At 35.4% G+C, this 63,038-nt stretch overlaps 3 protein-coding genes and 2 pseudogenes across 3 annotated transcripts; 2 read left to right on the forward strand and 3 right to left on the reverse strand.

Annotated features, from left to right (window-relative positions):
- Positions 1-6,439: 6,439 nt before the first annotated feature.
- Positions 6,440-11,462, forward strand: LOC147291239 (glucomannan 4-beta-mannosyltransferase 9-like). The gene is made up of 9 exons (XM_086235605.1): positions 6,440-7,161; positions 7,258-7,356; positions 8,112-8,364; positions 8,903-9,013; positions 9,104-9,240; positions 9,662-9,775; positions 9,897-10,096; positions 10,376-10,567; positions 10,902-11,462. The coding sequence occupies exons 1-9, from the start codon at positions 6,880-6,882 to the stop codon at positions 11,062-11,064; spliced, it is 1,551 nt and encodes a 516-aa protein (XP_086091731.1). The 5' UTR covers positions 6,440-6,879; the 3' UTR covers positions 11,065-11,462.
- A 160-nt stretch (positions 11,463-11,622) lies between these two features.
- On the reverse strand, positions 11,623-13,741 carry LOC147291240 (subtilisin-like protease SBT3 pseudogene; annotated as a pseudogene).
- Positions 13,742-26,131: 12,390 nt separating this feature from the next.
- Positions 26,132-28,299, reverse strand: LOC147291241 (subtilisin-like protease SBT3 pseudogene; annotated as a pseudogene).
- Positions 28,300-31,716: 3,417 nt separating this feature from the next.
- LOC147291242 (uncharacterized) lies at positions 31,717-34,786 on the reverse strand. The gene is made up of 5 exons (XM_086236666.1): positions 33,979-34,786; positions 33,312-33,433; positions 33,179-33,219; positions 32,981-33,079; positions 31,717-32,326 (listed from the first exon to the last, which is right to left on the reverse strand). The coding sequence occupies exons 1-5, from the start codon at positions 34,538-34,540 to the stop codon at positions 32,146-32,148; spliced, it is 1,005 nt and encodes a 334-aa protein (XP_086092792.1). The 5' UTR covers positions 34,541-34,786; the 3' UTR covers positions 31,717-32,145.
- Positions 34,787-46,575: 11,789 nt separating this feature from the next.
- LOC147291243 (transcriptional activator DEMETER-like) lies at positions 46,576-60,460 on the forward strand. Its single transcript, XM_086235903.1, is given in 20 exon segments — positions 46,576-47,128; positions 47,273-47,431; positions 48,447-50,263; positions 50,352-50,748; positions 51,937-52,027; positions 52,125-53,553; positions 53,688-53,767; positions 53,920-54,004; positions 54,094-54,185; positions 54,261-54,329; positions 54,454-54,490; positions 54,575-54,657; positions 54,990-55,427; positions 55,771-55,807; positions 55,899-55,956; positions 56,250-56,389; positions 56,477-56,542; positions 56,808-56,922; positions 57,014-57,052; positions 60,333-60,460. Coding segments are annotated over 20 exon segments (5,913 nt in total).
- Positions 60,461-63,038: the final 2,578 nt, after the last annotated feature.

Raw genomic sequence — 63,038 nt, forward strand, 5'->3', positions numbered from 1 at the left:
TGAGAATCTTACATTCCCTTCCCCCTGAAAAAGGCATAGGAATTCCGCGAATCAAACAGACCCTAAGTGTCTATTTAAGCTATATATATCTATCGAGTCTCTTTAGCACTAATAGCTTAAGATTTTTAGATTATCAATATTTTTAGGAATCCTATGATGGGTATATTGGACTTGTCTCTCACTCATGTTAAACCTGGTAGTTAAGTTGGAATCAGTTATAGTGCAATCTGAGAGGCTGAAAGTCATTGGCCTCATCAGAATTAGGGGTGGGCATCGGGTGGGTAGGTCGGTTTGGGACCCAAACTGCTAGCCGCTAGGAGGCGGTCGGTCTAGGTCGTGCCAACTCAGGTTGGCGGGTTACGTCAAGCGAGTGCGGTGGACCCAGAAACGTCGACGATGATAAACAAATCCGGTGAGGAGATAAAGAAGAAGAAGAAGATCGAAGAATAGGACATGCAAATCGAGCGAGAAAGGATGATGTGGCAGATCGAGCTAGAATAGGACATGCAAATGATGATAATTAAGAAGAAGAGGAAAGGATGATGTGGCAGATCGAGAGAGAAAAGAAGAAGAAGAAGATCAAAGGTGGGTAGCGGCTGGGGTTAGGTGAAGAAGATGGTGTGGTGACTGGTTAGGTTTAACATTTTATTTATAATACAATAATCAAATGCAAATAAAATATATAATGTAATCAATAATTTGTACATGTTTTGCAATCAAATAAAATATATAATGTAATCAATCAAAGGCAAATAAAATACATTAATCTTTGTACATGTTTTGCATGATTGAGATACATATTATATCAATCATTTGTTCTACGAAAATAATTAAGCATTCAATACCTCCATCAAATAGTCATAAAAGAACAACTAAAATAATCTTGTACTAATAAGAATAAATATTTTTCATGTGTGAATCATTTGGTTATTTTATATCCTAAAAACACACACGAGTGCTAGCCTTAGTTCTCTTCCAACAACTCCTTTGGATCTCTTAGGTAAAAACTCCATAGTATATATATAATAGCTTGTTCTACAAAAATAAGCAGTCAATATCGCCATCAAATGGTCATCAAAACAACTAAAATAAAAGGAATAAATAACTATATAAAAATATTTTTTTGGGTAAAAAAGTACATTTGTCAATCATTTTGTTATTTTATATCCTTATTACAATACATACCGCCATACCGGTGTTAGCCTTGTTCTCTTCGAACAACCCCTTTTTGATTAAAAGCAAGTAATATCAATGGCCAAAAAAAAAAAGCAAGTAATAATTTTTCCATTATCAGACATTCAAATCCCATTAGGTGTCTTCAATTAATCCAAGAGAAAAAATAAAATTCTTTATTAAGTGTCAGTGTCACCTAAAGGTTCTGCCTGCTTGGCAGGCTAGCATAATATATGCCACGTACGTCACTCATAATGCCTGGATCCTGCTAATTAATGTCACATATATATGATTTATGATAATGTGTTTAGCATTTTTCATGCGAATATACATTTTCTTTTTATTTGTTTCATGCGAATATACATAAGATATTCTCTTTATAGTTTTGAAGGCCCCCGTACCATGTGAATGTATATAAGAAATTTTTTACCAACCCACTCTAATTGTTCAGATTATGATACCACGTACGTACAGTTGGGTTGTCCATTCTTCCATGTGTACTTTACCCCCAAAAAAAAAAAATTTCTTCCATGTGTACTTTGTCATTAGTCTATCACATTAATTAGCCAATTAATTACAAGTGAGACTAACTTCCATAAATGATTATTAGAAATATGGAAACTACTACAATCTGTCTTGAACTAAGCCTCTCACCTGTTGTGACAAACGTCACAAACTCTCACCTGTTTGAATGGCGCTGGAGTTTTGAGCTCATTGTATGGAATATTTTAGCTAAAAAGTTATAATTTTCACTAAAGAAAAGTACTGAAAAGCTCCTAAATTTTTTAAAAAGACTCAAAAGTGAGTATATATATATTGTGTCCGGCGTTTTACAAAAACAGTACCAACTGCTCAGTTACTGTAGTTTAGTAATTGTTTCAAGTGTTACTGTAGTGCAATTTTTTTTTCTTCTTATTTTCTATATTTTTTGTTGGGTCTTATTTGAGTGAGTTTATGTATGATTTAGTACGTTTTAGGAGATTCATGTGATTAATTTAAAATTTTGAGTCTTTTAAAGGGATATATAAGTATAACTACAAAACAAAAATTTACAAAAACCTCTACTGCAGTGCTTGCAATGCTGAACGCTCGGCCAATTTTTTTATCCTTAGGAGTGAAAATCCAACGAATAGTAATTTTTGAATAAGTTGAGTATGTATATATTAGGAGCTTTTTAGTCGAAAGCCCTTTTAACTAACCACTCTTAATATTTTTGTTGTTGTTTGCTCTTAACATTTCACTCCAACAAATTAAGTTCTTCATATATATTAGCTAATCTTAGATATTTTAATATTTTATTATTTTTTAAAATCTGAAAAAAGTGAGAATTAAATACCAAAAGAAAGTTGACAATGACAACAAAATCAAAATAATGTTATTTATTTTTGTTTTTTGTAAAAAAGAGGTTTATATAGCAAATAGCTATTTTTTCTCTCCTTTGAGATAGATTTGCTAACCTGATAGCCAAGCTGATGGGGTAGGATTTTGGATGAAAATAAACTAATATAGCTGAAAATTATAGATAACATCTTAGAGATGCTCTTATATGTATACATTTATCAATACATACGTTTTATATTTATAAGAGATATATGATTTGCAATGTGATTAGTAGTTAGTAAATGTGGTACAATTGAATAATTATAATTTTTTATGTGGAATAATTATAGAATTAGAACAAGCTAAGAATTTTTAGTCAGTATGATAGCAATACTTCTTAATGGTCCTAATAAGTAATAACTCATAACTAATTATCTGCATGTAATCCTTTTATTTACTGTTAACCGATCTATTTAAAGATCGATGAGAACCATATAGAATTTTTGTCACAGATCGAGGACCTACAGCATTGGGGACGATAAGAGAGGGCCCTCTCCCATCATTTGCTTGCAGGCCAGTCTAGCTAATTATTTTGATTGCAGGTGTAGAGTCTGTAGATCGACAAAAGCCTTAAAGAGATGATGAGGAAGTGTTTCTAACGTGTGGAGGTGTAAGAGCACAAGCAAGAGGTAATTACAAGCAAGTTGACAGACCTTGCTGGCTTGCTTGCAATGTGTACAACTACCCATGCATATGCATAGTAGTCACATTCACTTTCACATTGCACGCACACAAATACACAATCACAAACAATGGTCCCTTAGCTCCGTACGTTAATGGCATAAAACTAAGAATATATGGCTATTTTAAGAAAAACTTGTGGAGGCTATTATTGTTATGTGAAGGCAAAATTATTGTGTGTCACAGTGTTGAGTGACATAACATTTCAATTAAAAGATTATATGTATTTGAAAAATTAAAAATTATTATCAAATTTAAGAATAATGGTAGACTACATTTTGGTACTACTTTTTTAATAAATGAGACTTATTTGTATTAATAAATCTATCTTTATTAAATATTTGATATACATGTATTGCATTATGGAAATGTACGTGGTCTCCTTAATATTACTCTAATTTAACATATATCATGTTTTGCTTGTATATTATTCTACCGCCCAAAACTCTTACACAAGAGAGAATAGTCCCACACATGCAACGTACTCTTTCTTTGTTTAGACGAATGTTTTCAAATCCCACAAGCACCTAGTCTATAAAAATAAAAAAAGCAGTCAAAATATTTTTCATCATATATAATATCTAGGGAAAAATACATTTTAGTTCTTGTGTTTTACCTTGTAATCAATTTTGGTCCTTATGTTTTTACAATTGCCAATCTGGTCATTGTGTTTATGTTTGCAAGCAATTTTAGTCCACCGGTCACTACCAAAATATCCACTACTGACATCAACACACCACCACCATCCTCACCCTCCCTCCATCCCTCAGCTCTCTCTCTCTCTCTCTCTCTCTCTCTCTCTCTCTCTCTCTCTCTCTCTCTCTCTCTCTCTCTCTCTCTATTAGGCATAATAGGTGAAATCCACCACAAATCCGCCGCTACAATTGATGATGGTGAACTAAAATTACTTGCAAACAAAAACACATAGACCAAATTGCTAATTTTGAAAATACAAGGACTAAAATCGATTGCAAGGTAAAACACAGGGACTAAAAATGTATCTTTCCCTAATATCTATAGATCGATAAATTTAGGGCCCGTATGGTAACATTTTACGTACAGAACAATTTTCTAAAAACTGTATTGTAAAATAAAAATAACAAATTAAATTTTGCATTCCCAAAATATGAGAAGGCGTCTGGTAGCATAATTGAAAAAAAATTATATAAAACAAAAATAATGAAAACACATTTGATATTAACCAATTATTACAACCAAATAATTATATTCACAAAAGATATTAATTATAAATTATTATCATTAACCAATGAGGAAATTACAGATTTGGTCCACTTATTTTATACCTAGTTCAATTTTGGTCCACGATCTTTTTTAAGTTCTGTTTTGGTCCACTAATTGTTTCATTTGTTCAATAAAAGTCCAGATTTGTGACTTTAAATCTTTTGGGTTGTGTTTTCTTCAATTATAATTGAAGTATAAGTTATATTTCATCATTTCTTAGTCATAAAAACAAATTTGGAGTATTATAATCTAAGATAATTGAGATTTTGTGAAATTTGAAAAATTGGCAGTTTTGGGTACCCTACTTTAGGGTCAATTATCTTGAGTTTTAGAACTCCAATTTGAATGATCTTTATATGGTTGTAAAGAAGAAATGCATAGCTTTAAAACAAGTATATATTTGCTGAATTTGGGTGAGATTTGATAGGGTAAAAAGCAGGCCAAATTTGAGAAAACAAATCTGGACCTTTATTGAACAAGTCAAACAATTAGTGGACCAAAACAGAACTTAAAAAAGATTGTGGACCAAAATTGAACTAGGTATAAAATAACTGGACTAAATCTGTAATTTTCTCTTAACCAATTTCATAAAATATATAATTAAAAAAGAGAGAAGTTTCATAAAACCCAACCCACCTCAGCCGGCGCGACTACCTTGGAGGTGGAAGAGTTGTTGATGACCGTATTATTAATGGAAACAAGACTGCAAACACCTATGATCTAGTTGAACATATGTATTTTCTCTATGTAAGGGTTATTAAGGCTCGTGAGCTTCCTGCCATGAATGTTACGGGGAGTCTTGATCCATTTATTGAAGCGAGAATTGGAAACTATAGAGGGATTACAAAGAATATATTTTTAGAGATGGTTAGAGAGAGATAAAAAAAATAGAGGAATAAAGGAGAGATAAAGAGAGATGGGTGAGGTGGGCAGCGGTGGGGGATAGGGTTGCCGCCGGAGGTGGGTCTGGCTAGGTGGGGAGGAGGTGCAGATTACATGTTTTTTCATTTTTTTATTTTTTTTTTCAGTTATAAATTTTTTTTATTTGTATCCGCATTCTCTATGTTTTCTAAATTCACTGATAACATCATTTAATCGTTTTCTGAATTTACATTGTAAACTAGAAATTCTATTTTGTGTTTTTCAAAAACTGTTTTCTCAATACGGCAATCAAACGCATTTTTATCATTTTTTGAATTTGTAAAATGAAAAACCGTTACCAAATGCACCCTTAATATCTCAGAAACCCCGATCTAAAGGCTATACATACATGCAAAATTAATAATGTGAACTCAGTTGGTTTCAAAATGTAATCAGTCAATCGATATATGGTTAAACAGTACGTCTCACAATTAAGTTATATTCTTATCTATTAATAGTGTTCTTTAATGATAAGTACTGACAGATCACTAATTTAATTACCAAAAGAATATAAGAAAACGGAATGTTTATTTGAAAAGAGAATACACTTCCTGTTTTTTTGTTTAGATAAAAAAAAAAAAGAATAGAATATTACCAAACCTGAGACTGTTACATAACATATAAACTTTTAAGACTATTATAAGTTTAATGAATAGTTTTGGAGCCACTCAAATCATTCCAGAAAACGAGTAATCAAAATTTAAATTAATACATTGCCAACGTTTCACCTTCCTAGAAAATGATAGCCAAACTATATATAACTATTTCCAGTTATTGAACATTTAATTAAGAAGAAAAAATAGATCATGGAACCACCAAAAGGGGAATATTATAGAGATCACTCAAACTCAATGATAAAGGTTGTTCATTAACCTCTATTAGTTTTCTTCTCAAGAGTTTTAGGAACCATCTGTTTTTGGTCTGCTGTCTTCATCAATTTGACCTGTTTTGTTTTTCATAATTTTTCTTATATTTTTTTTTATTTTTTTATTTTTTATATATACATACACACCATGCCACAGAGTTTGCAGAGAGCCTCAAACACTAAGCCTTGCCTCGAGAAATAGCAGAGAGCAGAGTAGCCATTAGTGAAGAGAAAGAGAGACCCAGATACCATTAACTGTCTCTCTTTCTCTCTCTAGCTCCCTCATCAGCTACTCTCTCTCTCTCTCTTTCTCTAATTTTGGGTTGTTTTTTTCTTGGTGATTTTTATGAGTATAGTCTGAAACTTGGATCCAGAGTACTAGTCACTGACTACAACTCCAGCTCTCCCGCATTAGCTTAAGAGTAACTCAGAAGCAAAAATCGATCAACCACAACAATCCAACACCAAAAAGCGGCAGTAACAAAAAGAACAAATCGTGTTCTTTTCGCAAAGCCAGAGAGAAGGCTAGCCTTATATAGCCAACCAAGCAATACAATACTACTTATAGTCCTCCAAGTCAGCTCTTGCCTTTCTCATCTTTACCAATTATTACAACAATGGAGGCATTTCAAGGAGGGCAGATTGGGATGGTTCTGCAGCTAGCCAGAGCCCCACTGATTGTGCCATTGCTGAAGGTGTTAGTGGCTGTGTGCTTGGGCATGTCTGTGTTGCTCTTTGTGGAGAAGGTGTACATGGGCATTGTCATCATTTTGATCAAGGTGTTTAGGAGAAGGCCTGAGAAACGTTGGAAATGGGAGGCCATTAAGGATGATGTTGAGATTGGCAATTCTGCTTACCCTATGGTCCTGGTGCAAATTCCAATGTATAATGAAAAAGAGGTACTTATTTGTTTGATGCTGCTCTGTTTTTTTAACTTTTTTTGAAAAAATAAGAGTCTTATAATTAAAGTGGATTTTTGGTGGTTAATTATGCAGGTTTATCAGCTTTCCATTGGAGCTGCATGTGGGCTTTCCTGGCCATCTGATAGGGTCATAATTCAAGTTCTTGATGATTCCACTGACCCAGCCATTAAGGTTCTAGGCTTCTAGCTAGCTTCAAACTCATTCATTACGTACTTGTCATGAGTTTTCTGCATTTTCTTTAACCAAATTAATCTCCTAATAGTTAACAGTAACACCTTGTAAAGAGTAAAGATAAAATATTAATTTTAGCATAAATTCAAGCTGGTTAAAACATGAAACTGTGAAACAGTCTTAACATATTATATTGTCAATTTGAATCTTATAAAAAATTTATACAACCAAGCTACAAATTCAAAATTTTACATTATAACATGTTAAATTATCTATAAAGAGTATATTGATTTAGTGATATTTCTTTCTATTTGGTTAGAAGAAGTTTTAAGTTCAACTCCCTCATATAACATATATTTTTTTAATTAAAATCATTTATTATTATTTAGGAGATGGATAATTCAAACTTATAATCTCTCTAATAATTAATAGTTAATTAGTACCACTTAAAAACATCTTTTAAGTTATTGTACATTTGTACCCAGTCCACAGTTGTTAAATAAAAAAGTAATTCAATGGCCCCTTTTTTTTTTTTGAAAGTTAACTATCTAGGTCCATGTCCAAGAGAAACTTTCCCAATTAAAAACCCATTGACCAACGCAAACATCCCCTAATTCCATAAACAACCCAGATCAGAAAATCCAATTGCAGCAACCAATTGCCCCATTTAAACCCATAACCAACCCCCACAATTTGCTCAATTGGTAGGGCAAACCTTTCAATTTCTGATGTGGGGTTTGGCCTAAAAACAACAGGATTTGGTGGAACTAGAAGTCCAAAGATGGGCAAACAAGGGAGTGAACATAAAGTACGAGATCAGAGACAACAGAAATGGGTACAAAGCAGGGGCTCTCAAAGAAGGCATGAAGCACAGTTATGTCAAGCAGTGTGACTATGTGGCCATCTTTGATGCTGACTTCCAACCTGAGCCTGATTTTCTCTGGCGCACCATCCCATTTCTTGTCCACAACCCTGACATTGCTCTTGTCCAAGCTCGCTGGAAATTTGGTAATCTTGATATAAAATTCCTCTTATCTAACTTGATTGGTGATTTGGGTTTTGGTCCTTTCACTTTTATTTCATTAAGTTAAGCTGCATTGTTCTTATTTTTGTGCATTTTTGGCCCCCAAGGTGTTAAATAGTGCAACATGAAGACCCAGGAAGTTGTTTTTTTTCTTAGTTTTTTTTTGGGTGAAAGCAGAATTAGTTTGGGACTTTTTGACATTGCTGCTGAACTTTAAATGATATATAGGAGAATTCTTAAGCATAATGCTTAATTTTATAGAGGACAAGTTTTGAGTCCACATGATGTTTCTCTACTGTGATGCATCAGTAAACACAATCTATGCTACAGAGAAACCAAGTCCAGATTGATTGAGCACTTACACAATTGCAAGGCTTTTCATTCTGATGGCTTTTCTTTTTTTAGATTTTATTGTGAAATATTTATTTAAGTTAGGAGAAGAGGATAAGTCTTTACTGTGTAATACAGTCGGTCTAAACACGTAAGGGTAAGGTGTGATGATAGTTTGTGGTGGTATTGCAGTAAACTCTGATGAGTGCTTAATGACAAGAATGCAAGAGATGTCACTAGATTACCATTTCACAGTGGAGCAAGAAGTGGGGTCTGCAACTCATGCCTTCTTTGGTTTCAATGGTAAAGCTTATTTGTGAAAATTGCTGTCAGAAATATAAAAAAGTTTTCAGTTATCCCATTTAATGATATGACACTGAGAATGTGATGCAGGCACGGCTGGCGTGTGGAGAATTGCTGCGCTCAATGAGGCTGGAGGATGGAAGGACCGTACAACAGTGGAGGATATGGATTTAGCTGTCCGAGCTAGTCTCAGAGGCTGGAAATTCGTATATGTTTCTGACCTTAAGGTAATCAAGTTTGTTATAATGGTACCAGTCTTGCCAAAATATCAAGAAATCTCAACAAACATTAGCTACCTTAGATGACAGCAAGCAGGCGTTAGTGATAACTTAAGAAGGCTATTTTCCTCTTCAAGTATCCTCTGCTACTGAGGTTTGATAAATCACCGTGAAGATATAAAACTATACCAATTTTACTTGCCGTGGCAATCCCATATGATACTTTCTTTGTTTATGAGAAAACAAGGTGTGTATGCGTGTATAGTGCATGTACTGTGGACGAAATATGAATACAATTGTTGGGAAGCCTACCTGAGTAGAGCAACTGGCTACTGATAGTCAACTTTTCATTGGACTTCACCTGTTCCGTGTTATTTTCAATGCGACCATTTCAAATTTGATCCAATATTGATATATTTGTACATTCCAGGTGAAAAATGAATTGCCAAGTACTTTCAAAGCCTACCGTTATCAGCAGCACCGATGGTCTTGTGGCCCTGCTAATCTCTTCCGGAAGATGGCAATGGAGATTGTAAGAACCAAGGTATTTTCCCATCATAACTGTTTAGTTTCTGCCTACATAAAACCATAATTAAGGAGACATAAGTATAAGATCCTTTATTTCTCCAGACTTCTCCTCACTATTACTCTTCAATATATTGCAGAAGGTGTCCCCAATGAAGAAGTTTCATGTGATCTACAGCTTTTTCTTTGTTCGCAAAATTGTAGCACATATTGTCACATTTGTCTTCTACTGTGTCATTTTACCAGCAACGGTTTTGGTTCCTGAAGTTCAAGTTCCCATTTGGGGTGCTGTCTACATTCCTTCTACCATTACTCTCCTCAATGCAGTTGGAACTCCTAGGTCTCTTACTCTCCCCTTATTTCTTTTTGTTTTTTTTCATTCTTCTCTTGCAGTGGGTTGCATTAATCAGCCAACTATTTAATATGCGCAACCCTAAAACGCATGGTTATCTTGGGATTTGGATTTACTGTCAATAACTTTGTTTCTGTTTCAACCTATTAGAAACTTTAGAAAACCTGCAGAACTACTAGCTCTGCATTAAGAGATAACACAATAGATGTTTTCCTTTGTGTTTACTTATTCATTACTAATACTTTCAAAGTTTATATAATCTTACAGGTCACTCCACCTTCTGATTTTCTGGATCCTCTTTGAGAATGTCATGTCCCTGCACCGGACTAAGGCAACATTTATAGGTCTGTTTGAAGCAGGGACAGTAAATGAATGGGTCGTCACCGAAAAATTGGGAGATGCTCTCAAGACAAAAGGTTCCAAAGCTCCCAGGAGGCCTCGAATAAGGATTGGAGAAAGGTATAGCACTTTGCATTTTCTTTCTTTTCTGTTTATAGAATTTCTTTAGGATCAATGACTCTTAAATACATTCTCATAGAATTTCATGCGACATTTTCTTGTCAAAACGCAAAACGGCTTAGAATTACTGTGAAGACTCCCCTTATATGTCTTTCCAAGTGGGGAAAGGTGCTTGGATTCTTTACAGTCACACTTGTATCTTTTTCCTCCAATTTTGGTAGAAGTGTCCATATTGTGCCAAGTCAATACCAAATTAACGTAACATACTACATCTGTTTTGAAATTCTAGAATATAAAGTTTACATTTTCTTTTCTTGTGGTTACTAATAAACAGACTCCATTTGCTTGAGCTCCTTGTTGGATTCTACCTCTTCTTCATTGGGTGCTACGATCTTGCTTTTGGAAAGAATCGCTACTTCATCTACCTTTTCCTCCAATCCATTGCATTCTTCATCGCGGGGGTTGGTTATGTCGGCACCTTTGTCCCCAATTCATAGCCTAACTCATTGGCGAGAATTGTTTGAAGAATTCATTTGGCAGCACCCCCTTCTGTCATTGCCAATGAAAGATGAAAATATTTTTTCCTGGGGGAGCTTTTCAATCAAATTATACCCATTGTAGATTATTTATAAGCCGGTCATTCTTTTGTGATGAGCGATGGTTCAAATTAAGTTATTTCTTTGTGGATAGTCTAGGAAAATACAGAGACGAGAGTGCAGGTACAATCTGTTGTGTATTGGAAGTTTATTATACTGTGAAAAGAAGCAACAAGCAAGCAGCAACAGCATATGTATGGATGTTGTCGAAAGAATTATGTAATTGATGGGTTACTTACTGATTTGTAATAACAAATTAAATGGCATTTTGTTTGGGAATAATAAAGCTAGTGTCAAGATTCGGAAATAGAATAAGAAAAGTTCTCAATCTTTATAAAATTTAAAATTAATATTTCATTAGTTCTCCAGAAGCATGCTTATTTCTAGATTGAAGAATGAACTTTATAACAACAATATTAGACATGAAAACAAAGCATAGGAGAGCTTTTCTATTGCAAACTATGGTTTTTGTGTCCACACTTCGACTGGAATCTTGCCGGCAATGGTGGTGTTCACAACAGGTGACACAACTATGGGACTCCTTACAATATGAGTTCCATTTTCTTCGACCCAAGAAAGCGCACCAAATGAAACTTTTTCTTCCTTATTCCCCTTATATTTTATAGCAAGAGTGTAACGTAGCTTGTTACTAGTCCTCCCAAAGACTAATCTATTTGGGGAAACTATAACTTCTGAACCTTGTGGTGCTTCCACAATGGACTTGTAAGTAGTTGTGGTATCCAATCCAACATTCGTTACAATCCTTCGAAATTTTTGAATTCTCCATATTTCATAATCTTTATACAAAATAATGAATGAGGGGTAATTAAGATCGGTTGAAGGTCTGGAGCAATCTAAGTATCTTGAATGAGTAGTGGCAAGCAATTCTTCTGAACTAAAGTTCATGGAGCACAATAAATTCACATAATCTTGTGGTGTAACGTCATAAATCAAACCTGGATCAAGTGCTTTGTTTGGATTGATATGACCTGCTCCCATTGCTAAAGGCGAAGCAAATTTGAAATCATCGGCACCATCTCGAATTGGTTGTCTGGTATTATCAAATGGATTCGCAGTTGTCATTATGGCCGATCTAATAGCAGCAGGACTCCATTTTGGATGTGCACTTTTCAAAAGTGCAGCTAACCCAGAAACGTGAGGGCAAGCAAAAGATGACCCTGACATAACAGTGTAGTTACTATATAAACCCAAACCTTTTGATGTATAAGTGATTGGTTGTTTTGGAATCCAAGCACCTAAAATTAGTTGACCAGGTGGCAGGTGCTATTACATCTGGCTTCAATATATAAGAATAGCTCTGCGAAGGACCTCTTGAAGAAGCATAAAGTACATATGGACTAAACTTCGTATCTGTGATGGTTTGTTGGAATTGTATGGAGGCTGACATTGATTTGTTTGATCTTATATATTCAAACACTTGTTGTGCTTCCCTTGAGCCGATCACAATACATGGACAAGTCATATGAAATGCAATATAATCTTCCTTAATAAGTATGGCTCCCAAAATATCTGAGGAGTTTAGAGTAGATAGTTGATGAGTGATATCCCCTGGATCACATAAGACGATGCCATGAGAGGCTTGAGATAGCAATTCAGAGTTATCACATGATGATATTGTCTTTTGGTACACTAGTGGCGAAGTTGGTATTATTCGAGGTCCCAGGAATGTGGACCACCCTGTAATTTTTAGCACATCTCCTAGAATCAAAATTCCGGCAAACCAACGGTCCACCGAGCCTGAAGTGACAGTTATAACCCATGGAAAACCATTATATATTGTCCCTAGGTCAGGACCAAGGTTACCCCCTGCACAAGTAACAACTATGCCTTTCTCCATGGCAGAAAATGAAGCTTTTGCTATAGGGTCAACAAACAATGGAAATCCTTTGGCTCCTAATGATATGGAAATTACATCAACACCATCGGCGATAGCTTGATCCATACCAGCAAGAATATCAGATGGGTGGGCAGGTAGGTCATTTGTACTAACCTTGTAAATAGCCAATCTAGCTTTTGGTGCAACACCTTTGGCTGTTCCAGCAGCATAACCAAAATAAGACGCTTCATCTACAAAGTTCCCAGCAGCAATAGAGGAAATTATGGTACCATGACCAATAGTATCCCTAGCAGAGTCCATAGTTATTTTTAATCCTTCATTTGCAGATAACACACCATCTTTGAAGTACCTAGCTCCTATGATTTTCGAGTTACACATGGAGGAATTAAACTCTTGGCCTTCCTCACAAAATCTCTTCCACTTACTTGGGTCTATTTTGGTAATACCATCATCATTAAAACTTGGGTGCTCTGGCCATATACCAGAATCTATTACGCCAATGATAATATCTTTGCCATATTTTGAGGCAGGCCATAAGCCTGATAAATGGTTGAGAGAGAGCCATTGATCAGGAGTATGGGTTGTATGAAGCTGAATAACTTGTTCACTGTATGATGACACATAACCTCTAGACTTCTTCAAAACCTCTAGTTCTCTTAACGATAGAGAAGCACTAAATCCATGTATTGCATTATCATAACTATAAATAATGGATGGCATAGATTGAGGCTCATCAAATGAGATTTTTTTTGAAAATCTAGTGGAATCAATGAGAGATGAGTACCAATTGTGATGGCCAGTAAAGAGTTTTGGCATATAGAACTTGTTCATATGAACAATATATGTTGACCTCTTTTCTACATTTGATTTAGTATCAGCCAGAGACAATAATAAGCAGGTAAGAAAGAACAAGTATGAGAAAGGAATCCCATTGCTAAATTTCATTCTTTGCCTAATGCCTCAACATTTGCTTAGATAGGAATGGCTTTGCGATCATTTATATCCAATTAAATATTGACATTTCTTTACATTATGACCTATCTAATAGGTGCAAACAAATATTTGTTAATCATACCATAAGGAAAAGCTAGGCAATAATTAATGTTAATTAGGTTGCCCTTTATGTTGTAAAATTTGAAAACTGGACACTTGAATTATGAGTAAAAACAAATAACTGATGTAGAACAAATGGCAGAACGGTTCATGCAACAACTCGACCGCCAGAAGCCCAAGAAAAGAAACAAGCTTCAACCCGGCCCAGTGTCAGAAATGGGCCCATGATATACCGATTCGAAGGGAACGACGAGACAAATTCCTATTTTGGCCAAATTCTTTCGTTTAGGGCTTCAAATAAGCAATTTAGTGTTTTAGAATAAATTTTCTAAATTGCACTTTATTTCCATTTTTATTTCCGTTTTGAATTTCGAACGTCTAGGGTTCTGAACGTATTTAAACAACCTTTTGGCTGTTTGTAAGTTTCAGTTTTATTATTTTTTCAATCAGAAAAACCTTGAGATTTCTCTCATTTCTCTGGTGGATTCCAGATTCTTTCTTAGGGATTAACGCTGGTTTTCCCTAATATTTCTTAATTGCGTGTTACGCTGCGTCAATAACAGAGCTATATTAATTGTTAATATGTTGACAATGAATTTAATTACTTGATATGGTTTCGATCAAAATCCTTTTAAGAGCTGAAAGGAAATAACTTTAGAAAAAAGAATTATAAAAAAACAGTGTTGTTTGAAACGTTTGAAAACCCATCTTTTTAATGAAATTGTGGTTATCGTTTTAACATTTCCAAACATTAGAATTACAATCTGAAATAGAAAGGACGCATCTATAACTAGCTCATTTCATGAAAAGGAAATCTCTCCAAGTTGCTTTTGAAAACCAAAGGAGACGCTTGGCCAATATATTATCTTATTCTTGGTCTAGAAATATATTATTGAATTAAATTATTAGATTTTTTTTTAAAGGAAATAATTAGACCTTGGCAAATAAAATGTCTTAGTTTATTGGCTTATTCACACCATTGCCCCCTGTAAGATACACTTTTTTTTACTTTGCCCCCTGAAACTTAAATCCTCTCAGTTTGCCACCTGAACTTCATAAAGTTGTTGCAAAAGACCCTATGCCGTTAACTCTGTCAATTTTTCCGTTAAAATAGCTGACATGGCACCTATATGGCATGAGTGAGACCCTTTTTTAGTTATGTAAGATCCATGTAGACAAGCAAAATTATAAAAAATTGACATGGATCTTATTATTTTTAGTTTAAAAATTATTTTTTTTGTTCACATGGATTTTACATAACTAAAAAAGGGTCTCACTCATGCCATATAGGTGTCACATCAACTATTTTAACGGAAAAATTGACAGAGTTAACGGCATAGGGTCTTTTGCAATAACTTTGTGAAGTTCAGGTGGTAAACTGAGAGGATTTAAGTTTCAGGGGGCAAAGTGAAAAAAAGTGTATCTTACAGGGGGCAATGGTGTAAATAAGCCTAGTTTATTTTAGAGGTGGAGAGTGATTCCTCTATTGTTGTTTTGTTGGTGTCTAAGGATCTTGAAGCTTCCCATCACTTGTCAATAGTTGCAAAATTTTTATGCATGGTTGTCACTTAATTGTGTGGTGAGGCATGTCTATCGTGAGTAGAATGCTGTAGCTGACTGTTTGACTGGGCTTTGCTTTGGGTATGATCTTGGTGTTCACTGGTTTGACAACCCTCTTGATTCTGCTGGTCCTTCTTTGTCTGCTGATGCTATTGGCATTGCCAGAGGCAGAGCTATTTTAGTGTAGCTTTCTTTCCTTTGGGCTTCGGCTCCTTGTATACCAAAACAAAAAGTACTACTATTCCCATAATCTCATCTCTTTTTCTTATTTTCCCACCAACTTCTTAAATTATTTTCCACTACAATTTTGTCATTCCCCAAAATTGCTTTAAAGGACATACTTAAACATTTCATAATGAAAAAGAATAAATAAATCAAATGGCCAAACACCCATCTTACAATGCCGCCATAGAGACCTTGCAAAGCAAAGAGATTTACAAGACAACCAAGGGTCTACAGGGACAGATATCCCACCTTCGATCAGAGAAGCATCCCTCTATTTTTTTTCAACTACAAGAAAAGCATCCACCTATAATTGTCATTCAACCAAAACCTGATGTCTAAAACCATCATACTTTATCATTCCTCTTACTAAATGGGTTTAGTTGGGTTTGATTCTTAACAGAGTAAGCATTGCCTCCAAATTGGGTCTGTCATGGATGCCTGCCAAGATTATTCTCATTCGAAATTAATACTTTTTCTTTTTGTATAAAAATAATTGGCTCAATTTCACTTTTAGTTTTTATAGTTTGAGTTAGATTGCACTTTGGTCTTTATAGTTTCAATTGTTCTTATATTAGTCCTATAGTTTACAATTGTTCCAATTCAAAGACATTATCATTTTTGTTCATTAATTTGTTAAATTGGTTATTGAATCGCTAATGTTATGTAAAGTGTATGACCAAAATCCAGATGATTTGTAAAGTACATAACCAAAAGAACAATAAATTTGACAATTTGATGAATGAAAATGTTAACATGTCCTTAAATTGCAACGATTTGTAAACTACAATACCAAAATAATAACAATTGAAACTACATGAATCCAAATGGAACTTGGCTCGAACTACAAGGACCAAAACTGAACTCTGGCCAACATAATTTTTTATCTAAGTAAAAACAAGGATTTAAGGGTATTATGGGGACTAGGAGGTGGAAAAAGTCGATTTAGCATATTTTAATATTTGATAAGGGCTGAAAAAATAAGGTAAGTGAGAAAATAAAACAAGTGAGTGAGATTAACAACACTCTTTCAATTGGTCTTTTGGTGAGTTGAATCACTTGTTCCAACAATAAACCACCCATAGATGATAGTCCTATCTTTAACCCGCCACATTAGAGCATCTCTATCGAAAGAGAAATTATTGTGTGTGATTGTAACACCACGTGGTAGTGTGACCAGTCCATTAGAATTATAACATGTATACAACTATTAAAATCTAAAATTCAAAACTCTAAACTTATAGACTCGTCATTCATCCATATTATAACACGTGAATCAATAATATTACGTTATAGTGTTATAGTTACATACAATAATTTTTATCCAACGAGAGTAGTAAACATCATGGTAAAGTCATTTTGAATGCCACCTAGGATACACCCTCATCTACCAGAATTAGCAACACCATGTAGCAATTTGAACCAATGTAGTGACATTAATATATTTGCTATCTTGAAAACTTGAAAAGGAATTGGTATTTGGGGTGCACTTATTATTTAAATGCTTTAGTCTTTGACATGCACTTAGCAATTCTTTTGTCTGTTTGCTTGCTTTGAAAATGAAGCTTTCTTAAGGAGAGGTGTAAACGAGCCGAGCCAAGCCAAATACCATCGTGCTCAAACTTGGCTTGTTTTAAATTTTTCGAGTTTGACCTTGACTTGGCTTGTTTCTTATATGAGCCGAGCTCAAATGAGCAAAAAAAAAAAAAAAAATCGAACCCGATATGAACTCGAGTTATATCGAGCTTATTTACATAATTTTATCTAATATATTTTATTAACTACTATTTAAAAAAAATATTAATTTATATCAAACATTTTCTTCTTGAAAGTATTATAATATGTTAATTTAACTTAGAGTTAATATATATTTTTAGTTAAATTAGGTAGACACCAAAGACTTCTTTAAAACACCATATAGATGAATATAGTTTTCCTGAAGTACAACTGTATCAAATAATTAATTCCATCTAAACATTCATAACTTATAACACTTGCAAAAATTATCATTAAAAAAAAGACGTAAGGTAGTAGAAGTCTTATAATCGAATAATACAAAAACAAGTATGAAATAAAAATAACAAGTCCTCATATAAGCTACTAGAAAATGAGGTATGAAACATATAAACTAGAAAATACAAGCTGCTCATGATATTTATGAGTCAAACATGCTAAAGCTCAAGTTTGGCTTGTTTCTTAAACGAGCGAGCCTCGGCTTGGCTTGTTTTTTTACGAGCTGAGCTTAAACAAACTAAACTTGAGCTAAACTTGATACGAATTTGAGCTGTATCGAGCCAATTTACAGCCCTAGTTAAGGATGGTTTAATTGTCAGGCCCAAACTACTAGAAAGTTTAACCCATATATGGCTTTCCCAAAACTTAACTTATAGGCTTGTAGCCCAAATTTAAAATAGACTCGGTTCCAATAACAAAAACACAGGGCCATTTTGAAATATTTACGAGAATGCCACCATGGGCCCACCTATTTTAATTGTATCTTCAAGTTGTAGTTAACATTTCTTTTAATAAAAATGAATAGATATGTCAATGAATCAATATAGAAAGGATTGGCTTGAATTCCATCCGATTTGATAAGACAATTAACTTGATCCGATTTGATTTGATAATCCAACATATTCATATAAATATTTATAATAAATATAGAAAAATACGTTATATATTATATTAAATCGGATTAGATATATTAAAATTCATATTTGTTTCGTTAACTTAACTGGTTATTGGATTCGAATTGTAATCAAATTATCGGATTGAATCACCAAATCATCTCCTATTAATCACATCGATTTCAAATCAAATTCGGATAAAAATTTGATCCATGGACTGGTCTACAAATGAGTACACCACTTTTATTTATAATAGTGCCTAATTTTAAACACCCTAATCACCAAAAAAATTTGTCTAAACCCCACCCATCTAGAAACTCTTTCAAAACCCCCTAAAACTTATAATCCTAAATTACCCTTCTGATGCATGCTAACGTCACTATAACTGAATTTTGGTGAAACCTTTTTTTTTTTGGAATTGAAGTTTTTGCTAAAACTCAATATTTTACTAAAACTAAAATCAAACACTGAAATTGAATTTTATTACACTAAAACTGAATTTCAAAAATTCAGTTACACTGAAACTGAATTTCAAAAATTCAGTTACACTGAAACTGAATTTCAAGAATTCAATTACACTGAAACTGAATTTCAGAAATTCAGTTACACTAAATTGAAGAATTCAGTTATGAATTCACTTACTGAAACTGAATTAAGTGATGAAACAATTACACCTCGACTAAAATGCAATTACACCTTAATTAAAAAACAATTACACCTTTACTAAAACAATTACACTTCACTAAAACAGTTACACCTTTACTGAATTCCGTTTCACTAAAAAGAACACAGCAACCTTATCAAAAAAAAAAAAAAAACCAACAATACAACAAGTCATTGAGATGAGAGGAGTAGCCAACAATACAACGTCGTCCGATCACCTCACGCGCGACGAGTACACGACAGCCGCCACTGCCTCGATCTGTTTCTACCTGCAAATTTGATTCATCATATTTCAGAACCATAATTTCATTCAAAATTCATTTAAAACTCATGTTTCACGAACTGAAACTGTTTCACGAAATGAAACTGTTTCACGAACTGAAACTGTTTAATCAATAAATGAAGTAAATTTGTATATACTTATAAATCAATTAAAAACCACATTTCTATCTGATTTATAACAAATTCAATTAAAACAGATTCACAAATTATACATTTCACAGACAGATTCACAAATCAATTTCAAATTAGGGTTTTCAAATCAGGGCTTTTGAAATTCAATGCAATTGAACCAAAATTTGTATACCAGTAGAGAGAGACTGTCAAAGGGAGAAGAATGAGACCGGAACCACTTCAATCTGCCGCCGGAATCGCCGGCAACGGCGGCGATAAGTCTCAGACTTTCTCGGCGTCGATTCGCCATCCACGGTGGTCAGTTGGAGAATCAGAGACCACCATCACACTCACCACGTCGAGAGGAAGCTTCTGGAAGTGGAGAGCGGCTGCGACGTTGCCGGAATCTCGAAGTCACCGCCGAAGATGACGATCGGACTTCGGGCTGTATTTGGGTTTCTGTGGATTTTATGGGAAAGAAAAGGCCATGGATAGATAGAGGAGGAAGAGGCGAGAAGAACCCAACCAGTCCGACACCTCGTCGTCGTCGGAATTGATGGATCGCCAGAGAGGGAGCTCGGGTTTGCCTAGACCGATCCGGCGTCGATGTTATGTTTCGTGGAGAGTGGAGGGCAAGGAGAGGAAGAGGAAGGAGAGGCGAGTGTGATGGGACCGGTCTCGCCGGCGACAGCAACGGGGAGAGAGAGAACGCAGAGGGGAATTAAGAGAGGCACCTGATGGGAGAGAGAGAGAGAGAGAGAGAGAGAGAGAGCACCCATAAATTGAAAATGAAAATAAAAAAAAAGGGTAAAACTGGAAAATTAAAAGATGAGAAGTCAAATTTGACTGGGTATTAGTTGACTAGGGGATTTAGGAAAATATTAAATGTAAGATTGGGGGTTATAGGAGAGGTAGATTTTGGGTGGAGGTTATGAAAGATTTTATCTCTAACTAGGGGGTTTATACTTATTAACATTATTTATAACAATTTTGCAATAACTTTTTTTATCATTTCCAACAACATTCCATTAATATTTTCTAAAAAGTAAAATTTAAGTTACAACCTAATTTGCATTCAAACATCAGGATATAGCAAACATGAAAACAAAGCATAGAAGAGCTTTTATTACAAATTAACTATTGTTTTTGCGTCCTCAATTTGATTAATAGTGGAATCATCATCGGCCAGTAATGGTGGTGCTGACAACAGGTGACACTACTATGGGACTCCTGGCAATGGTGGTGTTCACAACAGGTGACACAACTATGGGACTCCTTACAGTATGAGTTCCATTTTCTTCGACCCAAACAAGTGCACCAAATGAAACTTTTTCTTCCTTATTCCCCTTATATTTTATATCAAGAGTGTAATGTCGATTGTTATTAGTCTTCCGAAACACTAATATATTTGGGGAAACTATAACTTCTGAACCTTCTGGTGCTTCCACAACGGCCTTGTAAGTTGTGGTATCCTTTCCAACATTAGTTACAATTCTTCGAAATTTTTGAGTTCTCCATATTTCATAATCTTTATACAAAACAATGAAGGACGCACTACAACAATTTTGGCCAAAGGCCTCCAATGATTTCCACTAAAGTTGGGGGGGTGCCAATTGCTAATGTGGTTGTTCACTAATAATTAACATTAGTGATCACATTATTATGTCAGACATTGGCAGTGAATTAAGAACCAACTAATGTGCTTGATTAGTTGATTAATCAGTGGCACCCCAGTAATTTAAAGTAAAAAAAGGGGGTCAACTAATTTAAGGACTAAAGCAGGGAGTTAAAAAATGAATTCACTATTTTGTCTGGTTGCTCCGAGTTGCTAAACCTTTATTGGGGTTCCCTTGTGGCAGCATCTCTTTCTTCCCACCCCTAAGTCAAACGGGATCCAGCATCCGTGGATGTCACCGGTCACGCCATAAAGTGCCGATCGGTTCAAATCCCCAAATTAAGGGGTTGCTCCTCCTCCAGTCACCATCGGAAGGTGGGTTCAGCAAGGGGTTGGTTATTGCCAAATAACTGGGTTCCATCCTTCCACTGATGTTGCGCATAGGTGGGGGAAATTCTTGGGTTTTTTGCTTCTATGGTTACAGTGATTAGATGGATATGGCACCTGCACCTGGGTTTTTTCAGAAATTCTGGTTTCTCTTTGTGCTTCGGCTGTGCGTGAATGAGGAAGCACCTGCTACACAAACCAGAGGGGTCGGTTGTGTTCCGTATAATTTAGTTCTGAGTTGGTCCGACTGTGGAAGTTCTGAAGCTTCCAACAATCAGGAAAGCGATATTTGCAAAAGATGATAATCAGTAATTATACAATTTCACTTATTGCTCTCCTACCAACAAGCTTATGCTTTGTGGTTATATTAAGACTTTTGTTGGCATAACTGTCTTTTGTGTTAAGCTTGCAATAGATCAAACATGGTTTGAATGTCTTAGTTGTGTTGAGAATAATGATGTAAAATGTGTTGATTGCTGGAGGTTTTGGATGAGCGGACCTCAATTTGGAGGTCCGGGCCTCAGATTTTTGTGTGCGTCCTGGAGGTCAGATCCTTAAGGTGGAAGTCCGGTCCTCTGATTCATGGCTGTGCTGACAAGTGGGAAACCCCTTTTACAAATCAGGTACAATAGCAACTTGACCAATTTCCTATTCCCCGTAAAAAGGTGGGGCAATATAAAATAAATAATAATTTTCAACCTTTTCCAACTATGTACTTGGGGTTGTACTATAACCAACCAGAGATTGTACAAAACAGTAACCAGTTTTTCCATTTTTTATCATAAAATTAAAATCCAACTATGGAGTCTTTAAAGCCTGCAATAAAGCAAGTCCAGTCAGTGAGACAAACTTAAAAAGCCATCTCCCGCCCATGCTCAATATTTTCCCTCCTTCTAATGGCGCCTAGTAGGTTGGAATCACAGTTACCTATGACTGACTTGATAAGGTGTCAACTACTTGTGGCTGTTGACAGGCTTCAAGGGATACTATATACAGTAAGGAAATCCTCCATAAAGTGTTGAAGATATTTTCAAGAGCATTTACAAGGCTGCAGTGAAGCAGGTAGACCTACTGCTACATTCAAGAGACTTTGCAAAGAGAATATCATCTGCATCTACTGCTCTACAGAAGATTCTCAAGCTTTACACTGTAAGGTATGGCATATTCCCTGCACTTATGGCAATCCTTGACTTTAGGCTTTCCATAGTTAAGCCTTATTGCGATCATTTCAGTTGAACACACACCCACAGTCATGCATATAGGTGTAACACAAACCTCAGTTTTTGTCATTTGCAATAAATATCAAACTGTTTAGACCTTGTAGAGGTTATTTGTGTTGTAGCTTTCAACCTTAATGGACAGAGTATGACCTAAGATTGTTCAATGGTAATGGAACTTAGGATATACTGTTATTTATATAGTTAAAAACAAAATTTTTTCCATAGCATCACTACTGGAAGTACTTGGTTCAGAGAGTTAGTAAAAGCACTTTTACATGTTCCACCATACATTATCACAGTTGATGCTGTTATGATACACATGGAAGTTCACCCAGATGATATGACTTAGAAATTGACCAAATAAAACTAACAAAAAGTGTGAATGCCTCTGTGTGTTCTTATTTGAGGCTAGTGGGAGATTTAAATTTTTAATAAGCGTTTATTATGCAAGTGTGAAAAGGAAAAACTTTACCAAATTTGTTCAGTGATAATTTGTTAAAAACAAATGGCATGTGGCAGAACAATATATGAGCATTCGCTTAACAAATAATCTAAAGTATTAAATGGAGTAGTGGATTTATATGATTATTGTTTTTTAGTTCACATTGAAATCTTTTGAAACCCCTACTGAATGTTAGTTATATTGTCTGTGAGGTGGATCTTGTGAATTTTTTATTGTTATATCAAAGTAGCCATAGAAGGAATCCAGTTGGTTTCATTATATCATGTGCCAAATACAGTTAACCATGTTTGGATTTGTTTTGCTTAGTGTGAGTCCACCTCAATGGCTAACTCCTAATCAGAAGGAATATCTCAACCCTTTGTGGATGTTGACGTGGTTCAGGAGACCCCTAACATGACAGGGGAGGTAATAGTTGGTTGAAGAAAGGAAAAGAAAAAAAAAACAGAAAGCCAAAATTATGAGGGGAGAAGGTCCGAACTCTACACTGGAGGACCGGATCTCCATAGAAGGTAGCAGCAGTGAAATGGAATTTGCACGCAGGGAGGTCCGGTTTCAGCTTGTGAGAACCGGATATTCAGAGACGACGCAGCTTGAAATGGAGATTTCAAGCAGGGAAGTCCGGACCTCTTATTGGAAGTCCGGACCTCGAGTCGGGAAAATTATACATGAGCTATATTTTCACTAGGGGAGGTTTTGGAGAACCGGACCATGCAGTGAGGTCAACTCCCCAATCTTCAAAACCTGACCTTGTCCTACATCACTTTTTTTCATAAAGGAAATCTTATTTGGCAGTGATCTGAGTTTAGAATATGGATAGTCATAGAAAGACACCCATGATAATGTGCTTTTATTTATTAAGCTTCTAATGGTGTGTATGGAATAGAAACGCTGTGTAATTAACACAGTTAACAGAGGGAAGCTTCTAATGGGACACACTAGTGGAACGAAGTCACACACGCAAGTGAGGGATGAATACGTAAGTAAATAGACTCCCAATACTTTGTGACCTTACATGTTATCTGAAGTAAGCAATGCATTTTTAAAGTCATATGGTTTTATTATTTAAAGAGTGCGTTTTTCTTTACAGGCTCAGGATCATGATGGTCATGAACCAAACCGAATTGAGCTATTCAAATTAACTCACCGCAGAACAAATGGCAACCCTATTGACGAGGCTTCTCGGGAAATCATGGTAAGTTTGGTGATGCTCTAACTACTCTCACCAAGAATGCAGCCACATTAATGTTACTTCATTAGAGAAAAAATAGTATTAGGCAGGTAGGATTTTTCTATTGGTTGACATAAACATGTACATGTTGTAACAAAATTTTGTTGGATTGACAGGATGAGATGGATAGGCTTGTGGCAGAGTATGAGGAGATGCCAGAAAACCCACCTATCACTCCTGCTGTCTACAATAAGATATTTCAGATGTAGTAGGACCTGAGAGCAATGGACGAGTAAAGGGTTATGGAATTGGGGTAACCCCTGCAGATATACTTGGGCAGGTGATTCAGCGTCGTGGGGTTGGGGCAGAACTTCAACAACTGAGGTTGGCTAATCAACTGCTGGTGGCTGAGGCAACCAGGCAAGTGGAGCTTCAAAAGCTTGAGATGGAGCACAACCGCAATGTGATGGAGCAGTACGGGTTGAATTGGAGAGGATTGCAATGGTAAACACTCAAGATATATTGAACATTCAAAGGCAACAGTCCCACATGGATTTCAACTTGAATGGAAGGCTTACCATAGCTTTAGACAGCTACTTAAGGGGCAGCATTGGCACAAGCACCGGCAACACTCCATCCTTGGCACCCCCACTGCCCCCAGTTCAGACTGGCACAAATTCCTTCCACCTTCCACAGATGCCAGGTGTGATTACGCCATTTTCTACAGCAGGAATGGCTGGTCCCCAACAGTTGGCGCAACAGCATGCTAGGAATGACATGGGAGTAGAGGATGGTGCTTCGGGAGATGCAGGCGCTTCAAGCAGCAGGGTTGGGAGGTCACAACACAACTGATCGACATAGCAAAAAAAATCATGGCTGCCAGTAAGAATACTTTTTGTTGTTTTGAGTAATATACTGCTAGTATTTTGAACAGCTTTTGTGATACAACTATAAACTTGGTGGGTTATATTATGGTTTAGACTATGATAAATATCACCAAGTTTGGAAGTGTGGATATTCTGTTGGGATCATATGACTAAGTGTTTTGCAGCTAGTGATTAAGCTTTTGTTGTTTTTGGTATCTAAGTTTCATTTTGTTTTAGAAATTGTGAAAAGTATGGGGAAAGGATATTAGAGTGGTTGTAACTATGCACTTGAACCGCTACTTGAATTAAACATGCAATTTCAATGTATATAGCAAGTCGTATTTGCATCAATGAAGAAAGTCAGTGATTGTGGGTTCAGCTGTGCAACTTGAGTTGTCAATTATTTGTTTTTAATTTTTCTTATATGGCATTGAGGTTCTGCTACATACCCCTCCTATTAATGAGATTGCTGGACTGAAAGTTAAGCATGCTTCCTCCAATAATAGTCTAGCCTTTCCACATTTTATGAATAATATGGTGTAACAGCCATTGCAAGCATCCTTAGTATTATAAGAGCACACTGGAATCTTCAAATGCATATTCGGACTGTTGCAAATGAAAGATTAATTGGACACTATTCATACATTCAATCCCACTGCAGCAATCGTTTTGGTGGGAAAATACATTCTCAATCTCATATAAATAGTCATCAAAGTTCTTGCATGGTGGAAGATATTTAATTTCTGAAACCAAATCAGAAACTAATACCAATAAGGTGGGAGTGCAGTAAGCAATGGTTGTTATTAGTGAGCATTCATACCCACTGTTACCAAGATAGTAGAAGAAACCATGGCATGACATTAATTAATAATATCAATCATCCACCAATTTAGCAACCCCAATAGAGATGGTGAACAAGTGATACCCACTAACTGCAGCATTAGTGAGAACCGGACCTGTCAGACTGACACTGCAGGTTTTGGCAGAAGCTTCCACCATGCTTACATGTGGGTGGCCTTAGCTACCTTGCCACCCCAACACCAACCTCGCACATGATATATGGTGACTGCAGTGTGGCAAGGGACATTACACACTAGCAATGGTGGCAGTTGCCTCTATGCCAACCAAAAAAAATTGGTTGCCTTTGCTTGTTTTTCTTGTAGTGACGGGTAATTAAGATCGGTAGAAGGACTGGAGCAATCTAAGTTGTGAGAATTAGTAATCCGAAACAATTCTTCTGAACTAAAGTTCATGGAGCACAATAAATTCACATAATCTTGTGGTGTAACATCATAAATCAAACCTGGATCAAGTGCTTTGTTTGGATTGATATGACCTGCTCCCCTTGCTAAAGGTGAAGCAAATTTTAAACCATCAGCAGCATCTCGAATTGGGTGTCTAGTATTATCAAATGGATTCGCAGTTGTCATTATGGCTGATCTAATAGCAGCAGGACTCCATTTTGGATGTGCACTTTTCAAAAGGGCAGCTAACCCAGAAACGTGAGGGCAAGCATAAGATGACCCTGATATAAAAGTGTAGTTACTATATAAAGACAAACCTTTTATACCTGACCATATATCAGCTGCTGGTTTTTTTGGAATCCAAGCACCTAAAACTAGTTGACCAGGTGCTATTACATCCGGCTTCAAAGTATAAGAATAGCTCTGCGAAGGACCTCTTGAAGAAGCATAAAGTACATATGGACTAAACTTCGTATCTGTGATGGTTTGTTGGAATTGTATGGAGGCTGACATTGATTTGTTTGATCTTATATATTCAAACACTTGTTGTGCTTCCCTTGAGCCGATCACAATACATGGACAAGTTACAGTATATGGAATATAACCATCCTTAATAATTATAGCTCCCCAAATATCTGAGGAGGTGAGAGTAGATAGTTGATGAGTAACATTCCCTTGATCACATAAGATGATGCCATGATCAGAGAATTGAGATAACAATTTAGAGTTATCACATGATGATATTGTCTTTTCATACACAAGAGGCAAAGTTGGTATTATGTGAGGGCTAGGAAATGTAGACCACCCTGTAACTTTTAGCACATCTCCTAGAATCAAAATTCCAGCAAACCAACGGTCCACTGAGCCTGAAGTGACCGTTATAACCCATGGAAAACCGTTGTATATTGTTCCGAGGCCCGGACCTTCATTTCCTCCTGCACATGAAACAACTATGCCTTTCTCCATAGCAGAAAATGAAGCTGCTGCTATAGGGTCATTATACAATGGTAATCCTTTGCTTCCTAATGATATGGAAATTACATCAACACCATCCTCGATAGCTTGATCGATACCAGCTAGAATATCAGATGGGTGGGCAGGTATGTCATTTGTACGAACCTTGTAAATAGCCAATCTAGCTTTGGGTGCAACACCTTTGGCTGTTCCAGCAGCATAACCAAAATAAGATGCTTTATCTACAAAGTTCCCAGCAGCAATAGAGGAAACCAGGGTACCATGACCAACATTATCCCTAGCAGAGTCCATGGTTATTTTTAATCCTTCAATTGCAGATAACACACCTTCTTTGAAGTACCTAGCTCCTATGATTTTAAAGTTACACATGGAGGAATTGAAATCTTGGCCTTCCTCACAAAATCTCTTCCACTTACTAGGATCATTTTTGGTAATACCATCATCACTAAAACTTGGGTGCTCTGGCCATATACCAGAATCTATAATACCAATGACAATATCTTTGCCATATTTTGAGGTAGGCCATAAGCCAGATAAATGATTCAGAGATAGAAATCGATCAGGGGTATGGGTTGTATGAAGCTGAATAACTTGTTCACTGTATGATGAAACATAACCTCTGGACTTCTTCAAAACCTCTAGCTCCTTTAATGATAGAGAAGCACTAAATCCATGTATTGCATTATCATAACTATAAATAATGGATGGGATAGAGTGAGATTCGTCAAATGAGAAATGTTTTGAAAATCTGGTGTAATCAATAAGTGATAAGTACCAATTATGATGGCTAGTAAATATTTTTGGCATAAAGGACTTGTTCATATGAACAATATATGTTGACCTCTTTTCTAAATTTGATTTAGCATGAGCAATAGTTAAGAATAACCACGTAAGGAAGAACAAGTATGTAATCGGAGACCCACGGGTAAATTTCATTCTTTGTCTAATGCCTTCAAATTTTTTTAGATATGAATGGCTTTGTGATCATTTATATGTACAATAGTCAGCATATATGCCAAAATATTAAAAAGAAAATGTAGAATGGTTTGGCTCTATCTAGATGCAACATTCCTTTACAATTTGTTGTATACTAATAGGTGCCAAAAAATAGTTGTTAATCGATCACATCATAAGAAAAAGACAAGAATGTTAATTAGTTTGCCTCTTCTGTTGTATATATAATTTGAAGATTGATCACTTGAATTATGAGTAAAAACGACTAACAGATCTATGTTAAGATGTTGACGATACACTTAATTAATTGTGAAAACTCATTCTTATTTGAGGGATGTTTTTCCATTTCAAATTAATTACTTATACCCTTCAAGTTTTCATTGTTAATTTGTTTAGCTTGAAACAACAATTCAATAGTATGAGAGGAGTACTCTAAAACTAACTGGTTAGCAAGTTAATACGAAACTAATCATGCTTTTGGAATCACCACATAACTAATCTCATAATCCGAACCGTCAATTCTTTAGGTCATACTTCAAAGATCATCATTGCAAAAAATCAACTAAATCGGAAATCATTTAGTCATCTAATTGAGATCAAATAAATAGACAATCAGTGTTTTCAATAAAAGCATATAAATAGTTGTTGTTATAATCAATGACTAAATGACTTCCAATTTTGGAGATTTTTTACAGGGATGATCTTTGAAGTAGGGCCTAAAAAATGGACGTTTCGGATTTTGAGATTACATTGTGCGGTTGGCCCAACAGGGTGGTTAGTTTTGTATTAACTTACTAACCAGTTAGTTTTAGAACATTCTTAATAGTATGAATAGCAACATTTTTTAAGGTAAGATGGGAGGGTCAGTCATAGGGGTATAGAAATAAAACAATTATTAATGTAAAAAGCTCCACATTCTTTGCCCAAATTACATTGCTTTTATTTTCAGATTCTAGTACTAGTCAAGAAGAGTCCGTAGAAATTTTCTGTGTATTTTTTTAAGTTCGGAGTTATTTTTAATTAATATTTAAAGTTTATAAAAATAAAATAAAAATCTGAAAATAAAAGCAAAGATGTGACACGTGGCGCACATCGAGCGCGCCACGTCAGCATTAACTGCCAGGTCATCATTTTTAACGGAATTGTTGACGGAACAAGGTAAAATGGGACACGGATGTAAGTTACAAGTGGTAATCTGGGACAAAAAAAACTTTCAGATAGTTAAGTGGGAATGAGTTACAATTTTGGATAGTAAATCAATAATTAAGCCTATTTGCAATTACATGGAAAGAAGTAGTGCCCAAATGTTAGTTTTCCACTCGTAAAGGTTCTTGGAACTTTTGATTTTTGTTTTTTCGTGATATGATTAAAAAATCCTTTTAAGAGCTTCAAGGAAATAACTTTAGAAAAAGATTATAAAAAACGTAGTGTCGTCTTTGGAGCGTTTGAAAAATCGTTTTTTTAATGATATGCCTACAGCGACCTACTTTGAGCTATGACATAATTTGTTTTACAAAAATGGAGGTTTGAGATCGAATAGGAGATTCTTTTTTCCATACTTTGTACACACGTTAAAAATGAGGAGAAATGCTTGCTACATCAAGTATTGTATAACTTATTTTACCCTTTTTTAATTTTCTTTATCCTTAACACCGAAAAAACAAAAAAATCTTCATCTTCCTCACTTATCAGTCCAACATCATCATTCAATTGTTGTTGTGCATTGATGTTGATCCGAAACAGAAAAATACAATGTACAAGTCGATCCAAAGCTCATTTTGGGATACACTACCATAATTTTTGGTACTTTGCATGCATGAATGATGGTGCCTTTACTGAAACTTTAGTCAACCCTTTCTGATGTGAATGTGATCCAATCCATTGATGCTGGTATGGTATGATCTCCCCCATGTTCATCAATCTCTTCATAACATATAAGCAATTTGATGCACATTGCACAAATATTTCTAAGAAAATATATACAATCCGTGTACAAGAAGTCCACTACATCAATTCAGCTTTTACGAGTTGAGATCAAAATCTATCCAGTCGGATAAAGCTAAAACACATCCTAGCAAATTAACATACACAAACACTACATCAGTGCATAGCAACTTTTCAATCTAACATTATAGAAGGGAAAGAAAGGTCCCTAAATTCTATACAAACTGAAGCCCAAAGAGCCAACTGGGCTCGCTAGCGCCGACGGTGGAGGTTGCCGATGGCGAACTGCAGGTGAGATGCCCATGGGAGGGGTGAGGCTGCTGGGTTGGAGGTGTGAATGAAAATTTAGAGCGTCTGGTTACATGTTTTAGTAATTTAAGGGGTAAATAGGTATTTAGCTAAATATTATTTGACAAATAATAATATGAGTTGGCAATAAAAATTGATGTGTACTACTTAAATTTGCCACATGAGATTGAAGCACCACATTGAGTCACAAAATTGAGACCCAAAATCATTTTCCTAAAATATAAAATAAAAGAGCTTTTTTTGTGATATCTTCATTTATACATTTTCTATCTTCATTAATGATGCTCTCATGAAGTCACGTTGTGATGCTTTTAGAATTTTATTTTTGGGTAAATACGAATCTGGCTGATTATGGAATTGGGCTCTTTTGACCAAAAAAGAAAATGGAATTGAGCTCATTTATAATTGTCGAGCATTGCTTTCCGAGTGCTCTATTTGAAAGCCTCCAACTCATGAAAGCCCAGTCCACCTTCATCTTTTGCCTTACACAACTTTTGCTGAGCCATCCACTAGATTCCTTTGCTAATCTGCTCATTGCTGATTGCTCCAATTAAATTTAGACATCATTGAGTTTTTTTTTTTTTTTTTGTTTTGGGTAAGACATCATTGAGTTTAACTCTGAACATAAACCTTTTGGTAACATGAATGCTCATGGCTTAGGTAGGCGACCAATAGTAAACTGGAAAATATTTTATTAAACTTTAGTAATTTCAAACTAATTCCACTAAAATATTTAGCAGCACCAGTCCATCCTCTGTAGCTTCCAAGTGGGAACCTCCTGGGTTAGGGGTCGTTCAAACAATCAAACTCAATGTGGATGGTGCTCTCCACCCTTCTGGTGATGTTCATCCAAAAGGGCATGAAGCTTCATCCAGTCACCAACGTCCGACCGACGACGATTCCTGTCACTCAATCAGCTTAAAGGAAGAAACAAGTACATACATCAGGCCATTACTGTCAAGTTTTAGAGTAGGGGAGTTTCATTTTCCTGAACATTCTGAGAAAAAGAAATATTGTTACCACTCTGTAGAATGTGTGAACCAACCAGAAAACCAGTGAACTAAAAGAAGTATAAAGCCAATGTGTATATGAATAATTTAAAACCAAAATCATGAACCTACAAAATTGAACCAGCCAGAACAATTAATGCAATGGAACTCCAGAATTTGAAGAACAGGCCTTGGAAGGAAATCTTTATTCAAATCATTATCTCTAAGCAGCAGGCGTCCTAGTTGACTCCTCGTCAGCAGCCAGCAGTTTCCGGACTAGCCTTCCCTGCCTTAAGACTGGTTACTTTGTCTTAGCCTAAAACTTGAATCATGGTCACTGCAGCAAACAAATGAACTTGACACATGTTCCTCATTGGTGAAACTCCTCCATCACACAAAACCTAAGCTCTTTCTACAACAATGTGGATTTATTTGATCCAAAGGAAACTTTCTATTAAACCATATCCAACTTCTACAAGTTTAATTTCTGCAGACTCTGCTCTGAGAAACTCTCCAAGATGTCGTAGTGACCGTATCCATGAAAGAGAACATTGATTGGCTTCTCCTCTTCTTTCCCATACTCTTCACCATACTTCGCTATGTTAACCAAAGCAGCCGAGCTTCTATCTACCATGAAGACTGATATCGGTGTCCTGGGGAATAAAAGGTTGTGTCGGACATGGAAATTCAGAATATTATTGTATAGAAGAGTACAGAAAAATCAGACACATAATCGACACAGAGGGAAAATGAAAAAAAAAAAAAAATCATAGAACCATCACAGGTAGTTTACTTTTTAAAAATCAATCAAGAAAAAAAAAATTGGAATGACAGCATAAATATGCAACCCATGCCAACTAAACCATCTTCATTCTAACAGAGGCCAATTCAAGAAATATTTAGTTCATGTAGAACCTAAGAAGAAAGGATTGAAAAGACTAAAGAGAATAAAAACCTTTGGAGGTGAAAAAATAAACTTTAAACTTCAATTGACCATGGGTTTTCAATGCTCACGATTGCCCTGAAATTGACAATGTGGCCTATTGAGACTGGACAAATCCGAATAAGGAAATTCTAAAATAAACCCTAAAGAAACCAAATATGGAAGCTCAAAATACTTGAAAAAATTCAACATAAATAAGTTAAATCCTACATTGTCGTCGCATGTAAGTGCATAGACACACATGATGATCTCCATCAATGGCACTATGATGGTAAAATTTTATCTGAAATAAAGCGGAAACACGAGAATCCCAAATAAACAGCAGAGGAATTGTTAGAGAAACAAAGAACAATGTAAAACTCACTTTAAAACATGGGAGGCCATAAGCAGCTCAGGTTCTCCACCCCATACATAAGGTTGTTGAATTCTCTTCACATATGCATCAAAATCTCCCTCAATGAACCTAAACATATATTACAAAAAAGATCAGTAACCAGGTCATTATGATGACACAATAACAAAATCAAACTGAAAATTCACAGTCCAAAATCACGAAGCTTACCATTCTGTTTCCTCCCGCCTCTTTAAAAGCTCGTCGACAACCTACATGAATCATAATCACTCTAATCAGACCAGAAAACAAACACAAATAATTTGGTAATACATTCTAAGCCTGAAAAATTAGTAGGAGTTACTTGAGCTCTTAATTCATCAGCGAGTTCTCTCTGACGGTTTTCATCAGGAGCTTCCTCCCCATTTCTCAAGCAAGCCACGTGTGCTATCGCTCGGAAAAGGCATCGACCGTCGGCTGGTACCCCTGTCAATATCTCATTCTTTTTAGCTCATACTCTCACTCGAAAATTGTCACAAACAGTTTCAACGCAAAGGTTCTGCGTGTTTTGACAGAAAATTGTTTTAAATACAAAACAATTTTCCGTCAAAACAAACAAACACAACCAAAAAGTAGAAAACCATGTATGTGCCCAGAAACAAACACAAAGCTTCGTCAAACAAAGCATGCAAAAGCGCCCAAAAGTTACCCAAAAAGAAAAGTTAAGAAATGGCAGCTTTCATTGGACCAATTAAAAATTCACAAGTAAATAGCATACATAACATTTCTCAATATACTAATCTTAGTGGAGAATGGATACCCAACCATTTTTTTTTTTTTTTGCGAAAACAAAAAAGATAAAAGAAAAATGGAAGTAATACTGTCAAGCAAAAACAAAAAGTATGAAAAATTGACAAACCAATCATTATTAATAAACTGAAACAGCCATACCAATAATTTGATCAAACTGATCCTAATTAACATTAAATACACGATCAAAAATTGAAAGCAAAATATAAATAAAAAGTGACCTGTTACTCTATAATCAGCGGAGCTCTCAATGCTGTCATCAGAAGAATTCGAGCCTTTCGAATCACACCCGTCGGTTTTCTTCTCGTTCAAACTGTCGGGCTCTGGCGTAGCGGCGGCGTCGGGCCAGTCAATCGGCGCGGCGAGGCAGTTGCAGACGCCAAAGAGAAGCCAAGCCGAGTCGGGGCGGTGGAGCCAGCGAGCAGGGCGAGCGTCCACCCCGGCGTTCCAGGAGCCCTCCCCCTTAAGCTCGTAGTGAATCGCCGGCCGGCGCCGGAGATCGAGACCCCTCCAGGCGCCGGAGGAGGAGGGGAGGATGGCGTGCCATATGGAGGCAGCACCGGCGAGGCCGGCGCCGGAGCCGCAGGCCGAGCCGAGCTGGCAGGCGCTGGAGTGGTGGTGGCGGCGGCGGAGGGTCTCGGCGTAGCCGCCGCAGCTGGAAATTTGGTGCTGGAGGAGGAGCCGCCGGCTACTCTGGTAAGCCGCAGCAGAGCTGCCGTGCGCGAATGAGGAGAGGGAGCTGACGATCCAAGTCTTGCGGCGAGCGCAGAGAAATCCAAGCATCACCGGATTGAGGCCCCTCGACGGCGTATGCTAGCGTAGACGAGTACTATCGACTATCGTGAGCTGACAGGGTGACGTGAACTCGCGAAGCTTAACCTAGGCACCCATGTTTGTTCGTCTGTAAAAGTCCTTGTTCAGCAGAAACCAGAAATGTTGGCTGCAGCCATATTGATGTTATTCTCTCTGAGTGTGAGGGCGAGGCATTTTAGGGAAGCCAAGAGGGCCTTGGCCTGGTAGCCCTGGCCCTTGGAGTAAGTTCACGAGGAAAATGTGATTTTTTTTATTCAATTTTAAATCGTTTATTTAATTTTTTTATTTGTTTTTTAATCGTTTATTGTTTTTCGAACTTTGTGATATTTATTTTTGCAAACAAATGGACGATGGTATATGCCTATAAGAGATTCCGGATTTTTTTTTATGCTATGTATTTTTTATTTTTCTGATTGTTTATGGAGTGACATATGAGAAATGTCTATGAAGTGACATATGATCAATATTACATTAGGTTTTAGGAACCAAAATATATTAATAATATCAAACTAAAATAAATATTAATAATATTAGAAATACCAAATTATTTTAAAATTTTCAATACCAAATATAAATTACAGTATCTTAATTACTAAAATTGAGGTTCATAATGGGTTTAAAATATAACAAATAGGAAATATATCCTATCAATTGGTATCCAAAATTTGATATTTGATATTGGTAAATAATTTGATGCTCAGTTATAGCTATGTTCGTATGACTAATCATCTGAGCATAACGACAAGTCACATAAGCCTTAATATCATGTCGTTTGGGCCTAGGCTCAAAGGATAAGCCCCTCCTAAGTTCCTGGGCACCGACTTCTTAGGCCCAAAGACTATGCCCTTCCTGATCTCCTGGGCTCCTAGCCCCTGACCTTTTAGGCTCCGGCCTCCCAGGCTCCGGCCTCATAGGCTTCGACCTCCTAGGTCCTGACCTCCTAGGTTCCGGCCTCCCAAACTCCAGCCTCCTAGGCTCCGACCCTTGTCAACTCATTCGGATCCTCGAGACAGGTGACACGTGGCGCTCCTATAGTGCGAGTCATTACAAGGGACATGTGTCATCATTGGATTGGTTGACACTCTTCCAAAAGTACTATAAAATAGGTACTTTCTTGTTACAAAAGGACATTCAATCATTGATTGGCCGAGATGCTCGATTTTCGATGGTGTCGACCCACCATCGACCCATTTCTTTTCAATCTGCTCGATCGGGGGTGTAGTCGGGTTGCGGGTTATGCAAGTCGGTGGTGGTTTGGGCCGAGAGAAGATGCAGCTGGGTTGGAGAGTGGAGAAGATGGTGGCTGTGATTTGCAAAGAAGAAAGAAGAAAAGAATAAGCTAGAAGAGAGAAGAGAAAAAAAAAAAAAAAAAAAAAGCTGGTGGAGAGAAGCTAGAGAAGAGAAAGGGGTGGCTGGCTGGGCTGAGGAAGACGTAGGCTAGCTGCTGGCGGGCGGGCGAGTCGATTACCGACGATCGGTGGAAGTTTCGAACTGAAACTGACCCATTATTGATCGAGTTAGGCAAGTTCAAGCTCTGCGGGTGGCGACAGGCGGTGGTTTTTCGGGTTTCTGGCGGTCGGTGAAGGTGGTTTCGCCAGCTCAGACGATTTGATGCACACCCCTAAAACCCTCCATCCAACTTGAGTTTTATTTTCCTTTACCATAGGAAATCATTTATTACAAAATTTTAATACAAAATTGCTATTATTAACAATTGAAAATAGCAATTATGTAACATATCCTTATATTTTATATTAATAAATGAGCGTATCATTGAAAAACATAAATATTTTTGTTTCTATTTATACACAGACTAATCATGGGAATGAAAAAAAAAAAAATCCTAGTTACTTTCTCAGTATTATCAAACATAGTAATGAGAATTTTGCCATTTTCATCCTCTTAAAAATGCACAGTAATTGATTTTTCAAGAATTTCATTTCGCAAACCAAAAGGAGCCTTATTGTTACAAAATTTAGTTATTCCTATCCTTGAAGATAACAAACCAAATTTACCTAATTTTAGAATCTTTCAAGTTCTTGAGTAATAAATTAATATAATAATTAGATGTACACTTTCCTTATGAAATTAATTGTGGACTTAAAACAACGTAATTTTTATAGCAAATTACAACTTACATAGTTACACCTCTCAGGTTTGGGGAGTTTTATAACTTGCATTCTTTGGTTTCAATTTTTTCAATTTAGTACTTAATGTTTTAATTTACTTACAATTCATTATTGTAGTGTGTCTGACTGTTTAATTAGACGTTAATTGATGACGTGGCAGTTGTAGGTCCCACATTTTGTTGACCTGTAAGGCCGAATGATCTCCCAAATTGCCCCATAAAAAATACTTCAGTAGTTTGATATAGATTTTTGATTTTTAAACGACTTTCCAAAATTCATATCAAAATTGATGTACTGAAAATGCACATACAGAGAGGTTATTCGGCCTTACAGGTTGTAAAAAATATAGGATATGCAATTGTCAAGTCATCAATTAACATATAATTATACAGTAAAAAATATGTCAATAGTGAATTGTAAGAAAATCAAAACGTTAGATATTAAATTAAAAAAATAAAAATCATAGGATGCAAATTGTAAAACACCTCAAATCTGAAAGGAGGAAATTGTAATTTCCTCTAATTTTTAATTATAAGCACAATGTGATAAATAAAGCAAATGATCCAAATTATAAAAAAGAAAAATTATATTAAACAAATAAAATATCACATCAGAATAGTATCCCAAATGTAGAACTAGTGTTGGTAATATTCAATGACAAAAAAGTTGTTGTGCTGGGGCTGCCTTGAGTCCTTGACGTAGGCAAGTGAGGGTAAAATGGTCGTGGCAGATAATATGCGTTGGGAAAAGTGATGCTACTTTTGGGATTGTGAATTTGTGACCAATGAAATGGTAGACTCACGTGGATACCTGAAACTGAAAAGTTGGAAACTACTAGAAAATTTATGACTAGCTTTGGCTAAGTGAAGGCGTTTGGACTTCTGTGTAATTGCAGCCAAACCTACGTTAACGTGTGAGTCGTGTGACCAAGTGAATCGCTTATAATAATAACATTCGTTAAATGTATTTATCATTATATTTATAAAAAAAATTTTAATGTATTTATCACTATCAAATAATGTGTTATATTTATATAAATAAAAAAATTGCCACATTATTTAATAAATCAGTTTATTAAACGTAGCAGTGTCATCACTGTCATCAAGAATGGGTTCAATAATAGCACAAATGTTTCAGATCCGTGTTGTTCAATGCAAAAGCTTCACTAAAACTCTTTGAATACCCGATCGTATATTTAGAGTTAAATACAAAATAATCTATAAATTTTATAATGTGTCTCAATTTTATTCATTAATTATAAAAAGTATCAATTTAGTCTACAAACTTTTTCAAATTGTACCAAAATAGAACAAATACTAACTTCTATTCCAAAATTAACGAAATTGGTCACATGAAAATATAATGAACGGACTAAAATGCCTATGAAAATGTGGTCACTTACTGTGCACATAACCAGTTTTCGTTAAATTTTTCGATAAAAATTAACGTTTGTACTGTTTTAGTACAACTTGAAAAGTTCGTGGACCAAATTGACACTTTTTTATAGTTAGTGAACCAAACTGAGATTCACTGTAAAGTTCATTAACCATTTTTGTATTTAATTTTTATATTTACTACTGTTTTACTCTAATTAGTTTTCCCCACAAAAACTGGAAATGTTTGGTTCATACTTCATTCACCTTCTTCAAATTAAATAATTATATTATTTGGTATTAATCAAGTATAAATGTGATGATCAGTTATAGTTTGGTTGTCAGACCAAATTTTTTATTTTTTATTTTTAACATAAGGTAAGGCAAAGGCGATAAGGAAGGGAAATGAAATGTCTTATTTTTTCCAAAAATAAATTGGTTTTCTATTTATAAGGGTAAAATAAAGTCATAAAGGTAAGAAAAATTATTGTATATAACTGTAACATTATATGACATGATGACGTGTTGTTACAAATTCACGTAGATTATAACAAGTGTAAAATTTTAAGAGTATTTTTTAGGGTTTTAGAAATTAATGATCATACACGTGTTATAATTTAAGTGAATTGGTAACACCATGTCATTATGCCACTTGGTATTATAATTAATACACAATAAAAGCATCTCCAAGAGAATAAGCAAAACTGGCTCTTTAAATTGAACTTTGCTGACTCATGTGACAATTTGAAGAGTGATATTTTATTAATTTATTGTATATTATACATTTTATTATCAATGTTTTTTATTGTTCCAAGGCAGCACCCTTAATATTTTAAGAGTAATGTTATTTGGATCAAATTAAGTGACCAAATGAGGTGTCACTTGGGAAAGTAGTCCTCATCTCCATGTGGTCCCTCATCTCCACATCTCCCAAAATGATACCTCACTTAATCCTTCTCATTTGGTCACTTAATTTGGTCAAAATAACATTACTCATATTTTAATTGCAAAATAATATTTGAAGATTGAAGTTCACTCAACAAATTTGACAAGTTGACTTTAGGTCTTTATTTTGGAGAGATTTTTCGGTGTAACCGATACACTGCCACGTGGTATAACCAATCCAACGTGTTATCATATGGGTGAATGTTATTAATATTATACCCTAGGAGAGATGAACATATCGTCCAATAATACCCTTACACGTTGAATTGGTTACACTACGTGACGATAAATTCTCCTTATTTTGAAGAGCTCATTTGCAGATGCTGTTGGAGATAATTTATCCAACGTGACACAACTAATTGAGCAGCCAAAGACTTTTACTGAGTCTGTCGGAGATACTATAATTTCTCGTAAATGTGGAGCGTGTGACCATTTTTTTTCATAATCCAAGCCATATATTTATATGAAGTTTATAGTTTTAATAGTAGAGGATGCCTTCACCCTCATAGCAAGAGTCCAATTTTTGACCCCTTCACTCTAAATAATTTTTTTTTTCTGTAATTTTTATAAGCATTTATTTTTATAAGCATTTTGTCTTGCCACTCTAGAAATGTCTCCTACTCTCCTTGCAGAATAAAGGCAACGAGACATCTTGTGGAAGAGAAGAAAAAACTCTACAGTCTACACCCAACTCTATCTCCAAAGCAACACTTGTCACGCAGTTTACAATAAAGTCCATTTTTCTATACATTTTTTGTTTTATGGAGCACTCCTCTATACAAATTTTATTTCACTCTTATTTGTTCTTTTTCTATAAAAAAAAAAAAAGGAAAAAAATGACACCCCTCCCATTCTTTTATGTTTTCTTTATGGTGGTAATGACACCAGCAGGTCATAGCACTGTTGGTCATGGGAGCGCCATGCAAGGTCAGATATGTCCATATCAATATATCATGTATGGTAGTAAGATGTCATGGTTTATTTCCCATGTCTGGATATTTCTATTTTTATTTTTTATTTTTATGTTTGAATGTGAAAAGAAATTGAGGGTAAAACAAAAAAAATATATGAAATTTTTTTGTAAAAGAGGTGATGTATTTTTTTTTCCTTATTAAAAATGAAGTTAAAAGAAACTCGAGCCTTAATTTTGTAAAAGAGTCTCTGACAAATTCATCAAGGGACAAAGATGATAACTTGACACCCACCCGCCGGAAAAGCCTTGCCAAGACTCATTCTTTTAATGAGGTGATGCATTTTTTTAAGGGTTATATATAAGTATATAACAATTCTTCTTATACTATCACTTGCGTCTCACTTGGCTCCCTAAATTTTATTTTGTCTCATTTTCCTTCCGAGCTTTATATCATGTGTTCTTTGTTTCAATTTGTCAATTCCATTAATTTTTAGTATTACGCAACATCATTATGAGTTGGGTCAGAAGACTCAGAACATGGCTGATGACTTTTGAGAAAAATGTTAAATGAATTGGCCTATGATTGGTTCAAACCTTCTATTTTGAGGGTCGATCATGTTGATTGATTAGTCGGTTATGAGATAGATGATGAGAATGTTGGCTATCTTAATATTTTTCTAAAGAAAAACTTAAATTTAATGCAATTATGACGTCTTCTTTTATGTGCACAATGATATAGTGCAAATTGCTATATGAAATATGGGTTTTTTTTTTCTTAATTTTTTATATGCTTGAGTACATTGGCATCTTTTAAGCTCTTTTCACCTATATAAAAATGAGATCCTACATATAACGCCAAGAAAATTCTACTAAATACTAACTTAAAACCTACCTGACACACCTCCACCCTATTAATATTTTAGTGCTTCAAAAATCTACTAACATCCTGAGTACATTTGACTAACAAAAATAAGAAATAAAAGTTGACGTTGGCTTGCCTACGTGGCACTCAAATGGCTCTGAATGAATGGGAAGACGAAGAAGAAAAACAGATGAATAATTGAATATGTCTGTACCACGTACGTTTGCTTCAACTACAACAAAAGCCATGCCTTTTTCTTTTTAGATGCCTTATCTAATCTGAAACTTTCAATATATATATATATATATATATATATATTTTTTTTATTTAACACAATGCTTGGCATAACTGCTTATTAATCATATCGAATTATAAATCTGTCCAATATTATAGAGAAAATATCATTAAATTAATAGTTATTTGATAAATTTTGGGTTTATAATTTATATTAAATAAATAATTAAATATAAAATATAAAACAACATAATTTTAAACATAAAATCAAAATCAACGCATAAAGCTAGAAAATCCAAACTCTTTGAATGGATTCTACAAGTATCTTAGTGTGAATATGGAGTCCCACACGCATGCTAACTTTCATATTTCATTGGCAGCATGGTCCTCCACGCTCCACGTTATTATTAAATAAATACATAGCATTATAGAAAAATTCTGTAAAATTCTGTCTAGTATCTTCTTCCCTTTTTTTTATTTAATTAGGGTTGACGGTGCTTTTTTTAGGTGAAGAGGTCCAAAAATTAGAGTATGTAATTCAAAATTAATTAATAATGGGTAGAGAGATCCAAAATTCTTAATCATAACCACTCAACAAGATTTATAATTTTTTAATTTTAATACAACACACTCCACATTAACATGTATGAATGAGATAACCACCTCATGCATGCATCAATCCCCATTCCCCATCACTTTCCCTGAGTCATTCTGTGGTGCTTTTAGGTTCCAAAGGAACCAAGAAAGTGCCAACGCAACCAATTCCTTAATTGATTCGTTGTTCAAGCCTTCAAGGCAGGTACGGAAGAATAATATGACTAGGGGATTAATGAGAATAACTTTGCTTGCACCTATGATAGGGGCAGCTTGTGTAACGGTAGTGAGAAAAAGCGAGTAGAAAAAGAGGAGAGAGAGAACAAAAGAGAGAGGAGATAGATAGAGAGAGATATCAGCTGTGGTGTTTCTGTTTCAGATAAGTTATTCTGGGAATTAATATATGTTGTCATACTTGTATTCTTTTAGTCAAGGTAGTTAGGTTTTTATTCAAAATAAAAATCTAATTTTCATTAAACTTAGATATTAGATTGAATTTTGATTATAGTCTTTTCACTTTTATATACATATATTGATAGACATTCGTACCTTATTATTTGTAAGTAATAAGTATAACCATATACATAATTACATCAAACACTATATAAATTGTGTTAATATATCTACAAATAACAATGTACTAAATACAAAAATCAAACCAATGGAATTAAAATCGAACCCAGCAACCGAATTTAATTTTGTCTAAAACTAAAAGTCGAAATTTCGTGTTGTACTGCTTTACGTACAGCTATGTGTTTGTCCAATTGCTCTCATATATTAGTAGTTGAGTTTGTGTTTGTGTTGTCTACGACTTTGTGTGGGGCAGAATTCCCACCTCCCAATTATGACTGACAATTACGACCCGACGGAGCTACTCAACTTTAGTACTTGAGAATTGAGATCGATATATATATATATATATATATATATAGAGAGAGAGAGAGAGGTTTTTCAATGAGAGCATTTAACACTAAATGAGAAATTTTCTTATGGGTTCACACGCGTTATTTTGTATCGATTCAAATTGTTCATTTTTTCAGCCAAATTAAAAATTATTTGTTTATCTAATTTTGATCAAACAAATGAATGATTTCATTAAAAATATTTGGTTTATCTATTTATTTGATCAAAGTTAAATAGGCAAATAATTTTCGATTTGGATACTTTTTTGCATGAATGATTTATCAATGACAATGTAAAAAATTAACGGTTCATATCGATACAAAATAACTCATGTGGGCCCCACAAGGAGATCCCTCATTAGAAAACTGTTGTATAAATATATATATATATATAGGACATAAAAAAAAACATATATCAATCTGTGTTGAGCGATTATGTATTCTCAACAACAAGGGACTATTCATCCATCTAGGTAATTTGACTTCACTCTCAGTCGAATTTAGATTCTATACTCATTTTTGTGAGAACATGCCAAATGTTATTTTACATTGAAAAATTATAATTTTGTGTAAATGCTTATTTTTGGGCCTATTCTTTTATTGTTAATTGATTTTTGGTCGATGCTGAAATTTTCTTCAATTTTTTTTTTTCTACTTATTTTTCCTTAACTTTTAATTTTAATTATGTATTTATTATCTAAAGTAGAGAGTACGAGATGAAATGAAGTTGTAACACGTTTTTGATGTGAGTGAGGATATATCTATATATTTACAACTCTCGAAACCCCAGTGACACAGTGATCACAAAAAACAAGAAGCAGAAAATCTAAACCCCAGTGACACGAGAGGTAGCCAGCCCATTATGTAATGTGTTAGTTTATTTGTTTGGGCCTATGGGTCCAAATTTACCAGAAATTTGGCCCTTACTTATAATCATATGAAAATTTTGTTTGGAATTGTGAATAAATTCTTAGTTTCTCTTCTTCTCTCTTCAATTTTCTGTACCGAGTCGGAAAAGGTAAGAAGAATGCCACATAAATTGGGTAAAAGAGTTGGTTGTATCACATTGTCCATCCCTCATAAATCTACTAGACCATGAACTTACAATATGGGCCAACATGAACTTAAACCCAAACCACCTCAACAAAGCATTGCAGCTCATTGCTATTGAACCGTGGGTTTGGTAGGTCCAATCTCATGCTATAGGATATTCATCTTTATAAGTGGGCCAGTAATATTGTATACTGTAAGTTCGTAAAGGCTAATTTGAATGGATATTGTGAATTACCTAATCCGAATTGTACTTGATGACTCTTGTTGAGGTAAAACGGTTTTCCTCTAAATTTTTTGTGGATTATTTTCTTGGCTTATTCTCACAGTTATTCCTTGAAACTATATCTTTGTCTCACTTAAATATATATTTTCATCCCCTAAATATATATTACTTTTTCTTCCGTTTGAATTGATGATGTGGTGGAATAATTTCCTCATTAATTCAAATGGTGGCATTGATGGACTTGATGGTTTTGGGTAAGGAGGAAAATTTCAAAAATTTCGGCAAAATTTTGGCGAAATTTTATAACAATACTAAAATATTTACGTCAAAATTTAGGAATTTCGACGAAATTTCCATAATTTCGCTGAAATTCCCAAAATTTCAGCGAAAATATCAGCTTGGAGGTGAGAGAGAGAGAGATGATCTATCTATGGAGATGTGGGCCCACACGAGTCGTTTTGTGTCGATCCGAACCGTTCAATTTTTACATCTCCATAGATAGATCATCCTTGCAAAAAATTAGCCAAATCGGAAATCATTTGTCTATCTAACTTTGATCAATAAATGGACGAACCAAATATTTTTGATGAAACCGTCCATTCGTTTTATCAAAGTTAGATAGGCAAATGATTTCCGATTTGGTTAATTTTTTGCAAGGATGATCTATCAATAAAGATGATCCTTGCGAACGGTTCGGATCGACACAAAACGACTCGTGTGGGCCCCAACAAGGTCATACCTCAACATAAATAAGTTGAGGTATATCTCAACAGAAGGAGCCTGTATATATATATATATATCGACAAACGGAAATGCATCAGTCTAGCTAAGATTTTCCTTGACCGTGTTAATTCTGTCAGTTTTAAGCCCACATTTACTTGTTTATTTCAAGAGATTATTTCTCAAACATACTTCTTCCAAGTTGGGAGAGAAGGACAAATGTGTTACTTGCTCAACATACCAACTTATTCAAGCACTCCATTTCAGGATTTAGGCACTCTTTTCTTTTTTGACAAAAACAATCCTCACAAACATACTTATTCTATAGGCAAATTTAAAATATAAAAGAGTTCACATCAATTTCTTTTCTCTAGAAAAATAAAAATTTACACTCTCCAAAACAATCAGTCCTCATTACATTGATCACATTGACACTGCTCAATTACCATAGAGAGAGATGTATACATCAAACATTTCAAATCTGTTGATAATGTAAAATTACTTATTCTATGATACTATCAAACCAACTGTAAATGAATAATCTGTCAATCATGGTCATCCAATTTCGCAAACACAAACATTATAGGTTATATTGCTCACATTATGGGAAAAATACTTATACCAATTATATTCTTAATTTTGTTTTTTACATTGAAAGAAAATTAGCAAAAGTCATGTACTACACCTACCCCAATACCATTCCCATCAAGTTTTAAGTCTATAGTAGTTAGTAGATCGATAAGGACAACAGATTAAATTTCATCATCATATCCACATAGCAGCCTTCATAAATGGTAATCTGATTTTCTTTGCAAGATGTAAAGATATGTATTCCAAGCAGATTTACAATCTATATTATCTAGTAAGATAATTATGTTCAAAGATACAGTAGTATCCCTGGTTTTGGAGACACTGTTTCCATATATAAAATGAATCCACAACCACTAAATACACACCCTCTTTTAAATGGTCCATAGATTCGAGCATATGCACAAATAGTACTACAATTTTAGATATCAATTAATGTACTCATATTTGCACAAAAAAAAAAAAAGTAATGTAGTCATATTTTATTTGTTCATAATTGATTCACTATTACCCTATTTGTTTATAGCAACTAGCATTCTACATTTTTATCCATCACATAACTTGTATCCAAATTTAGTATATTGACAATGCCAAGTGTAAACTCATATTATCTCTCATTGACCAACAATAAAGGCTAAAATCACAATGGTCACAGCAAGCAACCTTAGCATGGTGCAAAACTGTACTTTTATCACACTCCTACTAAAGGCACAATGTGCTAAATTGAAGCAACAAAACCACCGAAGCAGTTTCTAAGCTTTTGTAAAGTCATAATATGCTGGGTGCCCATTTTATAAAATACAGGAGTTGCTGAAACTAGTTCATATTTTTATATGTATAGCTAGTCTATCTGATTTGGCTTATTTTCAAACCTCTCTCTATTTTTCTCTCTCCCACTGTTAGATCGGTGAGCTAAACCTGATGCATTGGAATACATTTTACCATTTCTTTCATATTAGAAGAAGATTGTCTAAAGATATCATTATGTTTTGGACCATAATCCTAGCCATTTAAATCAGATTATATTAGTCAGTTTACACAGATTGAGAAGCTATGTTATTTCATAGTTACTTTCTATATTTTTGCTTTAATTCTGCTTCTATTGTCATTCATGTTTTCCATGTTTTCTATGTTGAGGAAAATCTGGTAAATGATTTTGAGCATTAATAACAGAGATGCTATTTGTTTTTCCCTATCTGAATGAAAGATTTTTATTTAATGTGTTATTCTATGCAATATTAAATGTTAGGCAGAAGTTTTCTGAGGAATGTATTTGAGAATTTTGTCACATTGGGTTCAAGAAATGGGGTTAAGCAACAGAGAGATTAGCGGAAAAATTGAACATTGTCGATTTTCTGCAAAACTTAATTACTAGAGGAAGACCAGAGATTTTGAGATAGTAATACAGATTAGTGAAACAGTAAAGTGAGAAGAAACTTGGATAGGTTGTAAATTGCAAGGGCTCAAAGATGAACCTTGGAAGGGGGATTTCAGCTCCAACTGATGAAGATTTTCAGTTTATGGGTACTTGGATACCAATAACAACAGCGAGGCCTACTCCATCAAGATCCCATCCGATCCCCGTTGACCCCCTCGGGAACCTCCTGCATGGAGCAAATTGGAAACAACTGCCAGGAACTTCAAGTGAGCATGCACAAATGAGGGTGAGTTACAATGGCATGAATCAAACTGCTAGCCAGATTGGACAGTTGCATAGAAATGGAGGGTATTATGGTTTTGATGGAGGTCTGGCTGAGAACAATGGAATGATAAATCATATTGCAGGCTCCTCCTACACACAGTTGCTCTGCAATGGCAGCTCAAGTTGGAACAATAGTATACCATTGTCACTACTTACGGATGAGGCAGCTTTCGTTGCCTCAACAAACCGCAGAAGTATGGACTTGGCAGCAAACACACCTCTAATTCCTATGTTGCATTCTCAAGTGGCCAACCAGGGAAACTACTCAGACAGTTTCCTGCTAACCAACCAAAATTGGAACAACGGTTCATATCCTTCAAGTATGGTGGCGAGCAGACCTCTAATTATGGATTCAAGTATGGCGACGAGCAGACCTCCAATTATGGAATCAAGTACCGCGACGAGCAGACATCCAATTATGGATTCAAGTGTGGTGACAAGCAGACCTCTAATTATGGAATCAGGTATGGTGACGAGCAGACCTCTAATTATGGATTTTCATTCCCAAGTAGACAACAATCAGAGAGATTACAACTCAGGCAATTGGTTGCTTCGCAACCAAAATCAGTGCTCAAGTTCAAACCCATTGAGTAATGTTGGCAGCTCAACCCAGTTATGCCAGTGTAAGTATTTTAAATCTGTTATGATATTTTTTCTTTTCTGCTCAAATTCCATTTATGAAAACCATAAATAAGGGGAAAGAAAATAAGTTGCCATTTGATACCATGTGACCACAAATCAATGTCACAGCTCGATCACAGCACTTATCTGCCTTTTATGTAACATATAACTGATTCACACTTTGTAATACTCTCTCTCTCTCTCTCTCTCTCTCTCTCTCTCTCTCTCTCTCTCTCTCTCTCTCTCTCTCTCTATATATATATATACATATATATTTGTTTTAATGAAACTTTATAATAGAATATTAACATAGATTAGATCATTTCCACGGGGAATTTTCATGTCCTATTGAAATATCAAATCAATTGCAAGTATTACTTACATTTACGATAAAATTTTAACAAAATAAAATAATTTAGATCGTGAACAATCTTATCTGTGATGATTCTATTCTAGTTTGAGGCAAAAATCTATATGTACTATAATTTGTTTATGATATGTCTTTATAATGTAGGTTTACATAAACAAAAACTTTGACAAAAAAAAAAAACTCAACAAGCTTTCTTTTGTCATCCAAACACTATCTAAATGAAACAATTTCTTATTGCATGATCTTAACCCAAACAAAAGGAAAAAAAAAAAGCAGAAAACAGAACAAAACATTTTGAATGCCATGAAATGCAGATACAGTCCTACCCTTTAAAACATAGATGAGGTGGTGGCTCTCAAAAATCCAGTGGATAGCTGCACTTGAGAGCTTAAAACTGTTACCCTTGCACCAAACAACAGCTAAAGTCAATAGGCAGACAGCAACGAGCAGTGCATGAGATATATTTTAATCTTGTTGAACCTTTTATTATGACAAATTAATGAAGGTGAAACATTCATCAGTTGGGTTTGCCTTACTACATTGTAAATGCTCTAGAAAACATAATCGACTATATTTCCAAGACACATGATATCTTAAATTCCTTCATTGTTTCAACTGCTTCACATTAAAACTGCTTTTCTGTACAGATGGTTTCCCCATACCATTCCGACCGAGCTATGATCTAAACTCCTCACCAAGAACAGCAAACGATGCTACCTCGTGTGTTGACAGCCGACTCCAATTCACAACAAATCAAGCCAAGAATTTGGAGAATAATGAGCTTTCTGCAATACTGAAATCCTTAACAGATGAAAGTGCTAGCAAGGAAAAAGGCAAGCAGGTGATGTCTATAGGAGATGAAGCAATTCATAAACACAGTGATGAACTCTTGCAGAACATTGTGGAGTCATCATCTGCAGCCATTCCTACACCATACAAGGAAAACAAAGATTCTGACAGGGAAAGTGACCAAGGCATTGATCTAAACAAGACACCCCAGCAGAAACCACCCAAACGAAGAAAACACAGGCCCAAGGTAATCATAGAAGGAAAGCCTAAAAGGACTCCAAAGCCTGCTGCTCCAGAGAATCCAGAGTCTAAGGAGACCCGACCAGGAAAGAGGAAGTATGTAAGAAAGAATGTCCAAAAGGATTCCACAAGTCAATTGGGAGAGGCTACAAAGAAGACAACAAACCCTAATGCTCGAAAAGGTGCAAAATCAAGCAGGAGAGTTCTAAATTTTGATTTGGAAAAGACCATAGATGAGAACCAGGGAAAAACAGTTGGTCAGAAAGAGGAGATGCAACAAGGTAACAAGAGGACTTTAGATTTGACTTTGAAATCTCAAGTGACAGATATGGGCACTGGAACTAACCATGTGTCTAAAACAAAGTCAGCTGAACGAATTGGCATACAGAATGAATTGATGGTAGAGAGCCAGACCCCAGGAACCATGAGTAACCCTACCACTTCAATGAATCATGTGCCAAATAACTATATATTCCTGCCAGAAAGGCCAGAATCTGCAGCCCCACTTGTGACAACAAAAGACATGCAAATAAAAAATTTGCAAGCCTCAGGGAGACATACAGATAATGGAAATTCTGATTTATGCCAGAGAAGATGTAGATATGAATACACTCCCATCCAGCAACATAACCAAGCTGAAGGAATAGGCCAAGATGTCATTCGAGCAAACACTGACGGTGAAAATCTTGAGAAGACTAAAGAAATGATCAGTCAGGGTGGCTCTCAATCAGTACTAAAGGTTCTCTCCCCTCCCAGTAAAGGAAGGGGGTCCAAGAGGGAATATTCTCAAACTATTGAGCACACACATCTTTCTACCAATAATCCACTGAGTTCATTGTTGTGCCAAGAGATAGTTCAATTGGATGACCATCAGAGAAATGGCTGCACTCTCAGCACAGAATTTTCAGAAAGGCATAAGAAACAGAAATTTGGAAATGGAGGAAACTACATGAGCATCTATGATAATCCTTGTAAAGTTACACCAGTTGAGAAGTGTGTGGGAAATGTTGAAAGAAAAAGGGCAAATGATGTCAATCCAAATGGATATGCATCAAAACTGAATCACACAATATTGAGTTCTTACATTGAAAGTAGCAGAATGGCAGAGAAACAGAAAAATGGGATAAACAAGCGTACCAGTGACAGGTACATTCAATCCATGGCTTCTGGGCATAATTCGCTAGAGCAGCGGATCTCATCCAAATCGCATTCATACCAAGAATGCACTCAAGTTCATAGCTTTTCTACCCAATCTGCAATTGAAACATGCAACCAGCTTGTCTCATCACTTCCCAGAAAATCCATTCAACGAGAAAACAGGCAGGTATTCCAAACTTGCAATGATAATATGTCAGCGAAGAAGCAGACTGTGGGACCCCCTTTATCAGAATCAGTTTCATCCAGTACAGATAAAGTGCTAAAAGAGCAGGATGCCATAGGTAATTATTTCCACCTTAAGAAATGTTTAAATATGTATCATCTCAACACTCAAGAAATTCACTCAATAACTCATTATTTTCAACTCACTTGAATGATGACAACCTCTTGATTTTGTTGTAGGGCTTCCAATAAGAACAATATATCCTGCACCAGTAGATGACATCATACATCTATTTAATGGTCTTAACCTCAATGAAAGCTGCAGCAGATTACAAGAACAAGAGCAAGAGCAAAATGCACTTGTTCCATACAAAGGAGATGGTGCAGTTGTTCCCTATGAGGAGCGTAAGAAGCGTAAGCCACGGCCTAAAGTAGAGCTCGACCCGGAAACAAATAGGATTTGGAATCTTTTGATGGGCAAGGAAGGAAGTGGAGACATGGAAGGAACTGTCAAGGAAAAGGAGAAGTATTGGGAAGAGGAAAGAAAAGTTTTCCAAGGACGAGCTGAATCATTCATTGCACGCATGCATCTTGTTCAAGGTAAGATACCTCGTATTTTAAATCCGAAATTGGGTCATCATGAACTACCACATTGCATATGTTTTAACATCAATATGGCCATCTACACTTTTGAGAGCTCTTTGAATAATTTAGTTCCAAAGATTTGTAGAATAATGAAGCTCTAAACTGGAGAGGACGGCTATCATGACCATCTGGCACTGCCTGTCCAACTGAAAAACTGTAAACTGACCATTTAAGGAAGTAAGCCAGAAAATAAAAAGCATATGCTTTTCAAAATTGAGCAAGATTAGTTTTTAGAAGACAATAGAAGACTGAAACATTTAAAGGTTCAAGGTCTTTTTGGTCATTTGGATGTCCAATAACTACAGAAACAATAGCTTCAGTCTGGATTTTCTTTTTCAACACAAAAATCTCGCCATGTTAACTAACAGTTATATATCTTAGTTCCTTATTTTTAAATTAAGTGAATATGAAGACAGTAAATTAATCAGCTTGGTAATTATTACATGTTTGATACCATTTTGTTCCTTCTTAATCTACCCTCCAATATCAGAAATGATGGATACATAAGCCTTCCAATTACATATAATTGACTCAAAAGAATTTAATAAAAAAATCAAAAATTACTAATAACAAGTATTAGCATTGCTATGTTGGCAAATACTACATTTTTCTGCTTCAAGTTTGAAATCGTTTAAAAATTAAAAACAAAAAGTTTAGTTAATTATCTAAAAGACCAACAGTCCAACAATGACATGGTTAAACCACTTTACCATGCTGTACTTGCCTGAGTCGATGTCTAGTACAATTTTGATAACTATACTATAGAGGGTCTATCAAGCATGAAATTCAACAACCTCAACAATGATGATGTAAGTAAAACAATAATGATTTAAACAAAAAAGCATAAAGTATTCAACATGATGGTCAATGTGAAAGATGTGAAATCAACTAAGTTAAACTCTAACTTGACTAACAAGGTAACATACCAAACATATATACAACAAGGTCAATGCGAATTTTGTTAACTTTTTTAGAGTGAAAAAAATGCTGATTCGTAGTTCTCCCAAGTAGACAACAGATGGCAATTACTTTTGCTCAACATGGACCAACAAAATATAATTTATTGTAATTTTCTTCAATTAGTGGATGGGCAGTTATTAAAAGCATGCACATCAAACATTGATCCAATTTTAATCTGCACAGGAGACAGACGTTTTTCACAATGGAAAGGATCAGTAGTTGACTCTGTGATTGGAGTTTTCCTTACTCAGAATGTTTCAGACCATCTATCAAGGTACTTCAAAAATTTTGCATGATTACACAACCAGATTGCCTATAAGTGATTGTCTTGAAGTGAACAGTAATGTTTTTGTTCCTTTTGATTTTTGCAGCTCTGCTTTCATGTCTTTGGCAGCACGATTTCCGCTTAAGTCGATGAGCAATCACCAAACTCAAGACAAGGTTGGAATAGACATATTGGTTAAAGAACCAGAAGTGCGCATGAGAGGTCCAGAAGATGCTACCAAATGGCATGAAGAGATATCAAGTCAACCAATCTATAGCCAAATCTCTTTGACACTCCATGAATCTGCAGAACATCAGAGAGAAAGTGAGACCTCAAGGAAATTAGTGGAGGCGCACAGTCAAGGGTTGGAGGAGGAATTCGTATCATCTCAAGATTCTTTTGAATCCTCAGTCACTCAAGGCACTGGAGGAATTACATCATACCTGGTCTCCAACTCAGAAGCAGAAGATCCTACTACCACTGGGTGTAACCCCAATAAGATTCATACCTCCTTAACATATCAACAGATGGACAAACCTACCATGTTTCAGGAGTTTTATCATCAAGTAAATGGAAGTTCAATGTTAAATGATATATCCAAGCATGGGCATATAGAATATGGACAGCTAAACACAAGATCAGACAGAAGAGATCATCTCAATGGCACTTCTTCATTCACTAATCCAATCATTCTTGACAATCGAAAAATGCAACCACCACTTGCTCCTTCCAGCATCAATCAGTTGCACATGTACCCAGATTCTGGAGAACCAGAGCTATGGGGATTTGAAGATTTTAGTGAAGAAAGCATATCTTGTTGGCCTTCAATTGCTTCCAGGTTCAATATGGAAAGAGATGAAAATTCCAAGAGCTTAAGAAATAAAGAACTATCAGGTAGTGTTGTTAGTTCCTCTGTGCAACAGAATATTTTGTGGAGGTCTCAAGAAACACCACCAGAGGACCCATATGCATCGTTCAGACAGCACTCAACAGACCAACAAAATAATTATCAGCCAAGATCGTGCAATGAATATAATCAACCTTCCTGCAACAGTCATCAACATGAGAGGAACCAAACCTTCCAATTACATAACACATCAGCCACAGAGCCTGTAAAACAGACTGCAAGAGAGCATAATCGTAGCATGCAGCACGTCCCAAATGTCAGTGAGCTCAAAAAAAAATCTTTCAATGGTGTGGATAGTATCTCTGTAGTGAATAAGCAAAGACACTTTGAAAATCAATCAGTTGATTCAAATTCAGAGGAGAAATTATATTCCAATCATCAGTCACACAATGAGACAATTACAAACATTTCAAAAGGGCAAAAAAGAAAGGCTGGGAGCAAGAAAAAGAATGTAGTTGACTGGGACATTTTAAGAAAGCAGGTGCAGGCCAATGGTGGGAAAAAGGAAAGAAATAAAGACGCAATGGACTCACTGGACTATGAAGCACTTAGACATGCTAAAGTTAAAGAGATTTCTGATGTTATCAAGGAGAGAGGGATGAACAACATGCTAGCAGAACGAATTCAGGTTTTCACTTCTTTTAGTGTTTAGTCTAAAGATCTCATGTTTGTTAAGATCATTGTCAATTTTCTCTATGATGGCAAGATCAGTGAATAGATTAAGACATCATTCAAGATAACAATGGTTGAAAATGTTTGTAGGAATTCCTAAACCGACTGGTTAGAGAACATGGAAGCATGGATCTGGAATGGTTAAGAGAGGTTCCCCCAGATAAAGCAAAGTAAGCCATTTCAAATAATTCATTTTCTTTTAAAACGTTAAAATTAACTGCCCCCTCTATGACATTAACAAGGATATCCAGATTGAATGAATAATGTACAGCAATGCATCAACAGATTTCATATATGGTTACCACAAATTATTATTCTGCAGGGATTATCTATTAAGTATACGAGGATTGGGCTTGAAAAGTGTGGAGTGCGTCCGGCTTTTAACACTTCACCATGTTGCTTTCCCGGTAACTTTTATATGGCTACTTATTATCTTATAAGTGGTAAATAATATCTTACAATCAATGAAATTATATTTCCTTTTTGTTCCCTAAAGGTTGACACAAATGTTGGAAGAATAGCAGTACGACTTGGATGGGTCCCCCTCCAACCACTACCTGAATCACTTCAGTTGCATCTCCTAGAAATGTAAGAAATAATGTTCCAACAAATGAATGCCCAACTTTTTCAGTACTTGCAAATGCTAACCATATTCTTCTGTAGGTACCCAATGCTGGAGTCAATTCAAAAGTATCTATGGCCAAGATTATGCAAACTCGATCAACTAACCCTGTAACTTCATAGCTCCTTAAAGCCATTCATGTTAATTTGAAAACACTGCTTTTAGGTGCAAAATTTATATATAATTCTTTTATCTACATACACTTTTACTGATTGTTTAACTATTCAACTACAGGTATGAGCTACACTACCAGATGATTACATTTGGAAAGGTATGCAAGCCACTTCATTAGTTACAAACATTTCTGTAATTAGTGAAAGAAAAAAAAGTTCTATGAATTTTTATTTTTATGCAGGTTTTCTGCACAAAGAATAACCCAAATTGCAATGCATGTCCAATGAGAGGAGAGTGCAGACACTTCGCAAGTGCTTTTGCAAGGTTGCATACTAATCTCTGAAAAATTACATGTATACTGCTGTCACTGTGCAGGAAAATAACATAGAAGGCAAGTTATCAGAATCTCCAGATAATTTTTAGGCACGAGATTCAGGCCTCATAAATTAGCAATCAGGAAGTCTGTAAATGACTTATACTAGTAGATAGTTCATGGAAAACCCATAGCTGTATTAACTACATTACTACATTAACAATGTTTCACTAATCACACAAAAAAATAAAGAGAAGTAAACAATAATATAACTACCAATGAAACTCTCAGAGAAAAAAGAAATTAGTATTTATTGAACTAATACCAACCATATTTGATGCAGTGCTAGACTTGCCCTGCCAGGACCAGAAGAGAAGAATATAGTGAGTTCAACTGTTTCGATTGCACCTGAGAAGAATCCTACTGTAGCTGTCAATCCCATGTTACTACCTCCACCTGAAGGCAACTCACTTCAGAAAGCAAGGGCTGAAAGTAACAAGTGTGAACCAATAATCGAAGAACCAGCTACACCAGAACAAGAATTCACGGAGCTATCACAAAGTGATATTGAGGACTTGTTCTATGAGGATCCTGACGAGATTCCGACAATCAAACTGAATATGGAAGAATTCACAACAACATTACAAAATTATATGCAAGAGAAAATGGAACTTCAAGAAGGTGACATGTCCAAGGCTTTAGTTGCCTTGAATCAAGCTGCTGCTTCCATCCCTACAGCCAAGCTAAAGAATATCAGTCGACTACGAACAGAGCATCAAGTGTAAGTACATGTCTTCCCCTAGACACAAACCCACATATCATTAACATTACACTGAATACAAATTCTGATAAAATAGGGCCAAATTTCACTTTCAAGGTTCATACTACTATTTATCATTGGATCAGTTTGAATAAAGCCATAGCATATTCAATCTAGAGAAACAATATTTTATGTGTAAATATTGAAGTCGCCACCACCACAATTCTTGTGCTAGATTTAAGAAACCTATGCCTAGGAGCCAATAAGTTTTGAGTTTTGACATACTTACCTATATACAGATATATGTACATAGACATGAATTCTTTATGATGATGCACTTATATACAGTGCTGATATAATGCAGGTATGAACTACCAGATTCACATCCACTCTTGGAAGGGGTAGGTCAAAATTTTAAACTTTATATCTAGAATATGTAGTGACCTACATTAAACATTCTTATTCTAAATTAAGCACTATCTAACTTTACAGATGGACAGACGGGAACCACATGATCCAAGCCCATACCTTCTTGCCATATGGACACCAGGTAAGCTCAAAACACAACATTTCTGAAATTGGTTGTCTAATTAAAGAATTCCAAATAATCTCATACAGTAACTAGAGAAGATGAATTCACATCACCCATGGCGCATGGAGAACTGAGATACATTGTTGAGATTATGCAATTTTGATGCATTTGACTTAATAGACCAACGGTTAGAACTCAGATATACAGATGAAGGGATTATCTAGGGCTACCTAATTTCCTATTGGAGATATGAAGTAAATATTATACATTTTTCCAAGTAATAATGTTTAATCTGCAACACCATATACTAGGTGAAACTGCAAATTCAATCCAACCACCAGAAAGCAGGTGTAGCTCCCAAGACCAAAACAAATTGTGCAATCAGAAGACATGCTTTTCATGCAATAGCATAAGAGAAGCAGATTCACAGACAGTCAGAGGAACCATTTTGGTGAGGAAAATTGATTGCAATAATATGTTAAAGATGCAAAATATACTGCCTGCAGTTGTTTACTAAAATTTGAATCAATTGTCTTAGATCCCTTGCAGAACAGCAATGAATGGGAGCTTTCCGCTCAATGGCACGTACTTTCAAGTGAATGAGGCAAGTCTTATTCACACTATTTTCCTTACATTTATTTACTGTACACAGTCTAGATTAAGTTAATAGGCAGTCAAAAAGTACCCCTTGTGCAAGTTAGATTAACCATAACCCTATCCCACACTCATCCAACCCAATTGGTCAGAAAGAGTCTGCTATATACATACCTAAAGAGAAAAAGCTATTGATTACTTCTTCCACTTCTACCATCCAGAATCTTAGAGCCATTAATTTCCAGATGTATGAACAAAGTTCGTTCACCATGCAGATGTTTGCAGACCATGAGTCTAGTGAGAACCCAATTCATGTGCCAAGGGGGTGGATATGGAATTTGCCAAGACGGACTGTATACTTTGGAACTTCTGTATCAACAATTTTCAGAGGTAACAGAAAAATTAATATAATGATTTACTACATAACTATTCCAGCTAAAGATGTAAGAGTTACTTACAATGAAATACCTATCTCTACTAGGTCTGTCAATCGAGGGAATTCAGTACTGCTTTTGGAGAGGTATGCAATACTAATTTCAATTCTTCTCATTAATTTATCTGATTATTTTGAGTATAACTCTTAAGGCACACAGTAGATAGTACATAGAATTAAAAAGACAACAGAAGATCCTGAATTTAACTTCCAACACAAACTACATTGTTTTTGAAAATTATAGTTAAGCTTCAAGAAAACCTACTTAAGCATTTACATCTAGTTCCAGCATTTTGTCTGTTAAGATTTGTACAGAATCCAAAATCCCAAGACAAAGGATGAGAAGAAAAAATTACACACATTTTTGCAATGAAGGCATTTTGATAACAGGATAATTTGTAAAGGCAAGGGAAGCGAAAACAGAAAGTTGTCTCCCCTATCCAGCACTCCTCCCAAACCTCACCCTCTCCCCATTTCCCACCCGAAACTAACAGTAAGAAGTGAAAGTCTTCAGGCCTTGAGAGACGTCTTTCCAAGGACACTGGCTTTAACCTTTAAACACCATATTGGAATCTCATCGATTCTCATTCAGTCCGTATTTACTTCTAATGATAGTGTGCCAAAGAGCCTCTCTCTTGATGGAACCGCCACAACCATTTCCCAAGTAACTCCTCATTCCTCCTTACCCCCCCTTATCCTTTGGTTGCACCACTACCTCCCACTTGACCAAATGATCCTTTCTCTCATACATCACACCTTCCCTCAAAAAATATCTCATTAAACCTTCAATTCTTTTAGCCACGGTAATAGGTATCCGAAAAAAGCGGAATTTAGTAGATTGACAAACTACTTAAAACAATTGAATAGGGGTCAATCTTCCTCCTCTGGATAAACAAACTTTGCTCCAACCTTCTAATCTTCTTTCCACCCTTTTCACAACCAGAGCCCAAAATTTGATTGCCCTTGGATTTCTCCCAAGCGGTAGCCCTAGATATTTCATAGGCCATCTTCATACCTCACACTTCAAAATCTTTGCCAACTCTTCCAAATTTCTTTCTAGAGTATTTGTTCTTTCAAATAAGCACTTGGCCCTATTAATCTTCAACCCTGAAATCAAACTGAGGACTTCTAAAATCCTCAATAAATTCCCAAAATTTAGTTTCTCCCCTGACAGAAAGAAGATTGTTTCATCCACGAACTGTAAATGTGAAATTTCTATTTCTTCCCTCCCTACTACCAAACCCTTTAACAAGTGTGTTTCCTTTGCTCTTTCTACCAACCTACTCAAACCATCCACCAGCAAAGTGATTAAAAAATGTGACAACGGATCTCCTTGCTTCAAACCCCTTGTGGCTCCAAATTTACTTCTTGGTCCCCTATTTATTAATACAGAAAAATTTACTATTTGCAAGCAGCCTCTAATACAATTTCTCCATACAACCCCAAAACCTTTTTTCTCCAACACAAAATCTTAAAAGCCCCATTCCTCATGATCATATGTTTTTTCAAAATCAATTTTAAAAGAACCTTCTTGCTTCTTTTTTCGAACCTCCACCACCCAATTTGGAATTAAGACTGCACCCAAAATCCGCCTCCCTCCAACAAATGCTCCCTCAGCTTGTGAAATTGTATCTCCCAACACCTCTCTCAATCTATGGGACAGCACCTTCGAAATAATTTCATACAAGCTCGAAACCAAACTAATCGGACAATAATCTCCAACCTGTAATGCATCCTCTTTCTTTGGAATTAGGCAAACATAAGTTTCATTTGTGAAAGCATTTACAATCCCATTATCATAAAATTCCCCCCAAAACCTTCATCAAATCCTCTTTTAGAATATCCCAACATTGGAACAATGCTACAGAGTACCCATCAAATCCTGGTAATTTATCTTTACTGCACTCAAAAACACCCTTCTTACCTCAGCCTCTTCAAAAGGTCTCTCCAACCAACTAGCCTTCTCTGAAATAGGGTTCCACTTCAATCCTTCCACCATCAGCCTCTCGCCCCTTCCAAAGAGTAAAGTTTCTTGGAAAAACTGATTATAGCTTCCTTAATTCTTCTCTGATCTTCAGTGAAATACCAATCACCCAAATCCAACGTTCTATTACATTACTCCTTTCTCACATTTACCATTCATGGAACATCTTTAACAAAAGTTTGTGTTTTTTAAAAGAAAGAATAATAAACAAAAAGCCTGACAAGAATTTGGATTGACTGTTTTAAAAAAATATATTTTGCTATTAAAAAACTGATTTGTGTCATTTAGCAGTCAGCTGAGAGAATGCATACAAACTATATCCAAAAATTTTAAAAATTTTAAGGTTATAAATGTTATCAATACGTTTCAGTAGGAATACAAATGTCCTCTAAAACAAGAGAAAATGTTTGACACTAAGTAAATCCAAAACAAACCTATGCCTTTCTTCTTACATAAAATCCCTCTTTCATAAAACAATATAACATTGATATAATTACATTTCATACGCTTTGATAGTGTAGCACTTTCAGTTTGCAGATTATTATAATAAAAACTGTTAGATGGCAGACTAATATTCTTTTAAGTTTAAAGATTCACTAGCAAGAATATATAATCACATTAAGTACACATTGCCACCTTAGGGAAATTATTTACAGCATTCTAAAAGTTGTTACTTTCTTATCATAATTAAAGACACATGAAAATCTCTTTGATCCACATTTCTATATTAGGCATCAAGTGCTGCTAACTTACATTATCAACTAAAAATATTGTCTACTACATAAAACATATGAATGATGCTTGGGTCCTGACTGGTCATGACCTCATCCTTACAAGTTCATGTTGTCCAATAATATTATTGCAATGTGTCGTTTTCGAGAGAAGAGACCTTTTTAAACAAACGACAATACACTCATTCTTTTCCTACATTTTCCAACCCATAAACCACACCCATGGCCCATATCAATATTAAAAAAAATGACATGTGTAATAATATTATTGAACTACATCAATTTGGAAGGATAAGAACACCCTGACTGGTGAGGACCAAAGTATTATTGCGTAGATGCAAATCTAACCAACCACAACCACCACCAAAAATAATCAAAAACAAAAGAAAATTACTAACAAGATGCAATGAGAGCACAACAAGAGTAATCAACTCTGCTAGGCTACTAGCAGTAAATCTGAAATATGGGAAGCACTATGCTTGTTGACCTGTAAAATGTCTTTAGAGCACAAGCAAACTCTCGATAAATAGCTTAAGAAAATTGAAATTGAAGATTAAATGTGTTCCCCTTGCCAGGAATTTGGTTCAGATCCAAATTTATCCAGAAGGTTATTCAGCCAAGTTTACTTATTGACTGATTGATTCATTTGCAGGCTACGTTTGTGTGAGGGGATTCGACCGAAAAACAAGAGCACCACGACCCTTAGTGGCCAGATTGCACTTTCCAGCAAGTAAGTTGACCAAGACAAAAAATGAAAAGAATGGAAAAAACACACCATGACGCAGAGAAGATTTTCATCAGAAAATCAGAAGATTACTGACTATGAGAAGAAGAACAATGACTAACAAATTCTAGTACATTCAATTATTCTTCCTCTAGCATCAGATGCATTCACTATATGACAGACGGGCAGCAGAAAGCAATTTTCAAATATAAAATGTGTGATCTCATGATGAGTTGATTGTAGTCTGTACACATTGTAATCATTACTATTATTTCAATAAATGCCCAACAAAGAGTGATTCTTCAAAATTGTCAATGTCACTTCCCAAAAAGAATAATCGCCAGGACACACTTATTCCTCGGTTAATCAACAAAAAAATTACATGTATGGATGTCAGTCTGAGAAAAACAATACATTCAGATGTGATAAAAGAATGCACAATTCAGAAAAATATCCAAATAGCTAGTAGGAACCCTATCAATGCCCATCATTTCCGAATCACAGAAGAAAAATCTAGTCAACAAATCTCAAATCATGTGCAGGAGGAAGGTCCACAAAAGGATGACCAATTTTTTATATGAGGCAATGACACATGCATCTACACTCTCAATCCACCATGAACTGTTTCATGTGTGGGCTATTTCCTCCTTTTCTACACGATGGCAAAGAGCCAAAGATAAACAGTCCTTATTGGAGAGACTAAGTAGAACACAACACAGTTCAACCGAAATGCTCAAAATGCTAAGATGATTTTGATTGTATTCTAAATCTTAAATGTCTGAGATAGTCAAGTGTATGAACAAGGTTAAGGTGATATACAAACAATTTTTACACAAGGAAAATGATTGAAGACCTTTATCAGATATTATACTTCTAAAGAACATTTCGATTTATTCGACAACAAAAGTTGTAAAGGACGTTTAGAAGCAAACATGTCACGATGTGCCACAATGTATGAAGATAGGCAATCACAATCCTAATCCATAATTATAGAATGTGGATGATGAAGAAACAATGCTGATTACGAAGACAGGCAAGTACCTAAAACAATGATGATGATGAAGAAACTCTTTGAAACTTCTGTTACTAATTTATTGACAATAGAGCACCTGGAGATGAAACCAAGAGTAATTGCATGAAGCTGATATACTTGAAATGAAATCCTGCCTCCAAGAATTATCCTGAATGCATGTTTCTCTATCCTGAAGTCATCAAAATTTATAGCAGCCAAAAATCAACTTTGTGTGTAACCGACTCCCATAGAAATTTAAAATAAAATGGCCATCAGAGTATTCCTTGAAAAAATAATAATAAATAGGTATATAATCCATAATGAATACTCCGCACGATACCACTATGGAATAAAACCACTTACCAAGAACAACAATATGCAAACATCTAAACGAAGATGTCATGTTGAGAGCCATATTATATTGAGGGCTGAATGTGCAACAAGGAATTATGCCTTTTTCATATCCCTGTGACAAGGCATAGTTGCAACAATCTTAAGTTCCGTATTCTTTTACATCATGTGACAACCTTCAAATCATCATGCCAGGCTCCTAATAGAAGCTTTCAAATTTGGCTCATACCTTACAGGCTGCAATTATATCATAATGTACAGCCAATTAATTGAGACACATACAACCAATCAAAACTCATATTCAACCATTTTAATTTAAAGCATTGCATGCGGGTTACAGGAACCAGAAACCTTCCAACTATGAAATAAGCTATAAGAAACTAAGAAAATCACATCCTACTGCGCAAATGTTTAGCCCTAGTAATCTAGAAAAACACAACCAAACATTTCATATAGAACTGAACAGTTCATAATATAATCATAGTGATCGAGTGTATGCCATCAAAGATAACCAAAGGACAGAAGCTAATGCCTCAGAATAAGAGATGGTGACTTGTACATAACTCAACATGGTAACAGGTTATTGGATAAAAAGAAAAAGAAAAAAAAACCATGAACGCTCTAGGGGAAGACTTTGAGCAGAATACGAGGAAAAAAAATTTCTTTATTTGAACTATAATTTTTCAGCATTGCAATTTCATGAATTTTAAGAATAATCCTAAAAGCACAATCAACCAAACATACCCGAATAGATACTGTGATGAGCACATTAAAATTTCATCAAAAAGCTTTATATTGTAAAGATCCAACTACAAAAAGCAAGATTGAATCTGATGAGAAACTGGGAGATCAATGAAAAGAGAATAGAGGTGAGGCAGACTTCTCAACATATAACAACACCAGTTTCTTTGTTAGTACCACTAGCCTCTTGGCATGCGCTCTGCACGTGTCAATTTATATTTTTACTTTGTTTTTTTATTTTTTATTTTCATTTTGTTCTTATTGTTATTCCCACCACTCTCTCCACGTTTTAAGGTAGTGGGGTTTGTTTTTTATTTTTTAAATTTTATTTTAATCGTTGTATTTTACAACTATACCCTCATTTATTAGGTTGTTTTAAAATGACTGTTTTGTTGAATAAAGGGTATTTTAGGCAATACTATTTTTGGTGAAGCCTGTAACACCAAACTCTTCTCCTGGCTTTATAACAGTAAAGATACAGCACCTAAACTAGATAAGCTTCTGCCTTCCACCCAAAGCATAGTCATATT

This window comes from Dryas octopetala, chromosome 3 (assembly GCF_963921425.1).
Source record: "Dryas octopetala chromosome 3, drDryOcto1.1, whole genome shotgun sequence".
NCBI classification, from domain to species: domain Eukaryota; kingdom Viridiplantae; phylum Streptophyta; class Magnoliopsida; order Rosales; family Rosaceae; genus Dryas; species Dryas octopetala.

Excerpts from the sequence above, each read along its gene's own strand:
- LOC147291239 (XM_086235605.1), top strand. The coding sequence starts at position 6,880 with ATGGAGGCATTTCAAGGAGGGCAGATTGGGATGGTTCTGCAGCTAGCC. Across the intron at positions 9,014-9,103 it reads TGCCTTCTTTGGTTTCAATG|GCACGGCTGGCGTGTGGAGA; the intron begins GTAAAGCTTATT and ends AATGTGATGCAG. Across the intron at positions 10,097-10,375 it reads AATGCAGTTGGAACTCCTAG|GTCACTCCACCTTCTGATTT; the intron begins GTCTCTTACTCT and ends ATAATCTTACAG.
- LOC147291242 (XM_086236666.1), bottom strand. The coding sequence starts at position 34,540 with ATGCTTGGATTTCTCTGCGCTCGCCGCAAGACTTGGATCGTCAGCTCC. Across the intron at positions 33,220-33,311 it reads CTGATGAATTAAGAGCTCAA|GTTGTCGACGAGCTTTTAAA; the intron begins GTAACTCCTACT and ends TGATTCATGTAG. Across the intron at positions 32,327-32,980 it reads ATGGCCTCCCATGTTTTAAA|GACACCGATATCAGTCTTCA; the intron begins GTGAGTTTTACA and ends TTTATTCCCCAG.